General features: G+C 37.7%; 2 protein-coding genes across 6 annotated transcripts in view; both read right to left on the reverse strand.

Annotated features, from left to right (window-relative positions):
* Positions 1 to 7,191, reverse strand: part of CALCRL (calcitonin receptor like receptor) — a 69,515-nt gene extending 62,324 nt beyond the window's left edge. The window contains exons 1-2 of one of the 3 annotated variants that reach the window (XM_008496939.2): positions 6,564 to 6,797; positions 4,565 to 4,643 (exon numbers count right to left, since the gene is read on the reverse strand). The gene's annotated coding sequence lies outside the window, so the exon portion shown is untranslated. Of the gene's footprint in view, positions 1 to 4,564; positions 4,644 to 6,563 lie in introns of all 3 variants that reach the window. The other 2 variants (XM_030454503.1, XM_030454504.1) reach the window with 2 other exon arrangements.
* Positions 7,192 to 11,870: 4,679 nt separating this feature from the next.
* TFPI (tissue factor pathway inhibitor) lies at positions 11,871 to 47,475 on the reverse strand. Of its 3 annotated transcripts, none has more exons than XM_030454275.1 (9): positions 47,384 to 47,473; positions 34,316 to 34,435; positions 27,733 to 27,933; positions 24,682 to 24,720; positions 21,435 to 21,611; positions 19,938 to 20,033; positions 19,332 to 19,424; positions 12,509 to 12,691; positions 11,871 to 12,148 (listed from the first exon to the last, which is right to left on the reverse strand). In XM_030454275.1, exons 1-9 carry the CDS (start codon positions 47,433 to 47,435, stop codon positions 12,048 to 12,050), a joined length of 1,062 nt encoding a protein of 353 aa, XP_030310135.1. In that variant the 5' UTR covers positions 47,436 to 47,473; the 3' UTR covers positions 11,871 to 12,047. The 3 variants fall into 3 exon arrangements, with proteins under 3 accessions (XP_030310135.1, XP_008495162.2, XP_030310136.1); XM_008496940.2 differs by lacking the exon at positions 47,384 to 47,473 and adding an exon at positions 44,572 to 44,928; XM_030454276.1 differs by lacking the exons at positions 11,871 to 12,148; positions 12,509 to 12,691 and adding an exon at positions 18,531 to 18,655 and having other exon boundaries at positions 47,384 to 47,475.
* Between the last annotated feature and the right edge of the window lie 24,614 nt (positions 47,476 to 72,089).

Below are 72,089 nucleotides of genomic sequence, written 5' to 3' on the forward strand. Positions count from 1 at the left end.
GAGGGGGGAAACCGAGGAAAACAAAAAACCCCAAAAACTCACCAAAAAAGAACCCAAAGCCACACACTACACTAACATGCCCCTAACCACATGAAAGACTAAATTTGTTCCTGGTTTAAGTACCCACTTAGTGTTAAGCATGAGCTTTTTCCGATTGCTGCTAGCTGCCTAGAAAAAAAGGCACCATCCTGTGACCTTCAGTGTTTTATGATGAATAAAAACCACATTTAATAAAACATTAAGAATCCAGAAGGGTGCCCATACAGAGAATACTTGAATAGCACTAAGGAAAGAGCCTGAATTTTTGGCTTTCCTGAACTAACTTTTTCCCGACTACATATTAAATCAATTTGAAATAAAGGTTACCAAACTTGACACTCGGTTACAGTTCACACATCTGTCTCTTCAAGGAAGATGACGATGAATTATACACATTTATGGAAAGGGTTCTCAGCCCCACCTTCCCCTTCCAAAAAACTAGACAGGTGAAGATAGACATTTCTCCTTGAGAGGAAGGATAAGGCAGAGGTTAATTTCATCTGCATGAGCAGTGGAGGATGAGCTTTTGGAAATAGTGTCAAACCAGAGTCTTAATGCCTGGCAAAGTGACTCACTGGGAGTCATCACAGGAAAGGAAGTTGAATAGAATAAAAAACGGAACAGGATGGGGGCTTAAACAGGAGAAAGAAGTGAGAGAAAGGAAACTGGATTGTTTAAAAGTGGCCTGAGGCTACAAGTTCTATAATGAGATTATTTAAAAAAAAATACGTGTATATATATGTAAAATGTATCTATACATGTGTAAACCTTACATATCTTTAGATGTATTATGTAGATATAAAAATACATTTATATCTGCATGCATTTATAAAAACAGACTTCTCTCTGAAAAGAGATACATTTGTGGCTCGCCTTCCAAAGCTGCCATCTGAGGTACTTGTTTTGGGACCAGCTGGCACTGACATGACAAGGGAAATAAGCAGGACTTCCCCCCTAGAAACCCACAAGTTTTTAGGTTATGCTCATATTCACCACAACAAAAAAATCTACAGACTGTGGAGTTGTATGCTCATGTAAAAACCCACCAGGAAGCAACAAACACATTGTTTTACCATTCCTTAAAGAAACAATAAATGAGACCTTTATTTTTTTAAATAATTTTTTTTTTAAATAGAGCTTGTACATTGCAATTCAGTGCAACGTGGAAAAGTTTCTCTTTTCCAAGTATTTTTACTGTGAAACTTTGGGTGATTAACCACATGTCATGTCACTTTTAGCTAATTCAAATGGAAAGCAGCATGTAGGCAGTGTCAGTAAATATGCTCACCCGCAGCAGCCTAAGGCAGAGCACCTCCTTGAACTCATCATGACTGAAAACACATTACTTGTGCAACTAGAATTCCCATTGACAAAAAGAAGACTTTCAGTTCCCAGGAAAGATGACAAAAGCATCTTTAAAATCATAAAAGAAATATTCAACTGATTGCCAGCTCTCTCTGATTCAGAATTGACTCCTGTGAGTGAAACTTCTTATTGTCTAGTCCAACCACAATGTCATTTTTCATGTTCAAAGATGAATGCACATGATAAATCATGTAAATAAAAAAAAAATAAATTAAAAAGGCATTCATGATGAAAGCAATTATTCCGGAAAGCTGTGTTAGAATGCATATATTCTAAATAAATTCTACATCTCATATCCCAAACAAACTTATATCCATTTGTGAAATATTCCCTACTTAATCCCCAGAGTGACACCTGCTGGATTTCACTAACAGAAACAAAAGGACATACATCCCCATTATATTTCAGGATATTCAGAATATCTCAGGATAATCACTGCAAAAATGTGCCCTCTTAGAAATAAAGTTTGCACAGCATATCATATTTTTTGCTTAATTTAGGACAGTAAGTAAATATATGCAGCCACTGAGGAAAGAAGTAGGAGGTCTGAAGCTGAATTTCTGAAACAACACTTTAAAACTTGTATCTAGAAATAAATATAGAGCACAACATTGGGAGATAAACTGTATTAATTTCTGATAATATTAATATGGAAAATACTTTAGAAGCCTAAAACAAATGAGTGTTGGTATGATAAATGTGTTCTGGTACATCTTTTGCTTTACTTTAATGGAACCCTAGCAGCATTGCCAGTATTTCAGTATTACAAACTTTAGTAAAATTAACAAGATTTTACCACTGTAATTAAGGGAGGAAAAAATTAAGGGAAAATCTAAATGATTATACAAAGAATGATACCTTATGCTCATACAAGCATCAAGTTTTCAAGGTCAAAACTATCAAAAGTGGAACATATGATACAGCTTTTAGGAACTAAGAAGATATTCAGTCTAAACACAGCTGGTGGTATACCACAGCATCTACAGAACATAATAATAAAATCAAATTTTAAAAGTCCCTAATTACGGTGTTTAGGTCCTTGTTCTTGTTCTTATAAAGGAAGTCAGCCTGGTATGAGCTTCATGAAACAATACTGTCACTAATTTTGTTTGGGATATTTTTTAAATAAGGCCTACATGATCCAGGCATAAATCCAGAAATCCAGCATTGGTTTATTTCCTAAGAATCAGTTAGCATCTTAATGGTCAGCTAGAGCTTAACAGTGGCCAAAATTGTCAGTAAAATCTTGGGTGGCATCTATGCTATATTAAAAAGTAACAACTTTAGAGTGACAAGCAAAATTACACCAGCTGAGAGTCTGCTTTCTTTGCCTGAAGTGAGTACTTTGCTTCTGTCATGGAAAGTCTTTCTTTAATGCATTACATTCAGTTAAATGCATTTCAAATGCATCATTCCAAGCACAAGCAACTCTAAATAAATCACTTCTGTTCTTTTGGACAGCACATGATTGAAAGTGTTTGCACAGAACCTGGGCAGAAAAAGAAGGACTTTTCTGGGAAAATGTAAACGGTATAAACAAGCTTGGGAGACTAAGGCAGATATGCATGAGAGAGAACTGTGAAAGCAAAACTTTGGAAATGCAGAAGTTTAGCTGTCCAGTTTTGCACAGATTCTGAAATAGGACAAGAAGAAAAAAGTATCTCTAAGAACAAAATTTGTAATGGAAACAATTTTAATAAGTAGATCATATTATAACACTCTGCCTGTGGAATTCTCCATTAGTATAACAAGTAAGTAACAGGATAATTTCTGCTGTTCTTTGTGAAAGTCTTTTACACTGAAAACATCAGTTAAACACAGCCAACATGAGTTAAAAAAAAAAAAAAGAAAGAAAGAAAAAAAATGAGTTGTGAACAGCCATGGAAAACTTTCTCCTCTTTCTCCTATATATTAAAAGGAACAACATGCAAATGTATTCAATTTGAAATACTAACAGTCATGACTCGTGGTTTTCTAAACAAAGGATGGGGTTTAGGACTAATGTATTTGAAAGACACTTTAAAAACTTACATGTTCTCTCTTCAGCTGACATATTAGGAATAATAAAATCTAGTGTGACAGAGGCCCACATGTATGCACGTATGTGCACAGAAATAATGTATTATATAGTATATTGTGCATTTAGTTCCCAGAAACAAATATACAAACACAATTCCAGACTTATTTTACTGTTGAAAGTTATTTGTTTGTCAACTCACATCTGTTTTGGTAATAGAAGCATTCATTCCTTACTCGACACAGTGGTTTAAAGGATGTATTTAATTCCAGAGGTCTGACAATTTGCTACACCAAAGACTTAAAATATTTCCTAGTTACAGAACTGTGACATGAGAAACTAAGACACTGTTTTCAGTAAGTGTAAGGCTTAACTAAGGAAAGCACTTCATATGACACCCACTGCCATAGCTACACATGCTTTTAGGACAGAGGTGCCCGTAACACTGTTGTAATGCCAATACTGTGTGTTCCCATACACTCTACAGGAATGAGAGCTACTCAGAAGCAGAGAAGGAGCTTTGCTAGCAGACCAAGAACACTGTAAACATATTGAGAACACATGGGAACAACATCTTACAGTGAATTTTTGTTTTGTTTTCCTAACTGTAAACTTGGATTTCTCATTCAAGAAATTCCTTCAACTGCTTTCATAAATAGCCTGCGTGTTTTTGTTTTCTATAGAAGCTCTAGAAGCTATTTTCTATAGAACCTGCTTTCTATAGAAGCTATTAGATATACACATTTTAAATATCACTGTACGTGTTGTTATTGATAGGAACATTTTCTTCCAAAATGACCACAAGCTGGTAAAAATCTATCTGCAGTATTTTGTGGACCCGTGTAGGTCAAATCCTACTCAGCTCTTGCACATGCGAGGAATGTTATTGGAACCAGGTGATTAACTTGAATGCATAAAAAACCATGTTAGTCATTATATTGGGAGCCTCTTCATGTAGCCAGGTGAGACATCAGTCACCAAGAATGAGACATGAAGTTTGGGTTTTTCAACTTGTGCATTCAAGAATTAAGAGAAGTCATGGAAAAAACAGCTGCCAACAGACAGTAGAACACAGGTGACTAGATGGGTGGTAAGTGTATAATTCCTTCAACAGGAAAATACCCCTGTTTACAAATATCTTACCCTTTGAGTGTCAGGGGAAAAATTCCAGCTGGCTCTGAATAGGCCAAGATTTCAAGAGTTGTGTTGTATCAGGGAAAGCCTATTTGAAGGGACAAAAACTGCATTAATGGAGACCAAGAGTCTCGCTGATCAGGAATTCAGAGTACAGTGACATTTGAAGTTGACAGGACATACATCACACAAGTCTTGAACTTGCAATGCATGTTATGTATTCAGGCACTTCGTTTTGCCCCCTATAAAATGCAGTCACGCTCTTCTACATCACTATCCTGCCACTGCTTTTACTTAAGTTTGCAAATAATGCAGATTCTGGCATCAAACCTGCAAGCAGATAAATGCCTGACACTTCCTTTGTAGGCAGTACCACCAGGAACTAAACCAGTGGCTTGAGAAGAACATAAAACATTAATCTAAAAAATCGAGCTGAAATTCTCTGAACACAGCTGTTCCTACTGCACTGATCATTTAAACAACATCAACACTTCTTATATGAAATGTCACCTGTTTTATTTATTATCACTAAGTGCCTTTTGTGCTAAAGATCTTTGAAGTTGGACAAAGACTTTGGGATTGCTCGTATACACAGTGGAGTTTGGGCAGATTACCTAAATACTATGAAAATACAGATAATTTTTAATTGAGAATTTCAGACAGTATTGTATAGCACGTGTAGTTTGAAAGGAAACACATATTCAGATCTGATCTTATTCATATTTATCGAGATACAATGCATCTCAAATTCACAGCACAGCAATCAGCTTTAGCACACCACTGATCTGAACAGGTTTGAGCTGTTATATGCATTATTACTGAATATGAATTAAAAGATTCACAGTATACACTATATAACTAGAAAGACTGCACTGGCACAATTGTCAGAGCAGCAAGATTTGGTCCCCAGAGTATCTGGCGTAAGTCTATTAAGGTAGAGAAAAGAAAAAAAAAAAACAAAACCCTCAGATATTTTTATTACTATTTCAATCTCAACCCCTATAAAATGTAAGGATGACTAAATGAGTCATCATAGATCAGTTCCAAGTGTGATTTGTAGCCTGTGCTATTTCATAGCTATCCTTCAGAAACAAGATTTCCTTTCCGACTCTACAGATCCATTGCTTACACAGATGCACAAACAACTAGAGGTAGCAATCATAGCAATGCAACAGCATTTGTGAAAACAGAGAGTATCACATCTGTTGTGGAAAGCTGAAGAAGTGGCAAGACTCATTGCTGTCTCTCAGCTGATACTGGAAGGCAGAGAATCACACACTTCCCACTGTTCAGTAGTTCTAAGGGAAATTAAATAGGGGACAAGTACCTTTCTAATAAATCAATTCAGTACTTGTGGGAATAATCTCAAACAGTAACATCGCGGCACACGTGCAAGCTTCAAACTCAAGCTAACTTTTTCCCAAGCAAACAGAAAGTCCAAACAACCCAGAAGCTTTATCTTTTTAGTTGTGTAATTGCAGCACAAAACCTAATGAAATATCTCAAGTATCACCTCTTTCCAGTACTATAAAGTCAATAAAATTAAAAGAATATTCAGTAAGAAAATCTACACCACTTAATCACCTACTTCAGCTGCTCCTGAAAGAACTCCGGTTGTACTGAATTAGTCTTAAGGACCCTTTTGAAACCAATGAGCCTCTAATTCTCTCCAGATGAAAAGACAGAAATTTGTTAGCTAATATCAGAGGTTTTAGACGGAATCTTTTAAGTGATTAGGGTATTTTTATCACCCTTTCTATCTCGTTATCGTTGATTACTTCCTCAAGCATATATTACAATACCAGTTATAAAATCAGCCCAGCGTTTCGCTGACCAGAAATAAACGAAGCTTTCTCTCACACCCCTTTCTCCCTGCAGATTACACATCGCACCCTGAGGTTGGTGTAAAAGCATGCACACACACAGAGAATCATAAATGCGTCCAGACAGATGTCACAAAAATACTGTTCTTAGGTAAAACAATGAAAACACGTCGGTCAGTACTCACCGCACTGAGGTTTTTTTTTTTTCGAGAATGGTTTGAGACAATCAGTTTGATTTCCCTTCTCAATTTGAAAGATGTTTAGTTCCTTGCCTCGCCGGCCAAATGAAGAGTCCGAGGCGATCCCGATCTTCGGGCTGAGTATAATCCAGTCGCCGAGCCCGCTGGCTGGAGGGGCAGAGGAGATGCCGAGCCCGCTGCTGCGGGCAGCGCCGGGAGCGTGTCAGAGTGTAAGCGAGGAGCTGCGGCGGCAGCCGAAACATCAGAGCTTCCTGTTACATCACCCCGACCCCGCCCGCAGCCGGCGTTAAGTTACTTTTCTTTCTGAAATGGCATGTCCCAGGGAAGCCAGGCTCCTCCGGTGGTTCTAGAGAGGAGCGAGGGGCTGCCCTAGCCCTGATAGTTGCCATCTGCTCCCTGACAGCATTGCTCCTCCGGTCCGGACGGTCCGCCCGCACCTTGCTCGAGGATCTGCTGCAGCTCCCCCGCCCCGAACAAAAGCTAAGAAGAGCTGAAACGAGTCGGAAAATACTCCTGCTGGAAAGCAAGGGACCAAGGGACCCGTCTTCTCATGTACTGAGCAAGTCAGATTCGTCCTCCTCTGCGAACTAGACCCAGAGAAATAAATCGGTGTGGATCTCTATTCAGGGACAATGCAATAGCTGCGTTCCTCCTGTGAGTGTGACTGACCCGACCCACCTCTGCCAGACACTGCACTATGTCCCACACTCTACGGGCTGAAAAACTCCGCAGAGAAGTACTCCTATTCCTGAAATGTAACAACTGCTGGAAAGGTCAGAATCAAATATTCAAATACAAGAAAGTGTATAATTTTAAAGGGAAAAATCAAAACAAACAAAACAAACCCAACCCACAAACCAAAATGCTGCTTGCATTTCAGTGAAAGGCAGCATGGATATTATTCCTGCTGCACAGGACTCTAGGCTTCATTTTCTTTTTAAAATGCCAGCAGTTTGAAAGCACAAGTACAAACTGCCCTGTTTGAAAACTGCCATAAAAATCAAAGGTCAAAAGAAAATTCATGGCAGTTTTCCTGCTAGCTTCAAGGAATTTTGTATTAGGGGCTATAATTTTTCTTTGAGAGCAACTCATCACTTATTCTTTGGACCATTGATACTTGTGCTACAGACAGAATCTGTGCTCTCCACATCAGTCACCAGCTGCTGCGTGCACATGACAACCCTGCTGAAAAATGGGGAATTTACAGAGGGTTAAGCTCAAATACTGCTGACACTTCTAACATCAGTATTCCTTATGGAAGGGCACAAGAGATTCCCAAAGGTTTTGTAAACGCTCAAAGGTGCAACCATGTAATTTGTTCATGAAACAAGAGAAAGTATTCTGCTTACTTCTCACTACCTGTTGCTCATCCAGTTTCCTAGCAAAAACGTATCGTGGAACATGTTGAGAAACTGATAAGGGAATTCATCTGTCCATTGGAAACCTTTTCCTCAAAAATGAAAATGCCAAGAAACATAACAACAAGGGCAATAAGGAAAAAAAAAACCCGACAAACAAACAACAAACCCAACCAACCAACCAAAAAACCCCAACAAAAAACCCAAACCCAAGCAAGGGTCAGGAAAAACAGAAAGAGGGAAAAGAGGGACAGGAATACTTTAAATCCATATGGCCACTGGGTAATATGAATTGTGAAATCACACCCTAGGGTCAGTAAAAGAGCAGGCGTATGACTTCAATACTCATTTGGCATACGTGAGTGTTGGTGCTTCTAGGATCTTGCATCAACAGGAGAATGTTTGAATTTTATAATCACTGAAGAACTAAGAACTGGCACTCTAAGCTTTTAGGCAATGTAAACAGATATAACCTGGGGATTAGCTCTGATTTTTCACAGTGATGGAAATTACTCTGAAATAAACAATGTCACCTCAGATAGTGGAATTTCACCAGAAGTGAGCCTGGATACATTATTTGAGACCAATTAGGACTAGGTTATAGACTACAAGGTGGTTATGTTATACACTGTAACCCAGAAAATAATCTGCAAACTCAAACCAAACACGTGTTTAAGACAGGCATCTGAACTAGCTGCAGAGATTTATTACACAGGCCATGTTCAATTTGAGATGTCAAATTCAGTGGAGTTGTGTGGGGTTTGGGATTATTTTTTAGTGGAAAAGCCTTATATTCTACTTATTTAGCTATCATTGGAAATTTACTCCTAATCTAGAGGTATTTGGGAAATCTCAGCTGGTGCAATTTGCACTTCAGAGACAAAGAAGGCCTCCACACTACCTCAGCATCCTGTTTTTTCCAACTGAAAGGCACCAAAATGACATCAATACAGCCTGCCTTGATAACCAACAGCACGGCTGTTAGTTGTGGATCTAAAATAATGGATCTAAATAAGCAAAACTGGATGTACTTCAATCAAGGAAAACTTAAAGCCATGCAAAGAAAATTCCAATTCCCCCTCCTACCACAAGGTTTGATGGGCACTGAAAAGCTCAAGAGGTAAATACGGCTTTGCAAAGAATCAGACCCCTCATGGTCAGCTATGAGAATCCCTCTCTAGCGTCGCAGCTGTGACAAATGCCTGTCCCCTGAAGCCAGAGGAACTGTGGCACGGCTGTTCCCCGCCTCCCCTTCTCCTCGCCCCCGGTTCCTCGCAGCAGGCAGTGCCGCTCCCGCAACGCCCCGCACCCGCTGCCCCCAGCCCAGGCGCTGCCCCGGGATGCGGCGTCCCCTGGTGGCTGCGCGGTGGAGCTGCAGGGCCCGGATCACGGCGCGGTGCTGCCCTCTGGTGAGCACCGGCCCCGCAGCAGCCCCGCACAGCGGCTGCGATCCCGGGTACTGCATGGGGTACTGCATGGCACCCCGCCGAGTGGAGGAACCAGGAATACCGGGGACATCTAACCCCGTGTCATGTTCCCATCCCTGCCTCAGGTGGAGCAGTGACAAAAGAGAAAAGTAAAAATAAAAATCCTTGACGAGTAATTTGCAGTGCAGCAAGAGATTATGGGATAAACAAAACAAAGGAATTCCTCATTTGTACTGGCTATGAATAAAATATTAAGAGTTCATGTGTAAAAACATAATAGTAATAAATGTATGTTCTACTTTACTTGAACCTGGTTCCTTCTCAAGAGAAGATACCACCTAAAGCAACCAGTCAGGAAACCATCCTCATGTCCACTTTATTATGTTTGGAAGGTAGAATCCAGAAATATGAAGACTTTCTCAAAATGTAAATTAATGTATCAGTTTTGAAACAGTAGAAGGATTGGAGATGCAGGGAGAAATGCTGGCTCAAATGAACTGGAAAGAGAAGAGATGCAGGGGTTGAAAGTAAGAAGAAAAAGGAGGGCATACCAGTAAAAAGGTGAGTTAAAGAGAATGAGTAAAGAGATTTTAAATTATTTCTCAAAGACATTTTTTGCTTCATCCATCTTTATGGACTAGGAGCACAGACCAGACCAGGTCAGATGATATATGGAAACTCACCAAACCTCTGTGAAATTGCTTCAGCTTGCTGGCTCCCATCATACAAAGCGGGGGAAATTTCACAGCACCCTGAGCATTTCCTCCCAAGGAACCAGGGCAGATTCTGCAATGAAATGACTGGATGAATGGACTCGAGTTATTTGGAAATACAGAGCCATGGAAACAGCGTAGCCCAGTGCCATATTCTGATCTCTTCATCATTCTACAGTATTGGTCCCTATATTTTCCCTGCCGTGTGGCTCAGTTATCTCCCCCTTCTACACCCACCCTTGAATTACCTTTGAGAAATGCACAGATCTTATTTCTTATTCTTGCATTTGGTTGTTCTGCAGATATTGAAGATACAGGAATGAAAATAATTGGATGGAGAAGAGCACAGAAGACACTTCTTGGAGAGTTGATGCAAGTCAGATCAGATGGCCTTGCAGCTTGGTCTTTTTATGGGAAAAATGAATTCAACACACTGTAGAGCTATACAAAAGGAAGGCAGGAAGACTCTAAGTAACTGCTATGGTGGCCAAACCTAGTAGAGGCACCAAGATGAATATGCATTCTCAAATCAAATTGCATCTTATACAGTCTATAACACCCCAGTCTTCATTCTCATTGTCACAAGCCTATAAGGTTCATTACTATGTGATGTTCTCTTAGTAAACTGAAAGAAAGGTACTGCTGAGATGCTATAACCATAAAGTCTTTTTCTGTCTCAACAATGAAAGGAGATCTGTCAATGTGTCACCTATTTCATCACTGTTACTTCAAAATGAATGCATGAGAAGTTTCTTCAGTGTAACACAACTAGGTGCAGGGAAAGCATGGGGCAGTGACTGTCAGTCCTGCCCTAGCTACAGCTGATGTAGACTGCACAGTCCTGGGGAGCAGCTGAGCATACCTCTAACAACCAGAACTGTAACTATCCTCAGTAGGTTTAGGCATAAAGACAAAATACGTGGGGGGGAAAAAAAAGTTGACATCAGAGATAGAAATGAGTTTTAAAAATATCACCCTAATTTTTGTTTAATAGGTAGCAAGGTGTTTTTAAAAACCTTAATAGGAAAACAACTTTTTTTTTTTTTTCTTTCCTTGAAAAAGGAATCTCATTATAAAAGATTTACAGAAGGTAGATGCTTTGGAGAAGGGCAGGAACTGTGCTACTGTTTCATGTCATTCTTAAAAAGCCCACCAAAACTTACAAAAAACCCACTCAAAATCAACTAGAGAGTAAGTGTTGTCTTCAAAGAAACTGCATTTATTTCTATGAAAGAAATTTTTTCTGGGTTTTTTAGAAAATGAGTATGTATTTCTGGAAATTAATAACTTGCCAGCCATAAGTCTAGTTCAGCAAGAAGGATAAGAATGAGTGATAACAGCAATTAGAAAACCAAAACACTTTACAAATACCTTTCACATTGCTTCACACATTTACAACTAACACCCTCTTCATGGTTTTTGGTGGGTTAATTCTGATCTCATTCATTTTACAATACTGTAAATTATATGCACCTTGATGGATTTAAATCTAGCTTGCATAATCTAAAAGAAATCTGATTAAAACAAACCCAGTGCCTATTTCCTCTTTATAGCAATAGACTTACCTTTCAATCTAGGATTGAAACAATCATGCTTGACAAGTGATTAATCTTTGACAAGCATTATGCTTTCATTAGCACAAAAACAGCTTTCACAAAAGAACAACTGCATAATGAAGTACACCTGAATCTTACCTACTTTTTAAGTATTTTAAGTTGTATGCCCACACAACTACTCTGTTCTGTTTCCTCTCCAACAATAATATACAACCAAACTACAATTTAAGAGCCTTTATCAAAGTAAAAGGTAATGTTTATTAAAATGAAATAGGAGTACATAATAAAAATAAGCAGCTTAGTAATATGTAATCAAATCAGTACAGTAAATATATTTAAATGGAGTACACTTAAGACTTTCAGTCACAGGTGAAAAGTAGTTCACTTCACATTTCCATACAAATCAAAGCTGCCTTCATTCAGGGATCATTTCTTTGTCTAGATCCTTCACTGCCTGTTTCTTTCTTTTCTTCTTGATTTTTATTAATCTTCTTTCACCTTTTCTTTTATAGAACCCTAAAAATAAAATGAAGAAAGTAAGATTAGATGCTGTATGACTAACACATCCCAGATTATAAAAAATAAACAAGTCTTGTCTTCGAGTAATAGTCTTAAAAAAAGAAAAAACAACATTGTCTTACCTGAAGTCTTCATATGCCTGACCAATGCCATGTTTTCATATTTCTGTTCTTGAATACTGCATTTTACTGTCCATCTTTCTCTCTCTAGCTGTCTCTCTTCTGATCTCCACTTTCACTTTTACAGATTTACAACTATATTTTATCAGACCAATGCTTACTACCAAAAGCTGCAAGAATGTTTCAGCCTGCATTATTTTTACACCTTGTTAATTTGTGCCAGCATCAATTCCCATACCTTTCTTGCAGATCTTCAAACATGACTTTCTGGAGGTGAAATTATTTTCATTCCCACCACAACCACTGTAGCTAAATGGGCGACATCTTCCAGTTGAGTAGTTGTAGAAAAATCGTAATTCTTTGGCTCTACAAAGTCCTCTGTCCATAGGGGTCATGCACAAAGATGGGATAGGGGGTGGTTCTAGAAATACCAAGAAAAACAAGGGTAGAGACAACACTGCAGTTAAACAGTTTTCTGTTATGTTGATGCTGTAAATGACAAATCTGAATCTAACAGAACTATGAAATTTCATTCTGCCCTTCTGAAAATCTGGGATACTTTACATAGCTACGTGTCTTTTTACCATTACAAAAAACGTTATTCTCAAAGCTTACTTGAAAGTTAGGTCTGGTTATATTTATATATTTAGTGATAAAATGGTCGTTACTGTGATAGGATTTAGCATTCAATTTCAATGAGTGAAGTTTCAAGAGAAGATCTTGTAGAAATTGAAGTGAAATACCCTAGACTTGGATCACTTTAAAAATACAGTAAATATTTATGATAATTAGTTGGATTTTCCTAATTACTGCTAGATATTCTAAAATCAAATAGGAGATAAAAGTACCCAACAATGTGAGATTCAATACATTGAGTTTTTTGTGTGAATACAGACAGCTTCATCTAAGCAACAGAACTTGGCCTACTGGAAAACACTGAGCAGTTCACAAGAAATAGCTTTTTACTCACAGAGTAACAAAAGATTGAACGTGGAGAATAAGTGCACAAAGTGACTGAGATGCTGGTGCTTTAGTGCTGCTATTAGGTTTTTACCATTCTAAGGAGTAGGCTGATGGTTTGTTTCTTCAGTGAGAATATGAGAAGTGAAACACTGGAAGGTGAACTTGAGACATCCGAAGTACCTGGGCACTGGAACAAATTCGTGAAGCAAATCCATGCCAGAATTCCCAAACCTGGAGAAACTCCATCATGTATCTCCTTGGAGTGACTCATGTACAAAATCAGAACGGACAAAACTGCTGCACAGGATGCACAAAAGTGACCAGGAGCCATTATGTTATCAGTTCTGAGGGACATAAAGGAGCACCATTTTCCTTCAAAATGTAGTGAAATGTGGCAGCTGAGATCTGAGTGCATAAATGGAAAGGTGAAGCTAGACAGATGGCTTGCTTGAAGTTCCAAAGACAGGTAGAAGTGGTTCCAAGGAAAAAAACAACTAAAACTTTAGGGAATAATTTGTATTAACAACAGAGCTAAAGAAATCCTTTTAACACAAAAGTGGGAAGCAGATGAGTAGTTGAAAGCAGGAAAATATGAATTATCTTGGGCAATTCAGAAGGCTGACAAGAAAATAACTAAAAAGAGCATTCTACATCTTACTTGTCTTACACATATTACATCTGCTGAAAAGGTTTATCGGTGAGTATAAGAGCTGAACTGGCATGGTGAAAAAGTACACAAAATTGCTGTGAAAGGAACAGAGTGATGATTTACAGAACGCTAAGACAGTAAAATGAAATTAATAGTACATTTGAAGTTGTGTCAGCAACATCATACCATTCAAAAAGGATCCTGACACACAAAAATTAAGTCGTGAGTTGGTTTATCAAGATAGATTAATTTAGTTTCAGGTTATAAAATAAATATGACAATCTCTTTTTCTTACTGTGACATTATTGGAAGAAAATGGTTCACTCTAGATCCAGAATAAAAGCCCCTAATGTGATAAAGCAGGAGATTTAATATAAACTGTATTTATAATGAAGACGATGGTTTAGATTAACTGTACTGCTTTAAAACTCTTGTGCCTAGAACTGATTACATCTCTCTTTATCTCAAGAGGATGTTAGCTTTTGAAACATATGTTCAGCAACATTAAAAAAAAAAAAAAAGCTTACCTATTTTAACCTAAAAAGAACAAAGTGAAAAAAAGTGAAAGGCTTGCCATTAACAAGGGGCCAAGTAGCATAGATTTCTTAATTAATTCTTAATTATGTAACAATTTAAATACATATATTTATGTATGTAATACATACATAAATACATATATTATACATATGTATAATTAAATACATATATTGTCAGTTATCTGTTACGTGGAATGTTCCAGAGAGACTCCAGAGTCTGCTCATGAAGGAGTTTTCATAATGACTGTAAGCTTTAGGGAAGCCATGGAGCCAGTGAAGTGGTTACTTGTGAGTAAACTAGCTATGTACATATAATGTAACAGCTGGAGCAGCAAAGAAATGCTATTCAGAATGCCTCTTGTACACTTCCAGAAATTAAGTTGTTCTTTGTGTAGATCACTGCGAGATAAATGCCTCAGGTCCCAACCACTCTTCCTGGTGATTTTCAAAATACCTGAATATTCTTTGTGCTCACAGAAGCAGCTAGCTATGAAAACAACTCTTCATTTTGCCACAGAGCTTTTTTTTCAACATTATAATACAACATATTTAAAATTAAACTACTTATCATTATTTCCCATCTGCTGAGGATGATAGAAAGATGAATTGATTTGAAGATACCAGTCACTAAAAGACCTGTTGCTGAAAATGCAAAATGTGTATTGTGTCATGTCCAGCTCAAGGTCTCTGTTGGCAGTGAGCCTGTATTCCATGGTCAAAGGGAAAATTAAATACATATAGGTTTTCTCTGTTCATCCCCAGTTTCTACTGTTCTACTCATGTATATGATGTTACACTAAGTTTAGATATTATGCCTGTTCTTGAGGTTGCTTTTTTTTCCTCAATTTTTTTTTTTTTTTCCTTTGTGAACTCATTTTTCTGAGTTGAAATGTTTTCTCTCCTGCTTTTTCCTATGATGGAAAAAAGAAGAAGAAAGCAGATCCCACAACCCACAAAAAACTAGAGAGAGGAAGGGTTACAGACTGAAAACAGTAAAAGAAAACAGACACACATGCCTCATTACAAGAATTGTTTTCCCCTCAACTAGTAATAACAGGCCTATGAAGTACAGCCATCAATTTTACCAAGTGACTACTTGAGGAAGAAATGCTCTTTGTATCTATAATCTTTTTCTCCATTTAGACTACATTCTGGTGATTTTTTTTTCATAGTGCAAGTAGCATTACTGTTTAGATTACACAGCTCAACAAGTGGATCACTTGAACCTAAAAATTAATAACTTTCATAAAATACTTTCTAACTTTTTCATCCATGCAACTAAAAGGACCATCCTGTACCTTTTATACAATTTCTACAGAAAACAACCAGTTATTTGCAATGACAGCAATGGGCCATAAGACTCTGGCTTCACCCATGTGTTCATGCTACTCTGTTTATCCAAAATATATGACTTAAACATATTTTAAATATGCAATAGCAAATTCATAACATGTTATTTGCTACGTAAATTGTTTGCCAAAAGTATAAAAGTTGGGTCATGAACAGGAATGGAAAAAAAAGGATTTACAGTTCATACAAGGAAAGGACAAATTAAAGCTTCCAAGCTGAATTAGTCAAACATTTCCAGGTATAATGTTTTCTTCTGGAAAAAGCTGATGCAATGATATACAAATATCTGTTCCTCAGAAGCATGGCAATTCCATTAAAAACGTTTGAAGGAAATCAGTCCTTGGAATCATTCTTGACTGGGACTTGGGAAATGGAACTCTTACCATTAGCTCTGCAGAGCTTCTCAAATGGATTTCAGGCTTTACAACAAAAAAATACAGTGTAGATCTTCCTTATATCACATTTTTATGTTACTTGTTTTTCTTGATGATACAGATGCCTGGACTGATTTTATTTTGGTGAGGCAAAAAGACCCAAAACTGCAATATTCAATATTTTGTTTCTGAAAAGATAGGTAAGCTGAAAATAGGTATATGAAATACACAATAGATAAAAAGGCTTGTGTTCTTCCCTATAAAAAGATTATTGCATCTTATCCTTCACTGCTACCAAACTAATCTTTACATGCATATGTTTAAGATTTAATTCTTATAAAGCCTTTTCTTGAATCCAAAGCACCCCTCTTTGTTGTGCTCACATGATGTTACTTCAGATTTCTGAAATATCCATATCTAGATATAGACTCACTTTTACCAAAAATAACCCCAGCCCTGCACTGCAGCAATAACCATAATCCCTCAGATTTTGATAGGGCTGTGTGACAATGAACAGCTAATTGATCACAGTACAAAAGAAGCTGGAAATGGTGAGATGCATAAGAAACAATCATTTATCCATTTTCGTTTCCTAGACACAGTTTGTGACATTCATGAAGCTTCAGACATATTGCCAGATTTGTTGTATATCCAGACTTCAGTCTCTTTTTTGGTTGCAGAAAAGAGAAAATAAAAGAATCTTCCAGCAGACAAGCTGTTACAAAAATAATAAGTCATCTGCTCTTGACAATACTATATAGGTATAAATTGGTACAGATCCATTATAGCAAAAAGAACCATGCCAATTTATATCACCAAAAGACAGGGCCCTTTCTCTGAGAGCAGGAAATCTCCATGTGCCATTCCATTTTTGCCGAGTTGAAAATTGACTTTTGATCCTGCATCCCACTTAGATCTCAGAAAGCAAATGTATAGTGTAGCACTCATGATTTCCTAACATAAATCACTTCATATAATCTAAAAATGAAACACTTGATTCTTGACTTCACTTTCTCTTAGCTTTCCCAGAATAAAAGCTGTTTTGTATCTTGCAGCAGAGTAAAACCAGAATCTTCACTCTGTAAGAAGGTAATTACTGAGAGACAGCTCTAGAAGTTTCATGTTTCTATGTAGCACAAATAAAGAAATAAGAAAAGAAATTTTTTGGACCTAGAAGAAGTTAATTTTCTGAAGATCAAGAGCTTTGTTGGAGAGTTATTAAGCTGATATCATTACAGATTTGTACATACCACCAATGATATGTACTTGAAATCCAGATGAAATACCATTTCAGTTGTGAGATAATGTACTCCATAAGAGACAACTCCTCATGTATTTTTTTATTTTTTTTTTTAAAGATAGACAGCCAGGCCAATATACATGCAAACACAAAGTTACAGTGGCATACCAGCTGCTTTTCCTGTTGTAGAAAAGATGCACACCAGTCCAAAGAATCCATTCTGACCTCATATGTACACAGTCAGATTCTTGTCCATCGCTGAGTTCCAGCACATGGTTGCATGAGATGGTTTTAGTCCTCGACTGTAGTTTACACCTCTGCTTCTAGTAAGAGCAGGAATGGAAGCTATGTTGTCTACTCTGTCAGGTTTGGCCCTACCCTTTCCTCCCCCTGTAATAAGACTGCACAACAGCACAGGATTTTAGCCCATCTCAGCAGCCTGAAAGGTACAGGCTGATAAACAGAATGCAGCAAGAGGCTGTGCAAGACCTGTGGGAGTCTTCAGACTTTCCACTGAAACACAAAGGTGCTTACAAGGTCACATTTCTTACCTGACCCATTCAGCAACACTCGCTTCATCCACCCTTGTTCCCCAAACTTGGCTTTGACTAACCTTCAAGTCTTCCCTTTCTCTTAGTTCCCCTCCCTTACCCTTCTTGTATCTTCTCTACCATAAAATTCACAATTGACACAACTGACACAACCAAGAACCTTTCTATTTCCTTGGAGAAAACAGAGCAAATCAAAATTACTTGTATAAATTAATTGTTTTGGGGATTTGGAGATTCATAATATGAGTGAAAACCTTCAAGAAACATTTATGCTCCTATGTCCCTAGACTTATTAACAGGCCTTAAATCATTCCAATATTTTTCAGCAAAATAAGCTGGCAAAAGCTTTACTGTTTTATATTCAGTAATTTTAATAACAGCATGTTGATATTTTGTATATCATAATCAAATTAAACTATCACAGAAACTTGCTTCAATCCAACAATACATGTGGAGCACAGCGCAGGCAAAACATAGAACACAACACATATTCAAGTTTTCTTTGATGCATTATTCATCAAGCAAAGACCACAGGAATGTTACCTTACAGGTCCATTATCTTGCAGATGATATAAAATAACATAAAAAAAAAAAAAAAGGATCTGTATGCCATCATTCAATCCCCCAAAGTATAAGTAAGTGTAAAGGCAAAAAACCCAAGAGAAATACTTGGTAAGAATGCTCAGGCTTTTTCCAACTGTTTCTTGTTTCTTCTTGGATAACTGTGGGTCATAAAAATGACATTCTTCAGATTGAATCACTCTATACAGTGTTAGCAAGTTCCAGCAAGCAAGAGTGCACAGCATCCAGCTGCAGAAAGTGCTAAAACTTAGCCTTCTCTATGGTAAGGGTCCAGAATCTCATGTGCATTATAATAGCAGGTGGAAAAAATACCTTGAAGCAGACACAGAATTAATTCACACTCACTTTGATTATACTCAAACCAAGAACTGAGTTTTATATGGTCCTAGTAAAAATAAATATTTATTATGATGATTATGTTGTACTATATTCCAAAAACCTAATAAGGTCTTCTTTTTAAGGGTAAAAGGAGCTTTAAATGAGCTTTCAATCAAGTCCCCCGAAATATTGATTTTTGACTAAAAGAATTCTGTATCACTGCTTTTCATTTTGGTCTTTAAAGTTTTGTATTAATCAGACCTTCAGCACACGCTTTCAGAAGGGTACAGGATGTGGTCAATCTTCTACTTCCTGAAATCAGTAGAGGATCTGCATGAAGCAAGCTACTTCTTTGCTTGCATTTTCTCTGCTTATCAAAACATCTGACATAAATGGCAGCTTATTCTTTAGTATCAGATATGCTGGGAAATGGGTGGAAATAGAAAAGCAATCCGGAGCATATACGAAAGACTAAGGCTAAGACTGCAAAATTCTTACCAAAAAATATGGGATACTGGTTCTGCTCTTCCTTTGGGGAACTAATGTTCAGAGTGTTGGACTTCTCGTTTGGAGCAGTAGGCAACAAACTGACTGAAAGGAAAAAAAAAAGTGTAGCAGTAAGTGACGGATCAAGGGTTGGACTTGATGATCTCTGAGGTCCCTTCCAACCCAGCCAATTCTATGATTCTGTGATTATGTAGACAAAGCAAACCTCAGAAAATAAGCTATGAGTGGTACACATTTCCTCCATGCCATTACAAATACATCTAAAAAGCAGGAAAAAATGATGTGCTGAAGCAACTTTGGGATGGATTCCTTACTCATCTTTAATTTTCCTGATGTAAGATTTAAATAAATGGTTTGGTAAGGTTATTTTAATGCTACTAGCTGACATCCTAACCTTTGCAGTTGTAAGCCTTTTGCAAAATACGTATTACTGACAACAAAATGACTATGAAGGTAGTTTTAATGTTACTGAATTCACTGTGCTTAGGTATTTCAAGTAACATACATATCTTCAAATAAAAAGGAAAACAAATGAACAAGCCAGGGAGTGTCTGCATTAAAAGAAGATAATTATGAACAGCAAAAGGAAATTCTTACCCAAAATTCCAGGAAACTGATTGGGCTCTTCTTCTGGGGAACTCCTGTTGCCAGTGTTAGGATGATCTTCAGCTGGGACAACTGGTAATGTGTTTGCTAAAACAAAAAGAAAACAATGAGGAAAAACATAAAACCAAATTGGTATCAGTGATTTCATATAAAAAAACCTTTGATCTTAGACAGATATCATGGCAATTTCCCTTCATCCTCTTTTCCTTTTTGGGTATTCATACAAATTTACACAGAGGGTTTATTTCAGATTAAATTCAGGGGTAGAAGGAAAATCTGTTTGCATCTTTTAGTCCAGAAGGTAGAAGTGGAATCAGAAACCAGGAAGAAATGCTTAAACAGAGGTAGAGGAAAAGGACATGGAACTACATGCACATATATTTTTTTTAATTTTTAAAAAGAACCACAGTGTTTCTTTTCTAAATCTGAGTAAGTGTATGTTCCCCTTACCAAAATGATAGATTACACAACACTCCTGGAAAAAGGATCACTACACACAGGCAAGACAAAAAGATCTATAGGGTCTGGGTGGGAAAATGTATTTGGCCTATGAATAAAATGAAGTAGGAGTGAAGCAGAAGGGAGTTATGAAAAATTAATATGTTCTGATATAGAATAATTCATAGTTACTTGTAGGATGAGGGAGTGCATGAATGACCTACAGTCTGAATGGTTGTTTTGTAGCCTAAGCTGCACAGCCAAAATATTCAGAAGTTAGGGACAGATTTCCCATGATTCTTGGTGGGAAGTCAGCAATCCAAAATAAAGAAACAGTAAAGTCATAAATTCCTATATTGGCACCTCTTTTCATTACAAGGTTTGGTTTGAAAAGAGAATATTCTGATGCACAGGTACAAACAGTTTTTGATATGGTAAAGCCAAGCAGCTAGCAGATTTTAGATAACATGGAACAGTTTACATGGCTGTAACCATAATAGGGCCACTTCTTCATTCCCTGTCATTATAATCTCTTTCACTATAAAGTGTCTTCCTTCTTCAATGATGGTACTAATATTTTTACAATATATATCAAACAAGATTTCCCAAAATATACATCCTAGAAAGTGTCTGAGTTTAATGGAGAAATGTGATGCTCTAATGTCAAGGTCAATGTCAATCAAATCCTCTCTTCAGATGCAACTGATTTCACTTTAATTACTTCATCCTTCTCTATTACTTCTAATACTGTTCCATATTATGCATTACACAGTATCTGTCTCAACTTAGACATATCAAATAGCATGCAGGTTTCTTCAAATGAATATCATGAAAATCAGGAGTCCTGTAATCCTCATTAAAATCAATAATACCTAGTGGGGTTTTGTGTTAATTTTTTGGTTTGTATTTTTATTTAAAAAAATACATAACTGATAATAATTTCAAATAGAAATTATTGCCACCTCAGGGTACCCTAAGATGCCATTTTTTTCCATGCAAGATACCTTCGAGACACAGCACTGTGTAAGACTGAGGAGAACAACAACTTACAGTTGCCTTGGCAGGTATCCTGGCATTCTTCCAGATTCTTGAAGTTGTTCTGGTTTCCTAGACAGCCACCATACTTGAACACTTCACATGCCTTTGTGTCTTTGTTATAGAAATACCTGGAAATATAGCCTCGGCAGATTCCAGGGTCTTTCTCATGAAAGCAGAAGTTGGGCTTCTCTGAAAACAATTGTAATTGATGAACAGGCTCAGAATGAAAAAAAATCAACACACATTCCAAGGCAGCAATAGAACTGGAGAAAGGTTTGAAAAGAAACCTGAACTTTGGACTGAAGACCAACTGAAAAATAAATGCTGCTGTATTATACTGCTTTTATTCTATATATAACACTGCAATATTATGCTGGAGCACTGTAGGGACATTTTTATTGCTTTTTGTTTGTTCGTTTTCCCTTCTCAAGTAGTCAGTAAATTGTATCTTGGAACATGAGGGCTAATGATTCCTTTAAGTATTCTACATTGAAGCTCCAAGATGAAAAATAGTTTTTACTCTGAACTAAAACAAGTCTTAAATCTCAGATTATTTGAATTTTATTGCACGCTCTTGTCGTGTGTGCATTCATTCTAGTCAATGTTAATGTGAATTACACACAAAACAAGGTAAAAATAGAAGGAAAAAGGAAATACTTATAAAAAAAGAACAGGAAAAAAAAATCCAACAATAAATTTTGTCAGGCACAATCTACTGCTATAAAATGATAAAGAAAACTGGGATACAGGTCACCTATTCTAACTTTATTCTTTAGTCACAGTTTGCATTCACTAACTACAATTAAACCAATAAAAAGTTAACAAATGAATACTGCACAGTTCCACTGGTTATCAAGATGAGCTATCATGGCTTCTGGCAGGGAATTAAAACACACAGCCACACAATAATCCCCAAATGTCAATTTCTCACCATATTTCTTTTTATTTTTTTCTTGAAACAATATTCTTAAAATAAATTAATGGGATAAAATGATGAAATATGTATAGAGGTATTCTCTAATTCTTATTAGTAGATACTTTGAAATATGATTCTTGGCTGAGCTGACTTGCAGAGAAAAGTGTATTTAGCTGTTGGATGTGACATGCAAAGTGCTTCCTTAGCTGTGAAACTTAATAGAATATTGAGACTAAAATAGTGTGGAGAGAGCTTCTATTTTAAGAAAAATTACTACAGATGTATTACTTTGAATTCCCTAACATTTTTGTGGTAGACTATAGAGTTTTAAAGGTCTTAATGCTATTACATCTATTTTAGCCAATTATCTGTGAAAAATACTTGTTAGAACAATAATATTAATATTTTCAATGGATGCACATCATATATTTTTATAAATAATATATCAGCTCATAACTAGATTTTTTCCATGGATTGTGTTTCAGTTGTTATAAAGCTTCATGAACAGTAAAATGTCATTTTCATAGAGTGCAAGTAAAATTAAACCATTAAAAAGTTAGTGCATAAAGCAACAAAATCAACTATTTTTAGCACTTCTGGATAGTTTCATTTTGATTTTTCATTGCAAATTGCATTCTCTGCCAGAATGTATATATATATATTCTACAATTAAGGTGTTTCATGCTTCTTAATATTCAAAGACAGCACTTATTGATGTTTACAGACTGATGAAACTGAGTTCACACAGACCTATAAACAGGAAAGATATGGACAAGGCACTTGATAATGCTTTGAGCTGAGAATGGAAATGAGACAGTAATGGGTAGCAGGCAAGAATCTACCAGGATGGTATCTGTTCCATATACTATCTCCTAGGAGCTCACAGAAAATGAGATCTAAAGAAACAAATATTTCATCAAAGATTGTATAATATTGTGAAATAACAGAAAAATAATATTAGCTGTTAACTAAGAAAGGAAGGCAGATAATAGTAAGGGTAAGTAAAGACACTACAGGTTTATCACTGATTCTTAAAAACAGCTGTTCTTCATTTAGAATATCATTACATTAAAATGGTTCTTGCAGAAAAAGTAAACATAAGTCTAAATAAGTTGAGCTTACATCTAACAGTTATAACATTTATAGACACTTTTGAAGAGAGAGGTCATGAAAGCAATATAATCCTAACTATACAAACTAGTAACAGAGACACAACATTTGAAACTGCATTTCTGGAAACAGTAGTAAACATGTATTATGCTGATGGTAGCCACAAACTGAATTCAACAGAATAAATTCTGTTTTGTCATTTAAAGCAGAGAACTAGGGTCAGACCTTAAAGGAAGAAGAGCCAAAAGTCTGCAGCATCTGTGGAAAATAAACTTTAGTGACTTCCATAGCACAGAATCGTGTTTAGTTTCAGTTTTTTTAATGCAGTAAGAATGGAAAAGATAATGGAAAACAGGAAAGGAAAACCACGGTCTCAGTTTGAAAATACTCCAGAGTACCACTCTGCAAAGATAAACGTGTATTTCTATCTGTGCATGAAAACACTGGAGGAAGCAAGTGGAAAGAAGGATAAGGGAAGGAACGTAAGCAGAGAAAGAGAGGCTGACTTCAGAAGAAATTTACTCAAGTAACTGGAACTCTGGCCATGAGCACTGGGCCCAATCCAGATGAGTGTGGAAAGTGGGAGTGTGGTGAATTAAGTCTTCACAAACCCTGTTTTAATTGTCAAATTTGAGTGTCCTCGTTAGGAGCATGGGTTACCTCAATAGAAGAACTGGTTACAGACAAGTGATTCTCAGTGCTTAATCATTGGCTATTTAGGGAGTTTGGGAAGTTTACATTTCTGTAAACAGTTTGCTCCTTAAGGACTGGGAAATTTGCCCTCTTGCTTAATGAGTAACTAGGGCATTTCCCTAAGCTGTAAGGTCCTACACAAAGGCAAAGCTTGAAAAGTTCTGTTTCGGAATGATTTTTTCATTTATTCATTTATTTCTTTTATTTAGCTTATTCTCAGAACACACAATGTGTCCACATCGTGGCTAATTATACAGTGCTTGAATCTATGCAGATTTCTTCTTTTGTCTTTATTGAAGAAAGTGATAAATGTGTCATGATTTATTTTGGGGAGAAGAGATTGTAGCTACCTTCAGTGACCACAACTGTCCTCAGTCTCTGATGAATACAGAAGAAGACTGGGAATAAGAGCACAGTCAAGTCCAACATTGTTCTTTTTATTACAAGATAGCTTGGAAAATACATAAAGAAATTATCAAAGGAAGCTCAGTCCCTTATCACTGTATAAGAGTCTTAAGATTGCTGTGTAAACATAATTACCTTTTTTAATTTTTGTTAGCATCATCTTTCGAGGCAATTCTACAATAAAAGAAGAAATTTTTTCAGCAAAAGCAGACATGTTAAGTCTCACCTGTGATACAAGAGTGCTTAGCAGTGACTAAACACTTTCCCCTTCTTTCCTCTTGTTAGAGAAGTAGCACAAAAGCTCATTCTTAAGGGCTGAAACGTCATTTCATTTAAATGAACTTAACTACAGACTTGATAAATTTGCAGAATTTCTGTTAGACAGTTATATGTGCACCTCTTGCATTGGTTTGTATTCAAACATGTTGTTCAAACATAAACACGTCTGCAAGGAAACAGAAGCTACCTATACGGGCAGCTTAATAGGAGTATAAGAAAAGACAGAACCTGCAGAAACATTTTATCAATATGCCCATTAATTTTACCCACCTGTAGCTATTTGAGACAGTTGATCATTCTCATGGAAGTGTAAATAGCTTTAAGACTGTATAATATAATGTCAATACTATGCAAGTCATACAGACATATGAAAATACACCTGTTGGTCAAGTAAAGGCCAAATGCCCTGGGCTGCTCTCCCTGCTCTGATTGTAACACAGTCTGTGCACTTCACTCATTTTTCTGTAACCTTAACACTTTTCTTTTTCTGTCAGTGAAAGGGAAGACAACAAATTGCTCATTTACAGTACCTGGCTTGTTGGTATGATAAGTATGCTTGTAAATTCTGGGGATTAGAAGCATTATAACTAATAAACATTATTAAATATTAGGGTAATGTGCACACCAACCCCAGCCATTACTCTGACATATACTTCCATGTCCAGAATAAATTTAGTGACACAATTCATAATCATTTTTATCAGGAAATACAGATGTAATGTGAAGCAGGCAATGTAACAGACTTAAGGCCTGATCTAAATACTACATGGACATGAGTTCTGCAAGGGATGGGAGATGAGAGACATTTACATTTATTACAAATCACATTGCTATAAATCAGCTTGCCTTATTTATCTATCTATCTATATATACATATATATATGCATCTTATATATAACACAAAGTGTCTTGTTTGACTCACAAAACCCAAAAAGAAGCTTCTGAAATAAATTTTCTAATCTGACACTTTTGGAATTTTTTTTTGTATCATATGTATAGACTTGCTGTGCATGCAAGTGATGCTGATCATAGTGAATGCTGATCCTAGAAGGTACAAATATATAAGCTGCAACCCAGCTCAGTGCCTAAGGTATGTTGGCAGAATTCCAGTTTTATGGGAAGGCTCAGGGCTGGAATAAATTATGTAAATATGGCAAAGAGAGTGATACAGAGATCTGCACAGCAGTAGGGTGCTACCAGGGCACACCTCTAATAAGCAGGAGAGTGTTGGGGAAACAGTTCAGAAATATACAGGTTGTGAGCAGTCCTGACTTACTTCAATTTAGGCCACATTGGGTTAATGGTTATTGAGGTCTAGTTAGAGGTTTTCTGAAAATGAGCTAATGGGAAAGAGATAACTTAATTGGCAACAGAAGAGGAAAATAATTATGTGAGAAGAATGGTTCCATGAGAATGGAATGTGTGATTGGAATACAAAGCCACCTGCATGATGTGATGGTGTAAACAAGGCTTCTCTATATCATAGAATCATAGAATCATAGAATGGGCTGGGTTGGAAGGGACCTCAGAGCTCATCAAGTCCAACCCTTGATCCACTCCCGCTGCAGTTCCCAGCCCATGGCACTCAGTGCCACATCCAGGCTCTCTTGAAATATCTCCAGACACGGAGAATCCACTCCTTCCCTGGGCAGCCCATTCCAATGCCTGATCATTCTCTCCATAAAGAAATTCTTTCTAATATCTAAACTAAACCTCCCCTGGCACAACTTGAGACCCTGCCCTCTTGTCTTGTTGAAAGTCATCTGGCAAAAGAGACCAACCCCCCCCTGGCTCCAACCTCCTTTCAGGGAGTTGTAGACAGTGATGAGGTCTCCCCTGAGCCTCCTCTTCTCCAGGCTGAACAGCCCCAGCTCCCTCAGCCTCTCCTCATAGGGTCTGTGCTTGAGTCCCTTCACCAGCCCAGTTGCCTCCTTTGGACCTGCTCCAGCACCTCAATCTCCTTCCTGAGCTGAGGGGCCCAGAACTGGACACAATATAAGTGAGTGCAAGTTGTTAATAAAGGATTTCATACGATCATATTGATGTGCACATGGAATCCTTAAGCCTCCCCAGACTGTTTTCCCACAGGAGAGGTTATGAATTTTCACCTGACTATTCTGCCCTCCCTCACTATCACTTCCAAACTGCCAAATTTCTAGCTCCACTGTCATTAGCTGCCAATTCTAAGAATCTTCTAACTTGTTACACTCCTGTATGTAATAGGAATTGGGTACTTGTACAAGGCTGAAGCCTTGGTAAATGATGAGGTTCATTTTAAATTGCAAAACCAGCATTCTTATCTGCTTATTCTGCTGTCTATGATATTTTGGATGTCATCTGATTCTTTCTAACAACAAATTGACAAGGTTTCAACAAAACAAATCTTTTATGATAAACAGCCATAACTGAAATTTTCAATGAGAATTATTCAGTGCTGTAGTTCTAATTATGCTGAACCATAGCAGATATAGAAGACTGTGGACAGCTTCTATCAGCTGAAGGAGAAACCTAGGATCAAAAATTGGGTTAGAAACTCTGAAATTAATAAGAACATCTGTGCTGCCCAGCCACCAACTTAAGCCCAGCCTCAAAATTAATTGCACTTGAAGAACTCATTCAAAACAGGGTTTTAGCTAGAAAAATAAGCTTGGTTGCATTGGTATCTCTACAGCACAGATCCATTAAAAAAAAAAAATTACACATCTTTCCAAATCTGGAATGTTTGCTTGCTTAAAGTAATATAATTTAGATGACTAAACATAATATAATGATTGGGAACATAATTAAAGGCATCAAACTACTGAATTAAAAAGAGCTGAAGAGGGTCCCCTACTTCCAAAATCCGTATGTTTTGTGGATGAGAAATAACATTTGCAAATGGAATAGGATAAAAGAATAGGTACTGGCCTTTTACCACACACTTCTGCTGACATTCTTCCATTGTTAGAAAGTTGTTCTCATTGCCATGGCATCCACCATATTCAAATACCTCACACTCCCGGCTTTGAATATTGAAGTAATAACGTAAGTGGATTGCTTTGCACGGACCTTCATCTGCTTTCATGGCACAGACTGAATGCCCTAGTTTCAATGGTGGCAAAGCAGCACCTGCAATAGAGAAAAAGAGCATAACTGTTAGAGACATCATAACTTCAAACTGAAATTGCTTGTATCTTCTGTTGGAGTGGAACTGCAGAACATAGAGCTGAAAAGCTCTGAATACTCTAAACATGGACATGAAAAGAAAATAATCTGCATTGGAACACAAATGCCATTCAATTGGCATGAATTCTACTATCAATTTTCAATCAAACCAGATTACATTATCAACTTATAAATCACTCCCATCAAAAAGTCTCTGAACTGTAGCTTAGTCATAGAATCATAGAATCATAGAATTGGCTGGGTTGGAAGGGACCTCAGAGATCATCAAGTCCAACCCTTGAGCCATCGTTGCAGTTGCTAGTCAGAGTAGCTAGTGAGCCATTCTGAAATAAAAATACATCAAGAAAATCCTAGTAGCTCCCAAAGACCCAGTGAGTACCTCTACATAAAAAAAGAGCAGAAAGAGTGTTCCTTTCATTCACTTCAATGGTGAACACAGCTCATGCAGACATCTCGTAATGAACAGTGTGAGAAGAACTCAGGAAGACAGCCCTGCAGAGGGCACCATTCCCCTATGGCATTACACTTTACTGGCACATCAACACATCTGGTATAAATAAATGGTCATCACACTGTCACGTTTTCTTTGAGGTCACTCCTCTTGCATAAAAGCTTCCAAGAGCTAAAGTGTGCAAAACTAGAAACTTATGAAAAAAATTTTTTTTCCAAATGATGTAATTTCTTCCAATACACATTATTAGGTCAGAGAATGTTCTGTAAACATGTTCATGTGTACTCTGACAAACACTAGCAATGTCTCTCCACTCTAACTGTCTACCAGGAAAGTTTGTTTGATGAGCCAGTTTATGATACTGTTCCTTTATCAACCTGTGTTTTAGTATCTTTTCCTGCTCTGCTTTTCCAAGGAACCCCAGAGGATTTTGAAAGCTTTATCCAGCTCATGTACTTCAAATAGCAACCAGAACAGACTTGAAATTTTCACTTCTTCTTCCAGATCTAATCATAACACATATCTCTTAGCACAGATGTGCAAAAGTATCCACCAGTGCTCTTTGCAGTGGCCTGGGAAACAAGAGGAAAAAAAGGATGAAGACAGGAGTTTACATTACTATTACACAGCTTCCTACTGCTAACTAGATTAAGTTTCCCATTTTAATTAAAAGAAACCACAAACATTAGGCTTTGTAACATGGTAAAAAGGAAATTGGCATAACTACTACCTGCCTGCTCTGTGGATACCTAATTTTAACTCAAAATTGGTCTTTTTATTTAATTTTTAAATGACATGCACAGCTCAGATAAATCCTCATAGACACTGAGGTCAGTGGAGGTTTATTAATTTTATTCCATTTGAGTGATTTATAACTATTAAGCATACAGGAAAAAAAGCTCTTTTCAGAACTAACATCTTTTGAATCAGAGCATTTAAATCCTTGAAAAATTAACAACCTTTATTGCACAATTATCATCAACACCAAAATTGAAGTACACAATTAGATCTCCCAAAAATGGAAAATGTGGTGTTAAAATACAGATTAGATGACTAATGTCAAAATCCTCATTAAATATCAGTATCTAAAATAGTTTGTGACTGTTCCCTAATTAGTGAAATTATATTTTCAGATTTTGAAGTTCGATTTGAAGTTCATAGATTTGAAAATATCATTGAAGTCTGTGTGACAGGAAATCTGGATGATTGAAAAGAAATATTTTTAAGAGATAGTGGATTCAATAAACTTCCTATGCAACTCAACTTGCAAAACAGATTTTTCAAAATTGTTTCTTGTCAGTTCCTTTATCTGGGTCTTCCTGAGTCCATGAAGAATTAGTAGTCACAAGAGATTCCAGCTGGAAAAGGTCTCCAACAGGTTTAGGAATCCTTTGGAAGGGACTTAAAGAAGGCTCAAGTTGAAAAGATGAGAGGATATTACATTTCAAAATGAAACTTTGGAATTCCCCAGCTCAGTAATAGGGCAAAAATGCCTTCAAACATCACAGTTTTCAGTAACTTTTGAAATTACTCCTGAATGGTAAAAATCAAACATTCAGAAACTGACCCAACCCAAACATGGCTGAGGTTAGGGCTGGCAGCTGATTTATAAACATGTTATTTCCTTGGCAAACAAGAAATGAGTTCTCTTACATGACCTCTGTCAGTGACCCACTTCAATCTAGAAGAGGTTATGAAAACTTCCTAGGTTTCCTAACTACTGGAATTTCAGACAGGGTCACGTCAGCTCATTTTGCTTGCTACATTATGCCAAACCGATGTTGTGGGCTACCAAAACAAATACAGTGTGCAAGCATAATTGCAAAACTACACTAAAATGATGAAAAAAATGCCTCAGTAGAGTTTATCTTATGAACTTTCTGGTCTCAACTCCCTGCCTATTTCCCATCAAACCAACAGAAGTAAATCATTGTTTTGCTTACCTTGTAAGGCCTTTCCTCTGCAGACAGAGTGACACTTTACCACAGTCAGATGCATTGACATCTGCAGCCAACATAATGACTGTGTCACACATTAGGCAGTCAGACAGTTGCATCCTTAGGACTGCTGGAAATTTAGCATACTTTGACTAAAATCTGTACCCTGTGAAAACCCTGAGGCCAAGTCCTCCAACTTCTAACAATAACACAGTGGCTCTGAAGAAAAAAGTCTCAAAGGGATTCATGGGAACTGAATCACTCTTGTGGTCTGGGAACAGTGCAAGAATGCTCCATTATTTTACACCTAGGAACACTTCACTCACACAGATGATTTAAAATAAGTTTTCCTTCTCAGGTTAGAGAAGCAGATGAGAAGGCAAGACAAGTGTTGGCCAGTAGATCTGCATGGATGCAAATCTGCCTGGACCCATTTTGCATGTGGGATGTATCATGAGAAAACAAATCCTTAGTCTAAGGTCTCACCGTCTGCTGTTGAACACTAGGACATATTGTTTCTCCCACATTTTATTTATTACTTGCCCAATTTAGGCATCTGGTCCAAAAAGACTTAGTAAGTCTACAGAAATATATATATATATAAATATAGAATACTCTAAATGAATATAGAATACTCTAACCCCCCCCAAAATTTATTTTGTTTTGCTAGAAATACATTAAGTAATGGCTACAACTGATGCTCACAATCACACAAAAGTTAAAACTTGCCATACTAGAAGCAAAACAAAGCATAGCCTCTTCTCCTCTCCTTGATTTTTTAATTTAATGACTTAATTACATTCCTGACAGGAGACACTAAGCATCTACTGCTCTGCTCTGCTTTAATTTTACCATGTAGTTTGTGGTAATTGCAAAGTGTTGCTGATGAAAGGGATCATCCTGAGTGTGACTTTAGTGTCAGATATTTTTAGTAGCTGCCTTCTTCCCTTATTCCTATTTTTGGCAATTGTCAGAAACTGGGTACTGGACAAGACACTTCCTACACAGCATCACCATTCTCACGTTTGTCATTGATATGGTGACTTCTGCAACCCAAGACATGGATGTTTAACACAGGAGCAGTCACTGTCACCTAACGTGCAGTAATTTCATTTTAAGAGCTCTAAAAATCTGCATAATCATTGGGTAGTCCTGAGCATGTGAACCTTATATCATCAATGCATGGCACTATTACCACTTTGCTGGTAAGCAGTAGAATATCATAAAGCCAGAAGTGGAGGAGAATGGCTCTTAGCCTCTTTAATACCTTAATACAAGTAAAACAAATACTTTTTTTCCTCTGGCTATAGGCACAATAAAGTTCTCTAACTTGACTTGCAGACTCATGTGGGTAATCTGCAGGGCTGGTTGTTAATAATATATCCTTTAATTAGAAAGTGAACTGATTTCTGCATTATACTCAGGACATAATAAATATGAAAGGTAACAGTATTATTGCAGTTTCTCTTCAAAACAGAACTATATAAATTAACTTGGGAAAAATAACACTTGGAAATATCTCTGACCTTTTATGTAAAGTAATTGCTGGTTTTGTTTGTTTAGGCTACAGATTCCCAAACTTGTGCCATTCTGTGGTTGCCCTTAATTATAAAGATATGCTACCATCTTTCATAGCTTTTTTGTTAATGTCTCTTTTGATAAGCAGTATCAATGCTAAGCACCTTGTCACTTCTGAATAGCTGTTTCTTCTCTCCATCTTTGTCAGCTTGACAGCTTCCCACCCACACACTGTTCAGTGCTCTTCCAACCCATGTGTTTCCTACTCTTTAAGCATCACATTTCTTTTTGATACATTTCACATACAAATAAAAAGTGCATTCAACTTGTGAGTAATTTTCTTCTGGCCTTAAAACATCAACTAAAGTGCACCCAACCATATGAGGTATTACTGAACAATATACATAAATAGTTATTTTTGTATCTTGTTACACTCATTTGTTGATGAAAAATGTCAGGTCTGGCTGGAAGAGACCAAACTGAGACTCCTTTTTTATCCCCTTGGACTTAGAATCTTAATTAATAGTATAATTTAAATATTAGCTGTCACAAAAGAAGTCTTAGATTCACAAAGCACTTGTAGGCAATGTGATCCAGAAGTATGACATTATGAATAATGGAAGCACCCAACTTATTTTATTGAATTCTATGTTAATGTATGTCAATGTTTCATAAACATCTAACTCAGAAAATGAATTATACCTGTGAAATTAAAGCCTACAGAATTTCTAAAGTTAAATTCACTGAAACCAGAACTTAAACTTTAAGAAACCACAAATATATGAGTAACAAGCTAATTATTTAATAGAAACTGGAAAAATACCTTTTTTTTTAAACACTGCAACTGAGGTGTTAGTTGCAGTGTTTAACACTTTCAGCAGTGCCAAAAGGCAGTGTTCAAGTTTCACTTCTAAGCAACACATTTATTTGTTTCTTTTCTTTGGAATACAAGCCCAAAAGTTCAGAGTTGTTCCTGATACTAAATCAGTTACTCTGTGTGTAATCTAACTGGTAATAAAATAATGCCCAATAAAAGCACTGTTTAATTTCCTTGATATTATTTTTTTATTGTCCTTTATAAGCAAAGTAAATAGGGAAAAAAAAAATCCAGCTGATTTCTTGTTCCAGTGATTGTGTTATTTTAACTACCAAGACAAATTGGTCTTCATGAGCTGCAAGTTCAGGCAAAGGATTTTTATAAAACTAAGAGCTGCAAAGCAAAGATAAATGTGCCTCAAAGAAGAGGGGCATTTATATACTTCAGGGCTAAAGAGAAACAAATCTATTCTGTGTCAAACAGTCTTGACTACCCAACCATGGCAAGCATATCCTTCATGCAGGACCGTGCATATCTTACATTGTAGTGAGTAATTGTGAGATAGCCCTTAATCTCTAGCTTCATTTGAAGCCATGGTTGTGCATAATTAATGTTTTTGTATTAAGGAACACTGCTGCAAAAGTCTGAGAGAGAGAAATCATCAAGTAATGGGCAGATTAAGTAAAGAGCCAACATTAAAAAAAAAAGGTTGCCTTTTGCTGTATTCCCAGAAGTACTCCCAGACCTATCCACTGCATAGTTCTCTGAAGCTTAAGAAAGAGATCACAAATTTAAAACACTTTCCTAAAGGAAAGAAAAATATTTTAATGTAGCAAAAAAGCTCCCTCAACTTTCCCTCAACTCCCCTCAAATGTCTTATCCAAATTGTTTGGGAGGAAATTAAAATATTTTTCACAATTATATCCAGCATAAAATTTTGATCCCCCTAACTTAATTTTAATGAAGTGAAAGCAAACAATGACCTTGTAATGGTAAAAATTCAAGAAGATTCCCAGTTCTAACAGTTACACTTCTAATATCTGTCTTAACAAAAATCTCCAGCTGGTGAGTTTTTATTTATCCAACAACATGAAATCACTTGGGGCTACACAAAGAGCTTCTTCAAAGCCAAGAAAAACAACTAGGGCCAAAATTGCATCATCTTCAGACCAAACTTCTCAAAGTAATTGTGACTCAAGAGAGCTGTGCACAGGACAGAGTAACATCAGACTTTGTGTTCCTGTCCCAGTTGCCTTGGGAGATAAAACCTGAGTTTACAACATGTGTGTTCTTTTCCCTGAATGCTGAACTTTTCCATGGGTCCTAAAGCACAGTTTTAGGGAGTAATGTTGGTAACTAACAGAATGTTTGATCAGGATTAGAAGCTCAAAAAAGCATGGGGAACAAGCCTTTATAGAAGGCAATTTTGCTAGAGCTTAATGCAAAGCTCTGTTACTCTCTGTTAGAAACCACTGTGGTTTTAGCTTAGTTCCACTTTCAAAAGTTTCCCAGAAAAACTTTCAAGTGCAGAATTACATCTACAGTGCATAGTCTTTTCTGTTGGTAGAGATAGTTTTAAGTGTCATTTTTGTAACCTCTTACCCAGAATATACTCTTCTTCATTGTCATCTAAGCCAGTAGTTTCATGTCCAGTGATGCAGATGAACAGCAAGATAAATATTAAAGGTAAGGACCATTCATTCTTTCTTCCTTTCATCCTTCCTGTATAACATATAAATGATATTATACACTTCAATCAAATACTTAGAGTGCTCTATAAGTCATTAGCAGAGTAGTCATATGTGTAGATTTACAACTGGGAGCTTTGGAAATAACGTGAGCTATGTTAGTTAAACTATCCTGCAATCACCATCAAAACAAGATTTATAGTTTTGCACATCCAATCCTCCCCAAAGTGTTTTACTCCATTTGCAGAACCCAGATTTGTTGCCACAAACATAGAGTTCTATTTTTAACAAATATTTCATTGATACAGTTATATGATTTCTGTACTTCTGTGTAAATTTGCATTTCACAGGAGTCAGTAAACATTTTGCAAAATGGGTTTCAATACTTGCAGAAGTATTTTGTAACCCATAGATCTCTCTCTCTTATTAAACACTTAAGTGCAGAGCTACTATTTTTCACTTCAGTGCAATCATAAGTCATCCACACAAGGAAAACACTTATTTCATGGCAGCTGGCATGTTCAAGCTGCCAAAGATGAGGTTATGCATGCACCTGTGGGAGTACTTCAGGAAAAGTCTTTAACTTTTTTTTATAAATATATTTTCCAACTAAAAAAGTTCCTTAAGGATCCCTGAATTTTAATTAGAGAATAGGCTGAACATCTCCTTTAGCTAACAACAGACTCCCTACAGTTAGCCTTTTTTCTCAAAGTACAATACCAAACTTTGATTAAGTTAAATACAATTAACAGAAATGAAAGATCTAAGGACTTGAAAGTTCCTGGCCTTCAGACACTGTTTTGTCTTCAGTGGTTTTGCCTGTGAAAATAGCACTCCAGCACATACTTAAAACAGTGAGGGTAGGAGTGCATGTGGGAGTAGAGGAGGTGACCTGTCACTGCTTTGGATACAGCTTTTTAAGGAGAAAAGCTGAAGAAATGATGCTGAAGTGGCAGGTGACATTAACAGAAGTAATCTTTAACAGATTGAACATCTCTCTGAGTAATATATCTTATGGTGTCTAAGAAAACACTAGCAAGCAGTATCTCAGAAGGGTGAGCTACACACAAAGATATTAAATCTTTATTAACTAGTTTGCTACAGTCAATCTGAACTGAGCCAGAGCTAGAAAGCACAGTTCTACCTCTAACACCAAACCAGAGCCAGAATTTTAATTTATCTCTTGAAAATCTACCCTTTTTTCTTTTCTGCATACTCAGTCGTTTCTTAACTTGAGGCATATGGGGTGGAAAAGAAACACATTCCTAAAAAATAAGTCTTGGTGAGATTACAGCCCATGAGTAACACTGCTTATTTGCATATAGTTTTCAATTGACAGTTCCCTTTGGAAGGCTTGGATACATATTGTAGTGAAAAACACTGAGATATCCCGCATTATTTTTCTTGTGAAGAAACAGAATTTTGGGATCAAAGGATCTCATATTTTAGCCAGAAAATATGAGAGAACATTTACTTTTTGATTATGCTCTCCTGCCAAAATAAACAAAGGAATGTATTTATCTTTCATTCCCTCTAAGCTCATTTAAAGGCTTACTTTTTAAAAGAAACATTCCTCAAAGACATTCTACTTCTATGAACAATTTCAGAAGTTGTTTCTTTCTACTAGAGATGCAATTGCTACTTTTGGAATAGAAACCAACTTGCTACAAATTCTGAGCCATTATGTAAACTGAGAAAGCATGCAAAAGCTACAATCACTCATTTTCAGGTGTTTTTCAAGGAAACAGTAGTGTTCTTATTCATGTTTCTAACTAGACCTCCAGTTTTACATTCCTCTAATATATTACAGATTAAAACTTAAGCTAGTGAGTTTTCTTAAGTAAGTTCTTTTTTCCCAGTGACAAATATCCAGTTATCCATTTGCTCCATTCAGAGTGATTAACCCATAAACTATTTTCTTCAACCTCTTTACTGGAGGAATTACTTCTGGGCCACCTGGTTGTCCACAGTTTTTGTCTATAGTATTGCTAAAACACTAGGTAAAAGCACATGGCACCCTGCTATGGATTTTTCAGTTCACTTATTTAGACTTAATTATATTAATTAATGCTGCATTTACTTGTGTACTTCAGCTGCTCTTACTTGCCTTACTTTTTTGTCAGTCTGGAAGTCTGTTGTTTATAAGTGAGGATTATGTGCTAGTCATTTTTTTCTGTTTTCTAATGCCATCCTCCTCCCAGCTGTTGTCCCAGCGTTAGCCCACCACTGACATTTTAATATATTACACATTTAAAGATGAGTCTTTACTGAAATGCTCATTGCTATGCACTGAGTACTTCTGAGTTACAGACCTTGACACTAGCGTGCTCTCCTTTTGGGATATTCTCAGCATTTCTTGTCAGTATTCAGATAATTTTCAGTTTTCCACTCAAGAACAGATATTGCCTCTCCATCTTCTCTAAGTACAGTACATGCTGTTACTTAAACTGAAAGCAAATTATCTGTGCCAGACCAAGGGCAATGACCAGCCCTGACATTACTGTCATAGCTTCAGGAAGTTTGCCATGAATTTGATGGATTCCTGTGAAAGTGAATGAAGTTTAATACTAAAAGATCCACAGAAATAGATGTCTGTACCCTATCTGGCAAAAACAATGTCTTAGGCTATAGAAGCTAAATATAAATACCATGTGTAACAAGCAAAGCTTTTAACACATCAAAATAATACCATGCAAGAGTGTAGCACAAACCAAAAATACACTAAGAAAATATCTTGAAAAGGAGTTCTATTGAGTATATTCCTGCACCAAGTGAAGAGAGGCAACGTTTCTTTTCAGCTTTAGAGTCCATTCTATGAGTTCCAGACACAGAATATGTCTTATCATGAATCTGGCCAAATATCAGACTTTTTTTCATGCAAAGCTTTAAGGTACATGGCCTTGGAAGGATTTTCTTTTTTTTTTTTGTTACCCAAAGGTTAGAGAAATAGTCACAGCAAATCTTTTTATTCACCCCTGATAAAAAGTCCAGTCATTATTTAAAATAAGAAAACAACAGTGTGCCTGGGTACAATATTGCTATTCTTCCAGTCAACTCCTACATTTCTCTTAAGAGAGTAGCTTTGTCAAAAGTAGGGCTTCTCACTGCTTAGGTGATTTTACAAGGGGGAAAGTTTAGGCTTTATAATGCACATCTGCCTTATTACAAACACAATCTCCTTAGTTATCTTACTAACCTTCCCCCAAGGTCACACATTGCCAGAACATCGTATTGGGTCTGGGTGAAAGTTAGATGAAGGGGGTGAAGGTTTTAGTACTGAAATACTTATATCCTTCTTTAGCTTAATTAATTCTTATCATTCCTAAAGTAAGAATGGAATCCAAGGTGAAAGTGAACTTGGCATTGCATCTTCACTTAAAAAAACCTAACTCCTTAGAAAAGTCTGAGTTTTCTGATTTAATGCTTAGCTGATAAGGAACAGAACTTCAAAGCTGTAAGCCTCTTATGATATTGATTTTTTTTTATTTTTCAATGCATTCTGATGATTTTTATTGTCTTTATATGGGAAGCACAATCATCATCTGTGATATACCCCAACTATGACATTTGGCTCAGTAAAATATCAAGTGGTTACATTTTTGAAGGATTTTCTGCCACAGGAAAGGTAAGAAATGTGCAGAGTTTAAATAATTAATGTTAAGTGGTCTGATTATTTAGGCCAAATATCAAAACCTCTGGGATTAAGCACTCTAAGGCTCTAATTCAGAACAGCAAGGAATCAGTCATTAATTTTGTCTTTTCTCTACATGTAAGTTTCATTAAGTTTCAGTCATCAATTCCTAAGACATTTCCTTTGGAACTGGCACTCTGCTGATCCCAAACTACCTTTTAAATGAGACATCTTTATATCTGTATCAGACATCATCTAAGTTACTTGAGAAAAGACATCAAAGGTCCATGGGTAATAATTGGCACTGATTTAATTAAATGCTTTCATTTGTGAACGACGCCATCTGTTTCCTTCAAGTTGGAATAGAGGTAAACAAGGCAGATACAAGCAATCAAGGAGGTTGTTAGTAATAGGACCTAATTACCTGGTCTAATAATTATGCCTTTTTTTATGCTGTCAAATAAACTCACAAACACAAGAAAGCTCTCTAGATTTCTTTTTACTAAGATAACATAACAGTGTGTTCTCCCAGCAGTTTGCAGCTTCTCCAGCCAGATCTTTTGTGTGCATGTGTAAATGTGTGTGTGTATATATATATAATTTTATTGTACTAAATCTCTTCAATTTTTATCATCAGAATATCTAGAACCAAATATTTCTTCAGCCTGACATTTATCTCTAACTAGCTAACTGGAAAAAGTAAAATAAACGCTCACATTTCCGGTAGCAGTCAGATACAGACAGCTTTAGAAAATGGCATGAAGTGGCTGTGTAATGACTGTGAGAGTGACTCATTCACACTGACAGCCCAGGAAATGGAAGCATGAACACACATAAAAGGCAAATAGAGGAATTAACAGCATGTGCATAGAGGCTTAATTCACTGCAGCCTAAAATTAAAGATAAATAGGTATATTTTAGGATTGTAGAACCTCCGAAGCAAAAGCAGACCTTCCTCAGTTCACTACACTTCAGAGACATTTTGGTCTATGGTATCTTCAACTATCTGCTAGGACTTTTATGGCAGAGATTTAATTAGATGTACCCGTAGCATTGTCTCCCAACTGTCAGCCAGAGCATTGTCTTTAAAAATATTTGATTACATGTGCTATTTTGTCAGCTGTTTGAAGCATAAGGTTTTCTCATTTACTCCAGAGTAAGTATGAAGACTGAAGTATGAATTCTACCATCTCTGCTCTGCTGCAAACTGAACAAACAGTGATGATACATGCTCTAGCTTTGTAAATCCCAGTGTCTGCTGCCATCTAAACTAATTTAAACAGAGCAAAGCCTTACAGTGTGCCAGTAACTTAAGAAGGGAAACAGCCTCCTGTGTATCATCATCCTGCAAACCTTACTGATTGAGCTATTGAAACTCCTGTCTCTCTAATTACCTCCCTCCTCTGCCCCACAGTAGCAGCTCTAATACTCAGTCCTGAGACTAGAGACTCCATCATATTCTTCCAAGAACTTCAGAATTCCTTCTTGTTATGAAAGGAAACTTTGGTTGGTAATCTATCCTCTATCATTTAACATAAATGTTGACTTGCTGCTGCACTAGTCGAGCCTCTTAAATTCCCAAGTGAAAGTAAACAGAAAATGGAGGAAAACTAATAAAAGAGATTTATGCTGAGAAGTGTTACGACCTAACATTAATGTTTTAGATTTAAACTCCTACATCGGTTCTGGTTTTATTAACATTGTTAAGGCTGCTTTGAAAACACAACAGATAAACTGAAAGAAAACCTCAGTGTGTTTTTTTTAACTGGACAAAAAATGCCCAAAACAACCAAAAATAATAAGCCCCTCACCAGATCACTTTCTTTTTCACATACCTATAGACCATTCTTGCCTTTTTACTTTTCTTTGTAAACTCCTTTCACTTGTACTCTAGAACCGTTTTCCATTCTCTCAACTTAGTTCCAGGACCTATTCATTTGCTTCTCCTGGTCAACTCACACCTGGCACCAGGTACTTTTGCCATCCTGTGACCACACAACTATTCTTATGACACATCTCCAGACCCTAATTTCCTCCTCCTCCTCCTTACCTAACTTAGTCAAGGCCTCACATTTATGATATCCATATCCCAAGTGCTGGCAATGGTTTTATGCCTTTGCAATCTAGTTTAAAGCTCCCTTCATGAGTTCTGCTAATTCCTGTGCAAAAATCCAGTTCCCAGCCCATTCAAAATAAATTCAGAAATAAAGAAATAAGCTACAAGTTCCATATTTAGATGTGACAGCTGCACCTATCCAGCATGCCACATCCCAACCTCAGGGATCTCTACTACCTATATAGTTTCCAACAAGAAAAGGAAATATTCATTTGCTCCTATTTTAAAATGTGGAATAAAAACTATTGGTAGTTTATGTAATTATATAAATAATTAAAAACCCCAAACAAACAAACAAACCCAAAACCAACAAGACCCAAAACCAAACCCACCACACACATTCCTGTGCTACTTTGACAGAAACTGGTCATGGAATGCCTACTGTCAAACAGGGAATGCCTTTACTAATACCTGCTCTCAGAGCACAAAAGCCACTAGCAAACCAGACAAGATGCAGTATTAGTTATGTTTTTAGGGACACAGCATCCTTTTTTCCCCCAGCATTTTGGACTGGAATAGTACAGCATATGCTTTCAAATCTCAGAGGTACTTATGGATAAATAGTCATGTACTTAGAAGCCAGTCTAGCACAATCCTCTTTCCTAATGAAGAGAGCAATACCAGCCCTGTATATTTTTTATCAGTTCAGTTGTGTGTAAGTTAATATTGTACACACCACAGAAGCAAAACACTTAATTTCCCTAAAGTTAAGGTGCCTGTTACCTAAAGTGTAACAGGCAGGTGCAGGAGGAAACTACATGCTACTATGATGCTTCTCAGGACTGATTTTGACCATGTCAAAATTATAACCTCATCATCATACAGCTCACATTTCCCACACACACCAAAGATGAAAATACAAGCTTCCTTGCTTTCTCAAGCAAACCTTGTCACCCTATCTAAATTCTCAGCTGGAGACATCACATAGTTTTTTACTTTAATAGATGCACAAGCTTTGGATCATCACAGGTTAGAACTGTCATCAGTGGAAATACCCAAAATACCTCAGGTTATCACCCTGCAAATACTTAAAATTGACATCAAATAACACTGCAATAGAAAAGAAAAGGTCACATTCCCTTCATCTTCCACCACAGTATAGATAGCTCTGCTTATTCTGCTGGCAGTGCCAGCTTCTATGGATCACAAACATTCATCATAGTCTCAGAGCATTGAAAACTTCAGCCTCATCTTCCTACACTTCCTTTCTCTGACCAGTGAAATCATTGTCCAGAACCTCATTATGTTAAAGATTGTACAAATATAGAAGGAAAAAACTGCTTCTCAGCCAAAGCAGAAAATGTTTACAGAAATTGTGAATACACTCCTGCAGACCTTCCCATGAAGTTCACAAAAACTGTACCAGCTAACTATTCCTTTCATATAATACTTCTACTCCTAATTTACTTGCTACAATTGCTGTTTTTAATATAAGTGGTTTTGAATCAATTTAAAATCAACTTTCTCATGACCAGATCACATGCAAATGCCTAGTCTTATTTTTTTTTCACTAGACATAACATCCAACTAACCAGCTAACACAGAGATACACTCAATTATGAATGAAACAGAGCATGGGAGTTGACAACAATACTCAAAATGAGAAATGAACAGCTGTATTAACAGCAACAGGAAACAATTAAGGAAACTGAACAAAGGGGTAATGAGAGAAAAGTAGAAGGGCTAAAACTAAGTCTATGTTGCTGTGAAATAACTACAAAAAGCAATAACTACTAGGAAAGCAATTATACAATTCCCCATCTGGTTTTGCTTCATGGTGTCCCCAGGGACACTGTAAAAAGTTTCCTAAGAGAAACAGAAGTAGGTAATTTGTCCTCAATTTCAGTGTGAAGCAGATTTGAAGACCTCACCTTCAATCCTTTACCAAATCACCTAGCTAGTTTTGGTTTCTTTAGAAACTGTCAGCTTCTCCTAGTTCTTAGAGAGAAAATAGGACTGTTTGGATTGTAGCCCAAATTAAGAGCAACAGTTAATACTGGAATTAGACAGATTTTAAACAGTTTTCTCCAAAATTCCAAGATATGAGAGCCACATAATTCTCAAGGCTCTTAAGCTCTACTGATGGTCTATTTTTTTGATTAAAAACCTTCTTTTCTTGTTCTGTAGACATGCTCTGACTTCCTCTGGCAGGTTTTCTCAGGACATACTGAATGCACAATAGCAAAATCCTAATTGGTTACACAGCATTTTAAACAGCTAACATTTTATTTTAAAATGTAAAAGAGTTTTTTTTGCCAGAATCATCCTGTAAAAGAAATGAGGTGCTAAAGCAGCTTTCCAGAATGGGAAAGATGGTGTCAATGTCTCTTTTTTTCCAGAGAAGATTTAATACTCATGTGTCCAGACACAACCCTAATCCCACTGGTTTCTTTCTTAAGAGCAGTCTGTGTTCTCTGTGTTCTCTGAAGTTGGAAGAAAACACAAAGGTTACCAGTGCCCTTTTGCTGGAAAGCAGACAATTTGAGTGCCAGTATCTGCTCCTGTTTAGGGAAGGGTTATCAGAGAAATATATAAACAGTCCTTGAAACCAGATCTGGACATTTAGTAATTCTCCTTCTCTGACTGAGGGTCTGGTCTAGCTAGAGGTGAGATTTCAAACTCCAAACTCTGCAAAGGCTCTGATTATGTTCTCTGAAACCCTGTTAAGAAGCTTGTTCTTTTATATCTTTGCTTTGTTTCCTAGACACACTATTCCTTGACAACTTTTCCTCTCTCTCCTAAAGCTCTCTGACAAAAGTTAAATGCACTTTTAAGGTCATATAATTACACCAGAGAGCTAAAATGCTTTAATCTCCAGATCATGCATTATGAAACGCTCAATGTAAGGGTAAACATAGAGATTACTGAAACTCAACTTGAAGCACACCTGGAGATTCTCCAGCATAGAAGTTATAAAAATTTCAAAGAAAATTATTTATCAATCGTCCACATGGATCCTTTTTAATTAACCCTTTCACATCAGATATATTTGACAGGAGAAAAGGCTGGAGGAGAACGTGTTTTAAACATCTTCACCTTCACAATATTGCTGTAATTGTGTGCATTACACACAGAGCAAATTTCATTGCAATTCTCAAATTCAATATAAGCAACAATCCAAATTAATTTACCAATCCAAATTAATTTAAAAGATACTTGCTGCCTTCACAATCACAAACTTCCTCCTAGCAGAACTAAAGAACCAGCAGCAGATTACAAGGAGGAAAAGCTGACAATTTTTCCCAAGTAGATCATGCCTTTGCTTTTACTATCTATACAGCTGGATTTCCTGTCTTTTCCTCTGTCCATAAGGCATTCAGGAAGGAAGGTTTATATCTTTACATGGTTTCCATGCAGTACATTGATGGTGAATTTCTAAGAGTACTGAGTCACCTCGACATTTCACATAGTCCCCCCACCCAACTTGCTCTTGTTCTTCCTACTCCACTCTTTCCATTGTTACATGCCTTTTCCTCACTTAAATTGTATTTAGATTTTAAAAAACACAGTTAATTATGTTTTAGCTGACTGTTTGCTTTTTTGTTTGTTTGTTTTGTTTTGTTTTCATACAGGCTTCCAGGCTAGTATCAATGGTTTGCATTACATTGTTACTGAAAGAGAAGTTTATGTCAATTCTTCCAAATAAAAGAGCACAGAAATCATCAATCATATTCTGGGTTCAGGGAGGAGGGAGGAAGTTGTATTTGTTTTTTAAATTGTCCCCAAGGTCTACAAGTCTCATTTACGACTCGCCTCATTGTCCAAGTGTTTTTAGTTAGGTGAAAACTTCAGTATGCATTTTGAGTGAAACTGTGCCACCAGTTTAAATTGGTTCTCCTAAAAATGTTCTTGCATGTCTCAAAATATTAATTGCTTCAAAAGTTACATGTCTTAGAAGGATTTTAAATAGCCTGGCAGGCCACTTTGTCTAAATCAAGTGTCCCTTGGAGCTCCAGTAGTACATAAATTGTTTTAAAAAACAATATTTTTTTTTTCAAACTCCAGCTATTGTTCAAAATTAACATATTAATCCTAATATTAATCCATATTAATCCACTTTGTCTAAATCAAGTGTCCCTTGGAGCTCCAGTAGTACATAAATTGTTTTAAAAAACAATATATTTTTTTTCAAACTCCAGCTATTGTTCAAAATTAACATATTAATTCCTAAGGTGGCTTTCTTTCAAAGAATTGCCTTGGAGCTTACAATACCTTAGGTCTGACAAAGGTTAGTTTTATTAATAAAAATAAAATTTATGAAGTGTCCTATTGTTTCAAAATTAAAGAGCCCCCTGGACATTGAATCTAAACATCTGATTACTGCATATACAGCACTCTAAAGAAAATATCACAACATATATTCCTTTTTGCCAGCTAAAAAATGATCTTTTATGTAAAACAAAGCCTGTCACAAAGTACTCACCAGATTTCTAGCAACAGTTCTTGAAGAGAGAGAGAATTCCTGAATCAGGGCTGAATGTGATCCTCCCCTACTAATTCACTTTGAAGGGGTGTGGTGTAAAGCTAGCAGGGCAGGACTGCAACCTGATCTTCCTAGAGCAGGCAACTGGTCGTGGATTTATCGGCTAGTCCTTGATTTTTGTTGAGCACATGAGTTCACTCTGAGTAGAAGCCAGAGGTCTGCAGCAGCGGCAGGGACGCTTCCTGTTTAAGTTTCCCCATCTGCCTGCAGCTTCCAGCAACCGGTTTCTAAACAGCACCAGCTAAACCAATGTGCACTTTTAAAGAATGACAGAGGGACTGTAGGATATTCTACTCATTTCACCCTCCAGGCACTAATAAAGACGGTGCGTGAGGATGACTCATTCGCTGCCTGTTTAAGAGAGATACATTGCAGTTTACCGGCGGGGTTGGGTTTGTTTTGTGTTTGTTGGAGTTGGTGTTTTGGTTTTGGTTTGTTTTTCCAGATCGGGGCTGCATTCATCACAGGATCTGGAGCTGTGCAGAGGCTATTCTGCCTTCAGCCACAGCATACAAGCTATATACAAATCACACTGGTATGTGAGAAAACTGAGTTAAGCAACACAGAGAATACCGTGTGGCTGAAGATAGCAATGGGGACTAGTTTTAAGACTGAAACCTTGAGGATTTAGAGACAGATTACCAGAATCCTAGTCCTGGACACACAGGATGAGAATTTCTGATATAATGAATTGAACAGTAAGAGAGGGAGAAGTAACAACTTGCACAGTTAGTAGCTGTAACTAACTGCAATTCTGGGCAAAGACAAACAGATGGGTGAAATCACTTTCATTGAAGATTTATATTCATCTGTTCACCACCATCCTGAAATAGATTGGAAGTTTCTCACAGTAGGTTAAGAGGTTAACTATCTCTGACACAAAAACAAGTGCTCCTGCCAGCTTCTCAGATCTCCTGTCTGTAACTGCTGACTTTACAGGCATTCTCAATACTCTTCAGGGCAAGGCAGAAGTCAGCTGAATCTACTGAATTAAATGGAATAACTGTCCTGAAGAGGACTAGAAGCAATCCCAAAGTAAAAGGGCACTTTAAATGCTGGAGGTGGGGCTCTACCATACAGTTACTGATTACCAGCTCCGAATTTGGATAAAGCAAGAAGCAACCCCATTTGGGAGGAATGGGTTAAAGAGAAATGGGTAGTCTGTCATTTGTAGGACACCAAGGCTCTGAAAAACAGATTTTGGAGATCCATGTGTTAAGAATTAGTGCTATCCATAAATCTCTTTCAGGGCTACAAGTAAAATGGCCCAAAACTAAAATAATGTCACGATTAATGTCAGGATTTTAAGTCTGCACATTTACAACAAAGACATTATTCTTCATTTTGTTTTCCACAGAATGCATCGAGCATGGATGTCATAAGATGTTAGCATAATTCTTTTTTTCCTCACGAAATCTCATTCAAGTTGTTCAGATTTGGTGTGCCAATTAGTAAAGTAATTCTGAAAGAAATTGTCCACGCAAACATGAAAGACAAGAAAAAGCTACAATTTTAAAACACATTTGTCTTCTTATGGTAAAACAAGTGGAGACTCACTTCAAAGTTACTTTGGGGAAAACAGAACAAAATCTCTTATTTTGGAAAAAAATATTAAATCACTGGTAAATAATACATTTATAGTAAATAATAAAAATTTACTACATGTAAATGTAGTAAACATGTTCTTCATGTGTATGAAGAACACACATCCAAAAGAAAAATTCAAAGGAAGCATTATTTAATTTTGAGATTAATATTTTTGCTTCCTTGTCTGTTAATTCTCCAGTGCTCACCTGCAGCCCTTCTAGTTTAGTTGTCAGAAGGGTCTCTGAACTCTTTTGCATTGTAACTATAAAATAAAGACTTCAGATGAAACTGGATTAAGACTTAGAAGACAGAAACAAAACTTCATTTACCTGTTGATAGCTTAAAACAGTTATCAACAGTTAATGGTCGAGGGTGGAAAAAGCCTCTGCAATTCTATAAAACATTTTTTTTGTTCCTTTTTAGAAGGGGGTTTCAAGATGAGCAAGATTAAACTTGTGAGCTTTAAAACTAGTTACTTTTCTAAGGACACGTGATAGTCTAGAAACCTCCCGAAGAGTAAAACTTGCAAACCAAAAAACTCACTACCCTAGCTTCTCCTTGAGAGATCAGCTAAGCTCTGTTCCTGTTTTGAGGAACCTAAGAATCCTCACTTAGGGAATTTCTGACCTTTGAATTTGTGACATTATGTTTATTTACAGCATGTGCTATATGAACCAATTGCCAACACAAAGATTATAATTTGGAAGATCATCATTTCAGTTCTGGGGTCAACCCACAGCATCAAGCTCTGACCATTTATGCAGTAGCAAGAACTGTACACATTATTGAAGCAGTGTGAGAAAAGACCATTTACTGGCTAATTACCAAATTCTGCTTGTTGTTCATGGATTACATTGACATGCAGCAAGCCTAATATTCCATCTCCCTTTACAAGATGATTTTTGCTGGTCTTTTTTGGAAATTATTCAGGTTTGACAGTCAAAGGAATGTCCAGAGAACATTTACATGATTTTTCTACTATAACCAGAATAGCTTTGCTTGGGAATTACATCCCCAGAGCAAAAAAGAAAAAAAAAAAAAGCAATGAAGGTTTATGTGAAAGATCAGCATCATTACAAACCAGAGGAATGAACAGACACTTCTTGGTAAAGCACACTGTATATGTTCTGACCCCAAGAAAACCCCTTCAGGTTCTCAATCTCACCTCTCTCACTGGGGAGCTCTTGATGATGATCACTCTGCTTTTTTTCCAACATCAGACAGGAGAGAATGTGCCATTCCAGAACACTCCTTAGCTTGGATCTCTGTCTTGGCTACTGTTCTGCAGAAAGTAGGGAAGGATAACAAATCTAATGGTAAAAAGGCTTTTAAAAATTATTTCAACTCAGTGGTCAAAAATGTCTTAATCTTTCTTGGGTCACACCAGTGACTTCAGGTCAGATATTCCACCCTCCTTTCTCCATCATCTACCATGGGACTACTGTAGCTTAAACTGTCACTGCAGGGTGGCAAGCTATTACTGGTGTTACAAAGGGAGTATTGTTACTGCCAGCAAGACAACAGGAAAATAGAAGGGCTGATATCTAATCTAATAGTGCCAGAGGATTGGGGCAGTGTCAGTCTTCTGGAATGTCTACACTCTGGGTTCGTGGTCATGCTGATAATGAAAGGGATGGAGGGAAAGACTGAACTTAAAATTCAAATTCTCTTATACCGTGCATATTTATTTGTGCAAAGTGGATGGGCTTCAGCAGAATATCTTATACTCCACCACAGTGCTAAATACACAGTGTTAAGAAATTAAAGCACAATTATCCAATTATTTTTGGCTTACTGTACTGAGATAAAAGCAGCACAAAACTACATGAAGAACTTTTGCATGTGCTTTTTTTTTTTTTTTTTTTTTTAATTTAAGCTTTATCATCCTTGCAGCAATACTGACTATGTAGCAGTTGGAAAACCACAAAGCATTTGTTACCCGAGCTTTTCTTCAGGTCAAAATACAACTGCCTCTCTCTGTGAGGGTGTGACATTGCTTTGTCTCATCTTGGTGGATGAGGGGAAGGCTGTGGATGTGGTCTACCTGGACTTCAGCAAAGCCTTTGACACCGTCTCCCACAGCATCCTCCTGAAAAAGCTGTCAGCCCCCAGCTTGGACAGGAGCACCCTGTGCTGGGTTAGGAACTGGCTGGAGGGCCGGGCCCAGAGAGTGGTGCTGAACGGGGCTGCATCAAAATGGCGGCTGTGGTGTCCAAAATGGCGGCTGTGGTGTCCCCCAGGGATCAGTGTTGGGCCCAGTGCTGTTCAGTATCTTCATTGATGATTTAGATGAGGGGATTGAGTCCATCATCAGCAAATTCACAGATGACACCAAGCTGGGGAGAGTGTGGATCAGCTGGAAGGCAGGAGGGCTCTGCAGAGGGACCTGGACAGACTGGAGAGTTGGGATGATTCCAACGGGACGAGGTTCAACACAACAACCCCAGGGGGAGCTCCAGGCTGGGCACAGAGTGGCAGAAAGAGACCTGGGAGTCTGGATTGCCAGGAAGCTGAAGAGGAGGCAGCAGTGTGCCCAGGTGGCCAAGAAGGCCAATGGCATCCTGGGCTGGCTCAGGAACAGCGTGGCCAGCAGGTCCAGGGAAGGGATTCTGCCCCTGTGCTCAGCCCTGGTGAGGCCACAGCTTGAGTCCTGTGTCCAGTTCTGAGCCCCTCAGGAAGGAGATTGAGGTGCTGGAGCAGGTCCAAAGGAGGGCAACCAGGCTGGTGAAGGGACTCGAGCACAGACCCTATGAGGAGAGGCTGAGGGAGCTGGGGGTGTTGAGGCTGGAGAAGAGGAGGCTCAGGGGAGACCTCATCACTCTCTCCAACTCCCTGAAAGGAGGTTGGAGCCAGGGGGGGGGTTGGGCTCTTTTCCCAGGCAACTCTCAGCAAGACAAGAGGGCAGGGTCTCAAGTTGTGCCAGGGGAGGTTTAGGTTGGAGATGAGAAAGAATTTCTTTCTGGAGAGGGTGATCAGGCATTGGAATGGGCTGCCCAGGGAAGTAGTGGATTCTCCGTGTCTGGAGCTATTTCCAAAGAGCCTGGATGTGGCACTCAGTGCCATGGTCTAGCAACCACAACGGTGGTTCAAGGGTTGGACTCGATGATCTCTGAGGTCCCTTCCAACCCAGCCAATTCTATGATTCTATGAATACAGGTGTTTGTGATATTTTGTTGCCCCCTAGTGATGCAATTTGATTTTTCCACTGCTTAGTTTAAAATTTTTCAAAGGTAAGAAGAGATTCCTGTTTCCTTCCTTCAAAAAACTAAATCATAACTTAATACTTCTACTTGATGCTTGAGCTTGATGGAAAAGTAGGAATATTTCTGAATCCTCATGAGGAACTCTGTAACAAGCTTACAGGAAAAATACAAGTGGCATGGATGGCTCACCCCACTGAGCTTCAAGTCAGAGCTAAGATGTGGCAGTCACTGTCACCACACAGAGCAAAAACTCCCAAGGGCCTTTTCCTCAGTGCAGGGACTCATGTGCTTACACAGTGCAAGGCTGTTGCTCCTGCAGAATTTCTGAAAACACTGAAAGTTGCTGTTTCCCTTGTGAAATAGCACATCACAGCAAAACTGACTGGGCTACAAAACTGATCATTAATAGTGCAATAGTTACATTAGCTGAAAACTTAACTGATCTTTTTGAGACCACTGAAGTAAATGCCTTGTTTTCCAGCTGAGGTCATCTGCCTAGGGATAACACACAGCTCCAAAATGAAAACAGGTTCTAAAAGAGGAATTTAAGTAAGTTTCAGTAACTTATAACAGGAGAAGTAGGGGCTGGATTGGTACCAAATGCCACTCATTTTTAAAACCAGAAGCAAGATGAGGTTCGACTTTCATTATTAAAAAAAAAAAAAAAGCAGAATAAGGGACTTCTTACGTAAAAAAGCATTAAGAATTTTGTTACCTTCCCTACAGAGGGAAGTTTTCTTAATTCTTCTTGGTCTTTGAATTTAATTGATTTTGATAAAAATTGAAAAACTTTCCCTCACACAGCTGCACTCAGGTCTGATATAGATCATATCTGAAGCAAAATGTAATTACTACCCACTGAATTCTGTTGTTACTGTTAAATAATAAAAAAGGGTATGAAATCCTGCATGGTCTTGTTAAACAAACTACTTCACTGGACAGAGTCCTTGTTTTAAAATAATTTATTTCTCATTTGGCTCAGCAAATGTCTAATTCTGAAGTAGATTTAGGTTAATTAAACATTTATATATTTTTGCTAGATTAGCTATTTATCATGTTTTGCATTCTCATGCAGTGTCTTATTATCCTCTCAAGGAGCCCAGTGCTTCACTTCTTAATAAAGCAGCCTCATATTCCATACATGTCCTTTAACATTCGTTCCTACTACAGATTAACTCTAGAACTTTCTGGTTTAGTCACTAGATGTCATTCTTGCAACACTAAGAGCTTAGATACATCTAGAAACAGGAGGCAACCATACTGCTGTGTGGTTTGTATCTTCATTATTTTATAGGCTTGCATTCCTGCTCAGGTTGAAGTCAGGAGGAGCCTTATTATAGGTTGAGTATTTAGAAGTGTTCAGGCCTAAGAGCAATTTCTGTTTTCAAGGGTGATTATTCTACCATTGGCTTCTCATTTAAGCTTTAAAACATTTTCTATTTTCATTTAAAAATGTGTCCCTTTTTAGTTCTTTGTTTCTGCTGCTCTAATAAGATTTTTATTTCTGAATGTATTTTTACATACAAATAATGTACAGGTTCTGCTGCTGCATAAATACAAACGTGTACCAGAATTATATTCTTATTTATGTATATGTATGCACATATATCATCAACAGGATTTCTAAAAATGTAAATTTAAAGAATTACTGCAAAAATAAAGCACCTACTTTTTGCCTTAACAAGCCTGAGGGAAAGCTAAACAGTAAAAAAACCCCACAAATCTACATGTTCCTAATTCTGAAGACTGAATAACTTGAGCATGTGTGTACGTAGCTTGCAAAGTCAGAGTCTTCTTACAGAAATCATTTGAAATGTATTAAATCAGCACCAAAGTTATCAACTAGAAATGGACCATCACAGGACTATTTCAATGTTTCCCACTGTCATTTAAATCAAACAAAATGAAAATGAATGGAACCCAGCTTTGGATAGCCAGCCACAAACCAAGCAGAATTTCCTACTCACTGGATGTTCTATTGACTTCTCAGAAAGCTACGAGCATGCCTGGATTGCCTTTGTCTTGAAAAATCATAAACAGAAGAGAAAGTTATTTTTTCCATAGAGAATTTGTGTGGGAGACACTATTTACAGATGGTCCTACAAAAAGAAGCCCCACCACCTCTGTGCCATTTTGTGGTGGGTTTTTTTTGTTTGTTTGTTTTGTTGTTGTTGTTTTGGGGTTTTTAGTTTGCTTTTTGTTTTTGTTAGTTGTTTTGGGGTTTGTTTGGTTTGTTTTTTTAACATGCCAGCTTCTCACTGGTTGAAGCCTCCTCTATGATATGGCTGGAGAATAAATAAGGAAGGTCCAGAAGATGCTCAAACCATGAGACAAGAACAAGAGGAATTCTACAATATGCTTTCAGAAAAGTATTTTGAGGGTGTGAGTAAATGAAGGAGATGGCAACTGAGGATACCACGATCCACTGCCAGTTCTGAGAAGCCTGAGCAGATAGCAATGAAGCATTTACCAGCAGACCTGGCAATCCCTCCTGCTGCAGTGTCAGACCTGCTACCTTCTGTTCACCCCATCTCAACACTGCACTCTCTGCCAAGAGTGGCTCTCGTTATCCTAGCCCCAGTTTCACCTGCTAACTCCTAATGTCTAAACCAGACATGGAAAATAAAAAAGCATTCCAAGTACAGAAGCAAGAAACCTGTTTCCCAACCCTCCTGGACTGCTAAGAAAGAAAACATAGCATTAGTAAAACTACTGAAATAAAGACCTGCACTACCTGGGGCTAGCTACTTCCTCACCATCTCACTGGATTGCAGACTCCCAGGAGCTTGTTTGGAGAGAAAAAGGCTTCTCTAGGAGATACAGAGATGGCAAAACTGTTTGGGAAATACTACATAAGGTTTGGCTGTCTTGCTGCTATCCAGTATCTAAGATGACATATCAAAGCTCAACAATCTCTTAAAGTGTTCTCATGAGAAGCCATTAGGCAACTAAAATCAGGCAGCTCCTCCTGTGTGACAGTTATTGCAGTACACATGCTTATCAGAGAAAGGAGGATGATTATTTACACAATGTTCATAACTCCTAAGAGGCACAGAGCAATTGTCTGCCCTTTGCCATGTTCTTTCTCTAAGAAGCTGTGAACAATTTGTGTTTCCATCCCAGATAACAGAACTCTAATCCATCTTTAGCAAACCTCATGCTGTCTAGCAGTGAGAAAAACATTTTGTTCTTGCTGGGTTTACTATGTTTTTCAGTAATAGAGAATAAACAGTAATGAGCAGATTAGACACAGGTAGCCTGGACTTCAAGAAAAGGGGAAATACTGAATATAAACCATAAAAAAACAAAGCATGTTCTAATTCCAGCATCATGCTGTTTCAGATCTAAGCAATGAAGACATGACTATGCTGAATATGGAACATTTTGTAGGCTGTAATACTAGTTGTGTGTCAGGAGACCTGTGAGACTGCTTCCAAACCCATTAGGTAAGAGCTACCTTAGACAACCACTACACATCAGATTATTCACTGGTAATACCATTTGTTCCTTCCTTTAGTAGCCTAATCTGTTGGATTCAAAACACCTCTTATGTGCAACAGCTTCGTGGAACTCACACAAAAGCAAAAACCCCAAAACAGATCCTTCTAGGATTGCCTGTCTTAAAAGGTAGTAAATGGAACATAATGCCTTTCATAAGAGTTTTCCAATTGGGCTTAGTCTTTTGAAAATAAAAAGTAAACACCTGGGACACTGACAAGCCAAGAATCAATTAAGCGTGTGCCTAACTCTAAACACATAATTAATAACACTGGAATAAAGAAGTGTTTTTAAAAGGAAAAAGACACATAACTGGCTGCTGTAGAAAAGTGTGCTGCATTCTTCTCATCTAGCAAGTTCAGACATGTTGATCTGCTCAGTAAGGGAATGAATGAATCAACTGAAACTGGATCCACAATAGTTCTTAGACAGAAATTAATTAATGACAATTGTTGTCATTACTATTTACCAATAGCTATTTAGCAATACCACTACCAGAGAACAAGTCAGTTAGGAAACTGGGAGTGTAGTCTATGGAAGACTGTGTAATGAGCCTGTTTCACTCATAAGAAAAAAATATTTATAGGTGCTTTCTGGGGAATAAGTACATCCTTAGTACAGCACAGTTCAACACAATTGTTCAGAATAGCCACAAAGGTTGTACTTACAATATATAGAAATCTGTTTGGCTGCTATGTAAAAATCCAAATTTAATTTCCATATAATCCTAGTTTGCTGAGTGGCAAATTTTTAAATGGCAAGAATCTCCCACTGCAATATCATAATCATATAAAAAGCTTCTTCATACTCACTACAAAAGACAATATAAAATCATAAACCTTTTGGAGACTTCTCTGAACCAAGCCTTCAAGAGGTATATTTCTACAGATGACATTTGCTTCTGGTGTTGATTTTATGAGGCTTTTTAATAATCCACCTATTTCATTAAACATCATTTTGAACCTGGTTTGGTCTTGAAGTCTCTCTCTGCCTTGCTGCAATTAGGTCATTTTAATAAGAAAACATGGAGAATGACTATTTTTCATAAAGCCCATATGCTATTGGTGAAAGATTAAGAATTACTCTGGATTTTCCTTTGAGCCTCTGCAGTCTTTTTCCAGCACCATGCAAAACTCCTCTAGATTCTGACAGAGGCCTGACAGTTTATTCAGTTTCTTTACAGCATGTGGAATATCAGGGGTGGTTTTGTTTGCTTCCTCATGGTACAGGGTTACAAAAGCTACCCAAAGCCAAATTACTGTAATGCATTCACCCTGCTCTAATATACCACATAACTTCTGGAATAGAAGAGTACAAACTTCTTTCATAGAATAACTCTCATACAAACAAGTTGCAATCGCTTATACCTATGTTTCCAGGAAGTTTTAATACCAACTACTTGCAGTAAATCAGATACTGAAAAATTCCTCTTTATAGACCTACCAATATATTTAGGCTCTGGTATGCATTTGGTATGGTATATCTTGAACCTTCTCACTTTTGATAAAAAGCAAACTGAACACCAAAAAACCCAGTTTGTTCCTGCTATATGTAAACATCAGGTACTGAACAAAATGGCAGAATGAAATTCTGCTGATGCTGGCATACTAGAGCATCTTTTATTCAAAAAACATCTTTTATTTAAAACTGTCACAAATAATCTCATTTTCCATAAATATGGAATCCATTTGCTAAACTTGGTGACATTTCCTTTAAGTATCTATAGGTGGTGCTGAAACACAATCGTTTAAAAAAAAAACACAACAAAAAACAAAACAAAACAAAAACCAAAACCAAACAAATAAACAAAAAAACCCACAAAAAAACAAAGTGGTAATCACAAAGTAACTGTAACAAACCTGTCCATGAAGATAGATAGTCCCGCTGGTTTACAGATTCACTTCAGGGAAAAGTAGCAGAATCAGAAATTAGGCTGATGTTCATTATTAGTTTTTTTCTCAGGAAATTACTGCAGCAGACTATCTCATAGAGCCATGTCTCACAGCCAATAGCCCTTCCAAGGCAGATGTTGAAAAATAATGACATTTTTTGGGTTATTGGAAATATCCAATAATAACAACAAACTGTGACAATTTAGCTTTCATGAATATGGCATGACTGCAAAGAAAAAGAAATATAAATGTTTCCCCAAGAATCTGCCTTACAGGTCACATGTTCAATCCTGCTAATCATAAGTTTGGCAGTTCTGTATAAATTATGACCATGCAGCTACTAATAAAAGCTCTCTGGGTGTCAGCCAAGTTGGTTGAAATGAAGCAGAAGTAACTAGTTTCTCCATGAATGTATAATGGAAAAGAACAAAATCTTTGCCAGGGATAATTAACATATGGTAACATGCTAATCAACACCAGATGAATCCATACTTTCTGCTTTCAAAAAATACATAATAATTTCATATTAATGATTACTTGTAGGAAAACTCTGAAGTGTTTGCAACTATGAACATAGTTAATAACAGAAGTCATAGCTTGAGCCATTTCCTGCAATGCTAACACTTTACACTTAATTTCCAAGTTCTTTTCATCTTTTGGAAATTATTAAGCTTAAGAAAAGAAGTTACAGTAAGCAAATAAACAACTGTAACAGTTCTACAATTTTTCAAAAATAAATAAGACAGTAAAAAAATCAAGCCAGCAAAACCCCATATAATAAAATGCTTCTGTTTGTGAACAAAGTTTTATGCATACCATGTACAACAACTGAAAACCATAAAACTGATTAATGCAGCTCCATCCGCTTGCTAAGCAGCTATAAAACAAAAGTCATGGAATGCACATCAAATTGTCTCTCTCCTCTCACAACATAAACTGCAAGCCACGCTTGTGCACTCCCTCAGTGCACCAGAAAAAAGCAAGGCATGAGACACAGAAAGCTACATTTACCTCTCAATTAACAGAGCAAGAAATTAATTACATGACTGATATATTAAAATTCCTAAAAGAACAAAAGGTTTACTTGGTAAAAATTGTACAGAAATCAACATCCTGGCTTTCCTTTAACTGCAAAGGTAAGCTATTTTCAGAAAAAATGTGGGTCTTATAGGAAGGAGAACTCACACAAAAGAAAGACTCTTTACCCTGGAGTTCTTCACAAAAATGTAAACCACCCTTTCAATTAGGATGTTCACTTGATTAAGATATAATTCCTGGTTTCCTTTTTTTCCTTTTTCCCCCCACCACCTTCCAGATGTTAACCTCTTGGAACTACTTCGGAAGTTTGAATAAAATGCAACACAATGCAACATGATTAAGATGCAGTACAGTAGCATACAAAAACAGGTTTAAAATGGAATACCAATTCCACAGAGGTCATGCCGTAGTTTTGGTGCTAATGCCAGCTCTTGGTCTGACCATGAAAGGACATTATCTTCAGGCCTTCAAAAAATACATGCAAATATCATTACATTTTGCAAGGTCATCACACTGAGAAAAAGTTAAAAGCCTGCAGACAATGAACAACTCTTATTTCCTCTGGCAAACCTTCAGCTGTATTTGCTCACCTCTCCTTAGAGATCTTTTGGGGATTATTTGGATTATAGCATCTTTGGTATTCACTTTTGGTTCCTAATATTTTCCTGAAACTGGCACCACATATTTCACTGTCAAAAACAGTGTCACAAAATGGTAGGAGTAGAGAAAACTCCTTTAATAAAAACAAGGTAAGTAGTGAAGCCCACTAAATACTGTCTGATTGTTGACAGACTTCCTATAAACCTAGAGGCTAGACTAAAACTGATTTACACTGTTTAAAGAAGCTGCAAAAATGTGGACTGTCTTGGAATAAAAAGAGTCTTAAGTGCATTGCTTTCCAAGCAACAGAGGTTAATGTATACAATTCTACTTATACTTCTGTTAAACAGATTACACACAGAGTGTTTCAGGTAGTATTAATGAGTCATGATATTAGAGAGAGAGGAGTTTGGCAAGAGTTAGATTAATTGTACCTGTTAGGAAACAACTTCAAAACTCAAGTTGCACGGGAACAGTGCTAACAAATGTTGTGGCATGGATCAGTCATTCCATAGGCAGAGGGTAATGAATCAAAATGCAGATATTTGTCATGATCTAAATTTATTAACTGAGATAGCTCAATATTTTCATTACAATCATAAAGAAAGAAAAACAACAACAGATTTCAAATCAACATAGATTTCAAGCCCTGATAACCCAACAAAATAGAGCTGAATTTGACTGGTTAATTTTACATGAGATACTTTTCAAGGTTTCCCTCATCTTACATGAATGACTGCCTCTTCTGTATATCATATCCTTCACAGCATGCTACTGTTTTTACTTCCCTATATATTTAGGGTGAGAAAAGAAAACATCTGGCACATATGTAGGCATTCATCTGAAGAGCTGAGGGGAAGCAACAAAGTAAGTACAACCAGATTTGACCCATCAGCCCTGAAGCTGAAACTTTATCTAATCTCTCACTATTTTTCCAATTATAAAACAACTAGTATTCTCATTTGTCAAATTCCCACTGCAGACAGCTCAGATAGGACATTTAATTCTCTACTTACTTTTACCATGTCCCCTGAAGCTGTTTAGTACTGAAGAGAATTGTGGCAAGTTATTACTTTTACTGTATGCTAGGCATAGATCAGAATCCAGAGTTTAAGCCTTGCCTGGCTTGCATTGTCAAAAAACAAATCAGGATCACAGATCTGTTGATATAGGGTTTCAAAACGTCTTAAGACAAATCATATATTGGTACTGGGAAACTATTTTATTCTTGGATCTTCATGCAGAAAATAGTGAGGCTTGCCTGTCTCCCTTGGGAGCTGTTTTAAAGCTGAAGCTCCTTACACTCGGACCCCACCTGAGCTACACTGCAGCAGTGTTGCAGCTGTGCCTGTACTCAGAGTTTGATGCCAACCCACACACTGACTTCCATCTTAAACTCAGACCCACCTCATAATTATGTAACTTGCTTGGAAGTCACTAGAGTGTTACTGACCCTGGTTACTCTCTCCAGAGCTGATCCTAACCCTGTCTTGCTGACTTGACTCAGACTGTGGGACTGTAATGGCGAGGTCACTCCCTTTTCCTGCTTTATTTGATGTGGTACTGGATGTGGCACTGAGTGCCATGGGCTGGGAACTGCAGTGGGAGTGGATCAAGGGTTGGACTTGATGATCTCTGAGGTCCCTTCCAACCCAGCCGATTATATGATTCTATGAAATCTTTTAAAAACATAAAAAGCCAAATAAAACAGGTGTTTAAAACCTAATTGCAGATGAAAATGAACAGAAACATGTCTTTCTCATCATGCTTTTCCCTCTAGCACAGTAACTGTCAGTGATGTGGGTTTTGTTCCCATTTTGTTTTCAGAAATATTCTGTAACTCTCATCTATCTTTTCTACATCCTAATTCTAAAGAGTTCCCACATTACTATGATCAGAAACAAAAAAGGTAAGTCATATTCGTCTCTCCAGTCCTCCTACTACTCTGCCTACATGTATGCTATCTATAGACATGAGCTGATGAATCAAGGGATTTGTATCAGTAATGGCAAACAGCTCTCAAAGCATGACAGAGCCACTGCAAATTTATTATCCAACCATATTAAGTAACAGATATAAAGGATGTGTCATTTTGCCAAATTTAAGACTGGATCATGTTGTTATTAATTACATGTGTAAAGGGGTATGTATCACAGAGGAACTACCTGAAAGCCAATGTGGTTTTAGAGCCAATAAGATTACCACAGAGATGGGATTTGTTCTCAGACAACTGCAAGAGAAGTGAAGGGAACAGAAAAAAGGACTCTATGTGACATTTTTTTACCTCACTAAAGTTTTGACATTGTGAGCAGAAAAGGCCTGTGGCAGATCTTGGAACGATCCCCCCCTCCAAGTTCCTCAGAATGATCATCCTGTTACATGAGGGGCCAAGTCAGATATGGTGATGCACTCTCTGAATCCTTCCCAATAATTAATGGTATGAAATGAGGCTGTGTTATACTCTATTCACAATCTTCTTCAGCACAGTGCTCCAAAGGGCCATGGCAGACCTCGATGAAGAAAATGGCATTTCCATCCCATATAGTGCTGATGGGAGCCTATACAACCTCAGGCAACTGAGGGTCCAAACCAAGACCCTAAATCACCAGGTCCCAGAGTTGCTTTTTGCTGATGGTGCCGCCCTTGTTGCTCACACAGAAGCAGCTGTGCAACACATAACATCTTGCTCTGCAGAAGCTGCAGACCTTTTTGGGCTGAAAGTCAGCCTTAAGAAGACAGAAGTTCTCTACCAACCTGCACCACAGGAAGACTTCCATCATCCCTACATCACCATAGGCAAATCAGAGCTTAAGTCAGTTCAGCATCTGGGATGCATTATTTCCTCAGATGCCAAGATCGACAAAGAGATAGACAACAGATTAGCAAAGGCATACAGAGCATTCAGGAGACTTCATAAAAGAGTCTGGAGCAATAGACACCTGAAGTACAAAGATTGGTGCCTACAGAGCCATTCTACTGTCTAATCTTTTATATGGGTCTGAAGCATGGGTCATCTACTGCCACCACCTGCAACTCCTCAAACGCTTCCATCGGTGCTGCCTCCGTACAATCCTAAACATCCACTGGACTGACTGTGTGACCAATGTCACTGTCCTTGAACAGGCAGGGGTCACCAGTATTGAGGCCTTGCTACTGAGGACACAGCTGTGCTGGGCAGGACACATCTCCAGGATGGAGGATCACCACCTCCCTAAGATTGTGCTCTGTGGTGAACTTGCCACTGGTGCCACAACAGAGGAGCCCCAGAGAGGAGATCCAGGGACTCCCTGAAACATCCATAACACTGCTGCCTCCTTTGAGAACACACACAGAATCAGTCTGGAGGAGCAAAGACAGCACAGAAGAACCATGCCTTGGGTGTCCCCTCACAGGAGACTTTCTGCTGGGCCTTTTGCAAACCCACTGCCTGTCCCACATTGGCCTTTTCAGCCATCACCGTGCTTGCAGCAAGCCTGGGGAGAGCCCTTCTGAAACCCTCGTTCACAAACCCAAGCCATGATGATGTCAAAGGGGTGTATGTAAAGAAAAGATATTTTGGAATTCAAAGATCAGTGCTTACAAAGAGGAATACCAAACTGACTGAGAAAAACAGGTCACATTTCCAAGACAGACTGCTTGAAAACTAGTCCTCTGCAATGTTTATTCTACTAATTACAAATCAGAGGTGGTACTGCTCAATACAGAACTATTTTACACAATGTAAAATTTACATTTACCCATTCAGATACATCTTGAGAGGATTTTGTTTCTATCTAATATGCTAATCTCAGACTGAAGTCACAATCATGACTGTTAATGGCAAGGCAATATACTACAGAGTACAAGAGAGGCTAAAAGTAAAAGAATTGTATTAATTCTCATGGCAATATCCTAAAGTGCATCTAGAATTCTGCTATCCAAGTATAATATAGCTGTTTCTCTTGAATAAACTTACAACTGGTACTGTTGCTGAGTAAGTAATTTTCTCCACCACTCATGGACTCTTTCTTTGAAAAGCCTTGAAAAGTTCACCAGTAAAAAACAAAAAAATACCCAAACCTGAACAAAGGAAAACTGTAGCCTGATAACATCTGTTGAACAACTGTACTGGGAGAAGTGACACATACTGCTTATGTAGCCTATTCTATTCCTGAAGAGAAAGGGAAAGACAAAGACACAACCACTGCATGACACTTATCCTTTAACAACTCTGCCCAGCAGTATCCATCAGAAAAGTCTATTGAGTGCTATCATCTAATCCCACACTAACATTTAGTGGAATTTAGGGGCACTTGGAGAAACCTCTTCTGTGAGCTGCAAACTGCAGTTCAAGCAAACTGTGAATCATTGACCCCAGTTGCCCACTTTGCTATGTTGGTAACTAAGTGTACATGTCACTGCCTACCTAGGAAAGGGTTAACCTGACAGATCTCATGAAACTTAAGAGCTGGCAGAAAACTTAAGAGGAAGAATGAACCTTGGTCTCTCATGATTTTAATTAAAATATAAAATAACTTCCTTCAAATAACTTATCAAATTAATGAAACTATGAGTGCTTCCATGCATTCTCCAATTTCTTTCTTAACAGGAATTCAATATTTCTCATACAATGGATCCTTTTAAAATCAAGTCCACATTCCTCATGTGCAGAATGTGCTTATTAAAAATCAAGCTATCTAAAATAGCTCAAAAAGCTCAAAATGTCAGAACCCCCTATCTCTGAAGAGGTAGATTTATCAGAACTGAACGCTCTCTTGATCCTTGTCCTGAAGAGAATTAAATGTCAGTTACTTAGAAACTGGAATTGATAAACCACCTATATAATTACACTTTAAAAACAAAAATATGAAAATATTTGCCTTTTACATTAGTTTTTTTGCAGCAAAGGGGCTTACAATAAATAATGGAATTTTCTTCAAAAGTTGGTTTTGTAGCCATGGAAGAACAGGTTTATGAGGAGTCCCGTTAGCTCAACACTATCACACACAAAAAAAGAGGATTTCCACAAGTCTTGATCTGCCCTGTTATGAACCATCAGACTTCATTTCTTTTGGATCTCCCTTTAGCTAATTCAATTTTATGCCTCTTTTTTTTTTGCATCTGAAAGTCAAGTAGGGTTTTTTTTCATTCACTTTCTCATCTGTCTTTTGCAAAAAGAAAAGTGTGTATACTGTCCAGACTAACTAATCTTGGTAGTATGTATTAAATTAATTTAAATCTGTGGGTCCTTTTCCACAGTATTTCTGCTTATTCATCTCTCTCCAGACATGACCTTGACCATGAAATATACAGAGGAAAACATACAGAAATTCAGTGATAAGGAAAACTTAGAGTAATTCATTGCTAAGGTTACCTCATGTCATAGCTCATTTCTTTAAGCCAGGCTTTGCTGTCCGTGTTAATGAGAAAAGAGGCTTCCAATCTGAAGGGAATACCATTTCCTTCAGCTCCCAAGAGCAGTGCTGTATCAAGGAAAGGTAAAGCTCCTTCAACAGTTTCAGGTAATCGCAGCTGTCCTTGGTAGGGCAGAAGATGAATTTTGTCACATTTACTAGAATAAAAAGGAAGGCATCTCATGGTTTTCAGTCTTTTTGTCAGAGATTAATCTGTGCAACTAAGGGAGAGAGATAAGCACAGAGAGAGAGGCTTTGGAGGGAGCCAGAAATAATCTCTGATTTAAGGTCCCTGTGCTATTTTTTTAAACAGATCCAACGTGAAATGACAGCTTCAAGAAGCATAAGGAGACTGGAGAGCTCAGGTCTGTGTACAGTTTTGCTGTTTCAGTGTATGACGGGCTTATATATATTTTTGAGTCTTAAATCCACTTCATTTCAATGCTTAGCATTTATCTAATTCTAGACAGATAAACAACTCCTCTAGAGTTGTCAAGAACATTGTACAAGTGGCTGCATCCTTGATGAATAGGAAGGATTTCCATGACAGAGAGAACTGATTTAGTTTCAAATGCTATTGTAATCATTTATCTTTATCATAATACTATTTCACTAACAGGAGAGGTGGTAGGAATCTTGTGAAAGAACCACTCTATGAGGTCTCTTGTACAAAAAAAAAGTCTGTGATACACAGAACTATTTCCAAGAGATATTGAAACTGACTACTTAACAAAACTATTTTTAGCTTTTTGTCTTTTCAAGTAGAGGAATTTCTTATTTTTATTTCCACTGGGTATATGCAAAAGGACATCAAGTGTACTCAGACGCTGATGCAATCAGACAGTGCTCTCAAAAGAGAGATGCTGTCTCCTCCTGTGATAAGGTGTGGGAAATTGAAATAAACTTGTTTTCTAATTATTTTCAGAAATAATGTATTTTCTGGAATGGTGTCAGAAGTATGATTTAAGGCATCAGCCTCTTTATTCTGAACATAACCAAGAAGTTAGATTTATTTTGGATATATTCATGTAAGTGTAAGAATTGGGCGTGAGAATCATAATACATAGTAGTTAATACCCATTTTATGCATTTAAATAGCGTGGTAAAAGATCTGTGAAAGAGGATTGAAAAGAGGGTAATTTACTACATGCACAGCTTAGATTACTAACAGTAGATGTGGTTGATGAGGACCAGCTCACAAAGGAGCAGAAGTACAGTCAGCATAATCCTTGTAAATTTTCAGTTTCTCCCAAGAGGGAAATAGCTTTTGTGTCAGTTGGACTCTGAAAGCTTTATGAGAAAGGTCTCTCATGTACTGACTTTATTTTTCTTGTTTCAACTCAAACAGCTGTTTATATAAGCAAAACGAAAACACTGAAAAGAAATTCTAAAAAACATCTGAGAAATTCATTAAGGCACATCATTTTTAAGTCTGTGCCAATTTCTTGAGAGCACTGAGCTGTAAATAATATAACTAGGCAATAGTAATCCCTGTGAAAGTCACAAGAAATGTAAAACTAAGTAGGAATGGCCACGTGACAGTTCTGAACCTTATTACAATTGATACACCTAAAGATGCCAACCCAAAGAGAAGTAGCTGCTCCATCACCAGAGAAACTTTAGGAAGGCATTTTCTCCCCAGATTCTTCCAAAAAGCACTTGGTAGGTAACAGAACTCAAACTGTAAAGCTAGGCTTCATTTTTCTATTCCCCAGATCTCTATGTTCTCCATGGACTGGTTCTGATTCTGTGCTGACCTGTTAAAAAGAGTTACAAAACTCTCTAGATACTCTGGAAATCCAAAACCTTTTCTCCTCAATTAATATCCCAGCCTCTGGTAAAGCAAGAGAGCCATCCCTGTCATTTTGTGATTTATTCATGCCAAAGAAAGCAATTCTCCAGTATTAGCTCTACACACATGCAGACCCCCAAACTCAAGTACTATCAGCAGAACAAAATAAAAATAGAGAGTACCATTAGCTGAGAGCACAGGCCAAAAACCAGACCTTTATTTAAAAATAAGTAAGAAGGCAAAAGCAAATAGTTTGATTCAAAATTATTAGAAGAGTACGATTGAGGTAATTGCCTTTATTGGTAAATAGCTACAATAATCATGCATTTTAGTTGCAGGATGGTACCTCTCCTTTATTTGTGGTCTTTCTGGGTTTTTTCTTATTTTACAACCAATACCTGTATGTTTTGCTAACATCGTCAGCATTTCCTCTCCATAGGTAGAGATACTTATTCTATTCTTTGCTTTGGTACATCATATGTGGAACTGCACAACTGATTAGATGCACAAGAATTATTTTCTTTCTTTAGCTTTTTCTGACATCTTAGAATTTGAATAATGTACATACACATATGTCACAAGTAACTGCATATAACCTACTTGAAATGAAGCCAGGGAACCATGTTAAGACAGCGGTAGGCTAAGAGAATGCATTGGCTGCAGAGCTGCAATTGCACTTCTGGAAGTGTGTTTTAAGGTGATCCCTAACACCAGTTCAGACATTCAGGTGAGAGGTGTGGGAGAAAGAAAAAAAAGTTTAAGAGTCATCAGTATTTCCTTGTCAATGCACTGGATGCAGCTCTAGCAGTGGGCTTGGCAAGAAAACAATTTGAGAAAAGAAAATGTGGTGTTTATCAACACCACACAGGGCTCTGTTAGAGCAAGCAGAATATGATGAATAAATATAGAAAGCTGCATTTATCTTTAAACAATTGCTCTCACAAGTTAAGAATCAGTCTGCTTTACAGCTGAAGAAGGATAAAAATGATTTTGTGTAAACAGAGAGGAACCTGAATGATGTAGCAAGCTAAAGTGCACCCTTTTAAAAAATGGAAAAAACATTGACTACTATTATTCTGCCTAGCAAACCATTTTTGAAGAGGTCAGACAGGACAACTCTGGCTTTTGGCTCCAGAGAAAACCATCAGATTATAAAAATGGATTGCAGCAATCATTCAACTTCAATGAAAGACACAGAAGTAACATAATCAAAACCCTGAAAGAGCAGCTCTCACAACTGGGGATGAGAACCTGCAGTGATGAATGTACAGAGTGTTTCTAAAAGAGACATACAGTGTGTACCTTAAGACTGAACAATATTGCAGAGACCACAAAGATGACACTCTAATGCTGCAAATGAAGCACTCTAACACATTTTTTCTGGCACTATTAGTGTGTCCAGATGCTGCTGCTGAAGCAGAGGATCAGAACAGCATAGCTGGTGCAGATTCTGGTCTCAATGTATATGCCATTTAAATTACTGTCCCATTTTGGTAGCTCAGAGAAGTATTTTATCCTAGGATTTTTAAGGATTATTATGTGCAAACTGAGTGAGTTTTCCTGGGCTGCTGGAAAAGTGGTACAGAATTAAAAAAGAGATGCCTGAATAAAGCCTTAAGAAACTGCCTTCATCTGCAATTCACAAGTACTCAAACACTGTGAGGAGCTGGCTCCTCATCACAACCAGGCAATTCTCCATTTTGCAGCTTCATTTATTTGTTTGAAGGCAGCCAGGTGTTTCTTCTATAAGCTAACCTAGTTATACTGGAGTCTGTGCCATTTCAGAGAAAACACGATTCTTCCCTGACACAAGAGCTGCAAAACTTAAACATTTAAATACCTTCTGTTACAAAGAGATCATTAAATCAGTTTGAACTTGCAGACAGAACATATAAAAAACCCTCATGTTTTCTGTGCCACAAAACACCCTTCAACAACAGAGAAGTTTCTATTATTGGAGTAGGTCAGACTCCTGAGAAAAGCTCAGAAAAGAGAAGGAAACAAGACAGATTAGTGACTATAACAAAAACACAGTATAAATAGAACAAATTTAGCCACCTATAGAGACAGCAACTGCTTTCCCAACGCATTCATATTATTCCTGAAAATGAATAATACGATTCCTGCGATATTCTTAAATGTGTTTGTTTAAATGATAATATAAGCAGATAGAGCATTTGTTTCAGTTTTCTGAAAATGGTACCAGAATTAATGAAAAATCTGTCAGAGAGCAGTAGTCTCATACTGCTAAGAAGAGAAAACACATCCAAAAGGGAAAAAAATGTCATTAAATTCGCAAGGGAAAATTTCTTGTGACTAATGTGGGAGTTGAGCAAGGAAACTAACAAAAATACCTCAATGTGCTGTCTTTATTCTTTCCCGTGGTTGTGAGAACATTCAGGAGGTTACCAAAGGTTGTGCTCAACATGTCTGAAGGGCAAGGCTTGCAGTGTCAGCCAGCTCTCACTTTCAAGCTGAACATTTCCCATGAAGACAGTGAGACTGCATGTCCAAATCTAGCCTGAGCACACAGAAAATACACAGAGTTCTGAGATTAGGATATGCACATAAACTCAAATCTATACAATCTATACAAATCTATACAAACTGGCAAAATATCATACTTTTGCACCTGGCATCCAGCCATGGTCAACTCACCATACAAAATAAAAATAATCTTCATTTTTGACCTAAAAAATATATGCAAATACCTATGTGCAGAAAATGCACTATTTGGAGCATACAATACTCTTTATGGTAACAAAAATCCCCAATTTATTATGAAAAAAAAGACAGTTTATGAGAAAAAAATACATTATTTCAGCCTTTATTATTCCTCTCCAAACACCTAAACTGGAACAACTAGCTGTATACAGGAAGCATAGGTTGTTTTAAAAGCAGTTCAATTAAAAAAACCCATACATATATACCAATGCAAATGTCAGAATCCTGCTGATATGACCCTTTTAAACCTGAGAACACTAGCCCTGTGGGACAGCACGGATTTTTCCCTCCCATATGATTATTTTCATTATTGACCCTTGAAGTTAATTGGAAAAATGACCCATTTTATCTTGGCCACATTTTGAAATTCATTTAACCTTAACGATTTTTAAACAAGGATTAAAGGATCTGGCTTTAAAACCAAAATTGCACAATTGTAGATTCAGCCCTATGTTGTGTGCAAGCAAATCTCTTAAGTAAGTCCCTCAGTTTATTTGGCAGCAAAAGGTAGACAGGATTATACCCACCTTGCTTTTGGAAATGATTCTACAGTCTTTCTGCATGAAATAAATGAGAGTTCCAATCTTTCTGTTTATATTGGTATATTTTTTTTCTCACTTTGCACACAGAATAGGACTATGCAGGCAAGTTGGATGATAGATTGCTGCCCTTAAGCTTTCAAAATACTTTGAAACCTCTTTCTTCAGTTTTAAAGAACATATTTTTCTCCTAAATATGTATTTGCAGTGTTCCCAGAGGCCATAAAAGTCACATGCATGTAATGGAGGGAGGGAAAGTTTTTTTTTCTAAAGAGCATAAGCATACAGAAGACCTTTTGTGTGTTTCAGAAATACTACATGCCTGTGTACAACTATAGTTTGTGATGCTGGTGCAGTAAGCTTCTTGGAAATCCTGTGCCTTTACTGTGGCAGCTATCGTGAAGCCAATACAAATGAATCCACAAATAATTATATTCACTAGTTTAAAAAATCTCCTTTTAGTCTGGAATATCAGGTTTATATTACGCACAGTTTTCCAGACAAATCACAAACCTTTCCACACAGCATTTTTAACAGAAATAGAAGTATGAAGTGAGCACGATAAAAGAGGTTTCTCAAGTAGGTGAGAAATCTGAAAATCAGAGGAGAATTTAATGTTCTCATCACACTGAATCAGAAGTGCCTCCCCGTGGTACAATACATAGCTCTTATTTTGCTACCTACCCCATCATTCTCAGTCTGTGATGCTGTTAAAAATCAGCAGTGACCTGAAACTCACAGGTGTCATATTTAATACACGTGCAGTCACATTCCAAACAAACAGCTATACTCAGGAAAGAAGCTAATAATTTTTCTGAATAACAGGATATGGATGTGTTCTTACAGTCCACAGACTGCAAAAGACATTCCTTGGAAAGGCTGTCTAGACAATACATCACTTTTCTTTAGACAGTCAGCCTTTCTACAAATGATAGATCTTGCTCTTTGCTGGGCATTCAATGCCAAGGGGAAGATTCTGCTTTTTGTGTCACAGTATTGCTGCTCTGTAAACAGAATTGTCCAAATCTTTCAGTTATTCTGACTAAACTATGGCCACATTCTGACACAAGAGTCAGGTAAATTCAGCAAGCAAGAGGAAGCTGGGTCAGACACAAGCCCAGTGCAAAAACACCAGCTCCAATACGTTGAGAGATTGACTCTCAGGCAAACCTTGAACTACTCTTTTATGTCAAGTACACATAACAGCTAAAGGGAGGGATATTCTCCCACCCTAAACAAGAAGCCTCCATTAGATTCCTTGGCAAAGTGGAGATGGGAAAATTCAGCCTTCTGAAAACCAACCATTTGGCAACTTTCAAAAGAAAAAAAGAAAAAAAGTATCTGTTGACTCAAAGGTAACCAGGAGACACTTTCTGTGCTACCCGACTGTTCATTATGTAATACCTTCAAGAACTGGCAAATACCAGATGAGAAGTGACTAAAGAGTTATTATATAATCTCTACCTATGTGGTATTTCCCAAAGTTTCACTAATCTCAGGATTGATTGCCAAGCCTGGAAGTTAGTAACTGTTTCAATAGTTTAAAGTAAATTGAAAGCTTTTATAGCTAAACTATAGCAAGACAGCAGCAAAACTGTATAATTTATCAGCATATCAGATCACAATAATTTTTCTTTTGTTAAAAGATGCATTCTATTTTCCTAAGATATGACTTGAAACAAAAATAAAACCTAAAACATCCTACTACTCTCTAGGTAAGTTCAAGTAAGTTCTTACACATAGTCCAACACGTTCTCTATGGTGAGGGTAAATTTGAATGGTGTATACTTAGAATTTATATCCCATTCCCTCCCCTCAGCATATTTCCTCTTTTATATTCAATTTTAATAAATGCAACAAGGAAAATAAGTGCTATAAGAACACTCCAGCCATTTTTCTCTGTAGTATAGGGGGTTCTGACAAGTGAAGCTGCAAATTTTTTTTGACATGAGGACTGTGGTAAATATCTAGAAAACTCAATATAAGATCTGATACCATTTTCTAGATGAGCCTGATGGAAATATACTTAAATTCCCTAAGATCTGTGGAGTTACACTGAAAGCAGCTGAAGACTGATGCTTTTCTGATAAGAATTAGAATCAGGAAAATACAAACCAATAATATTCCTAGAACTCTTCAACTTGACTGTAATTTAGTAGTTATTTTGCTACGTAATACTTGGAAATGTCCATAATAATCAGCTGTTTATTCAGTGAGAATACTAATTCTGTGTAATTGACTGAATGGCAAACACAGGTTAACACCACCTTTCAAAGAGATACTGTGAACACCTAATCTTGCTGATTAGATGTCCCTCTGTGTATAAATATTACAAAGCAAAAGATAAACTCCTGTTTCTCACTCAACTCCCCTTTCTTGAACAGAAATCAGTTTGGAGTTAATTTGGTTTTCCTTTAAAAAAAGGAAACAGAAAATAGTTTTGGTTTGGTCATGTGCCCTTTGGATGGTTTCTTCATTCTTTTCACACATTCTGCAGTCATGCTTTGTGAACACTGCTGATCAGCACAACTACCATCTGGCATTTCATTTGCATCAGGAGGCTGGTATACTAGGATTGTATAATCTTGTTTATATATTGAATTTTTTTCCCTTAAAGTCAACCTCAAACAATCACGAACCTGACTTTTCAAATTTAAAAAACTGCAGAATCATTAAGAAAAGAATGATGCACAATAGTAGCTTACAGGGAGTGCAAAGGGATGTTTGATTATCTATGTACTAGAAAGTGATGACGCAGAACTCATTGTCAGAGATTGAACTTGATTTGTGGCTTTTTAAAAGCAAACTTCAGCAGATTAAAACAAAGAGTAAATAACAAAAAACAAAGATGTGATAAGAATTTCTGGAGCCACTTCATATTGACTCTCCCTAACATGTATGTGAGATCACATCAGAACATACAAATTACATAAAACATTACATTAAAAAAAAATGTGAGAAGTTATGCAGTTGTGGAGGGAGAACAGAGAGAAAGGCAGTGCTTAGGAGAGCCTGGATTACTCAACAAGTTTTCTTTTGAAAGCCAGCAGGTTCTGAAGGGTAATAAGAATTGGGTAGAAAGATGAATTTAATACAAATTTCTGCTGGTGGCCTCAGGCGAGCACCCAGGGCAGCACCCAGCACTGCCCAGAGGGGTATAAAGTACTGCGAGGAGCGCGGCGGAGAAAGAGGAGCAGGCAAACAGGAACGGGGCACTGCAGTTAGTGAGGCAGTTCAAGCAGGAGGGGCACAGCCACCTCCCAACTCTCTTGAGGGAGCAATGGTCTCCAAAAAAGCAAATGCTGCTGCTGTTAAGACAAAGGGTTTGTCCGCACAGACAGAACCCCTTAAGAGGGACACAGCTGTTCAGGCCTCTGGCTGCATAGAGTGTTTGAGCCTGGTGTTAGCACCTGAGGACAGTGTGAGTGGGGTCTGTGTGTGATGTGAGCAGGTGAATGATTTGCTGTGCCTAGTGGCAGAGTTCAAGGAAGAGGTAGAGAGACTAAGAAGTATTAGGGACAGTGAAAGGGAAATTGACTGGTGGAGTCACACACTTTCTAACCTAAAAGAAGTCCAGAATGAGATGGTGAAGCCCTGCCCCTCCTGCCATCAGGCAGTTGGAGCAAACCAGGTGGATGGGAGGGAATGGAAACAGGTCCCTCATTGGAGAGGCAAAAGAATCCCCTCCCAACCCCCACCATCTCCCCAGGTGCCCTTCGAGAACAGAGATGAGGCCCTGGGCTCAGAGAATCAGGCAGAGGACAGACAAGAGGAAGATCTGTCTGGAAGGTCTCCTGTTTGCCCCCCATCTACCAGACAGGTTACAACTACAGCTACAAAGAAGAAAAGAAGGGGAATTGGAGTTGGTGACTCCCTTCTGAGGGGAACTGAGGGCCCTATATGTCGACCGGACCCATCCCACAGGGAGCCTTCCCATCACCAGCCTTCCTGGGGCCCCGGTGAAGGATTTCAGTAGGAGACTCCCCCAGCTAATTTGTCCCTCTGATTATTATCCACTGCTGGTAGTCCAGGCTGGCAGTGATGACATTAATGGAAGAAGTAGCAAGACAATTAAAAAGGACTTCAAGGCACTGGGTCGATTAGTTGATGGGACAGGAGCACAGGTGGTGTTCGCCTCAGTTCCTGCAGTAGCAGAGATGAATAAGGAGAGGAGTAGGAAAACCTGTCATAGCAATAAGTGGCTAAGGGATTGGTGCCACCGGCAGAACTTTGGGTTTTTTGACCATGGGCCAAATTTCATCATACTTAGTATGCTAGGTACCTAGCCCCCCTGTAATCCTGAAGGACACAGTCAGTGACCTGCTGAGCTGCTTGGATCCCCACAGGTCTATGGGATCAGATGGGATCCACCTAAGGGTGATGAGAGAGCTGGCAGAAGAGCTCGCCAAGCCTCTCTCTATCATCTACCAACAGTCCTGGCTCACTGGGGACATCCCAGATGATTGGAAGTTGGCGAATGTCACGCCAATCCACAAAAAGGGCTGGAAAGAGGACCCAGGAAACTCCAGGCCCGTCAGCCTGGCAGAGTCATGGAACAGATCATCCTCAGTGCAATCACACAGCTCCTGCAGGATGGACAGGGGATCAGACCCAGCCAGCACGGGTTTAGGAAGGGCAGGTCCTGTCTGACCAACCTGAGCTCCTTTTATGATCGGGTGACCTGACTGGTGGATGAGGGGAAGGCTGTGGATGTGGTCTGCCTGGACTTCAGCAAGGCCTTTGACACCGTCTCCCACAGCATCCTCCTGAAAAAGCTGTCAGCCCCCAGCTTGGACAGGAGCACCCTGTGCTGGGTTAGGAACTGGCTGGAGGGCCGGGCCCAGAGAGTGGTGCTGAACGGGGCTGCATCAAAATGGCGGCCGTGGTGTCCAAAATGGCGGCTGTGGTGTCCAAAATGGCGGCTGTGGTGTCCCCCAGGGATCAGTGTTGGGCCCAGTTCTGTTCAATATCTTCATTGATGATTTAGATGAGGGGATTGAGTCCATCATCAGCAAATTCACAGATGACACTAAGCTGGGGGGAGTGTGGATCAGCTGGAAGGCAGGAGGGCTCTGCAGAGGGACCTGGACAGACTGGAGAGTTGGGCTGATTCCAACGGGATGAGGTTCAGCACAGCCAAGTGCCGGGTCCTGCACTTTGGCCACAGCAACCCCATGGGGAGCTCCAGGCTG

Source organism: Calypte anna, chromosome 7 (assembly GCF_003957555.1).
Source record: "Calypte anna isolate BGI_N300 chromosome 7, bCalAnn1_v1.p, whole genome shotgun sequence".
Classification (NCBI taxonomy): Eukaryota; Metazoa; Chordata; class Aves; order Apodiformes; family Trochilidae; genus Calypte; species Calypte anna.

What these genes read in the sequence shown, in the direction of transcription:
- TFPI (XM_030454275.1), bottom strand. Translation starts at nt 47,435, where the DNA reads ATGTTGGAAAAAAAGCAGAGTGATCATCATCAAGAGCTCCCCAGTGAG. An exon ending in AGAGCTCCCCAGTGAGAGAG is followed by an intron (nt 34,436 to 47,383) that starts GTGAGATTGAGA and finishes TATGTTATACAG; the next exon opens with GAAGGATGAAAGGAAGAAAG. An exon ending in TTTGAAGATCTGCAAGAAAG is followed by an intron (nt 12,149 to 12,508) that starts GTATGGGAATTG and finishes TTTTATTTTTAG; the next exon opens with GGTTCTATAAAAGAAAAGGT.